The 72,089-nt window shown below is 44.3% G+C and overlaps 2 protein-coding genes across 2 annotated transcripts; both read left to right on the forward strand.

The window, feature by feature from the left end:
- Window positions 1–1,965: 1,965 nt before the first annotated feature.
- Window positions 1,966–22,253, forward strand: LOC137095126 (heterogeneous nuclear ribonucleoprotein U-like protein 1). Its single transcript, XM_067461413.1, has 15 exons — window positions 1,966–2,178; window positions 8,473–8,607; window positions 9,963–10,206; window positions 10,766–10,839; window positions 11,876–12,015; window positions 12,545–12,644; window positions 13,546–13,658; window positions 14,591–14,857; window positions 15,129–15,251; window positions 15,337–15,465; window positions 16,288–16,456; window positions 17,731–18,135; window positions 19,547–19,758; window positions 20,167–20,400; window positions 21,322–22,253. Exons 1-15 carry the CDS (start codon window positions 2,016–2,018, stop codon window positions 21,436–21,438), a joined length of 2,625 nt encoding a protein of 874 aa, XP_067317514.1. The 5' UTR covers window positions 1,966–2,015; the 3' UTR covers window positions 21,439–22,253.
- Window positions 22,254–26,001: 3,748 nt separating this feature from the next.
- LOC132780052 (coiled-coil domain-containing protein 97) lies at window positions 26,002–34,346 on the forward strand. Its single transcript, XM_060783582.2, has 5 exons — window positions 26,002–26,107; window positions 27,221–28,138; window positions 30,065–30,325; window positions 32,085–32,214; window positions 33,707–34,346. Exons 1-5 carry the CDS (start codon window positions 26,065–26,067, stop codon window positions 33,819–33,821), a joined length of 1,467 nt encoding a protein of 488 aa, XP_060639565.2. The 5' UTR covers window positions 26,002–26,064; the 3' UTR covers window positions 33,822–34,346.
- Window positions 34,347–72,089: the final 37,743 nt, after the last annotated feature.

Below are 72,089 nucleotides of genomic sequence, written 5' to 3' on the forward strand. Positions count from 1 at the left end.
GCGGACCATCTTAATGGGTCCTCCACCCTTGCGGAGGTTAGGGGGCGCAGTGAGCCTAAATCTAATCAGGAAATGGTCGGTCCACGGCAACGGAGAGATGGACAGCTCCTCCACACCGCCACCCTGCTCCCATCCCTGGCAGAAAACCAAGTCCAATGTGTGTCCAGCACAGTGGGTGGGGCCAGTTATTTGTTGGGACAGCCCCATGGTTGCCATGGCGGACATGAAGTCCTGAGCCGCACCTGTGAGGGTTGCCTCGGCGTGGATGTTGAAGTCCCCCAGCACAAGAAGCCGTTGGGACTCCACCGCCAGGCTCGAGACCACCCCCGCTAGCTCAGGTAGGGAGACTGTAGTGCAGCGAGGTGGACGGTACACTAGCAGAATCCCTATTCTGTCCCGGTCACCCACCCTCAGGTGGACACATTCAAAATTTGTGGTCTGCGGGATGGGGCTCCTGGTTAGATGGATGGTGTCTCTATAGACCACTGCGACCCCGCCTCCCCGTCCTCCGGCTCTTGGTTGGTGTTGCACGGAGAAACCTGGAGGACAAAGCTGGGAGAGATTTACGCCCCCCGCTTCATCCAACCAGGTCTCCGTGATGCACGCCAGATCTGCCCGCTCCTCCAGGATTAAATCCTGAATCCAAGTTGTTTTTCCGTTGACAGACCTGGCGTTCAACAACACCACCTTCAAGCCAGAGGGCCCGCTCACCTGGTTACACCAAATTACCTTAGGAGACCTATTGGGAATAGTTAATTTGGAAAAGCGGTCCGAATTAGGCCGAATTCGAGGTCTCCTTCTCCCGCATCTCCTCCTTCCCACCACGACCTCTATGGGGGCCCCTCGGCTAGTGGAACACCTCCCCCCCTCCATGCCGCAGTTATGAGCCATAAGATTACTTTCTCTTACGCTTGTTGTTAGGTTTATTGGTTCTTGCCAGCATCCCCCTTCCCCCTCCTCCCCCCTCCCCACCACACCCTCAATCACAGGCTCCGGGCCACCTCCTCTTCTGCCCCCTCCGCTGTTTGTTTCATATCCTTTGCTTGCTTTACACTGCAACTCCCCAAATCCCCCTGAATATAGTTCTGGGAGTTATAGTCCAACCAAGTACCATTTCCAACTCTGATTAGCTGGGGAAAAGCTACTTTTTGGCCTTTTGTTTCACACTCTTTGCTTGTTTTGCACTACAATTCCCCCCAAAATCCCCTGAATATAGTCCAACTAAGTACTACCCTGCACTACATTTAGCCACTTTTTAAAGGGACAGCAGCCCTTTTTTGGCGTCATTTAGGCCTGGCCTACTTTGGATGATGTCATGGGCAATGTTTTCCTTGCCCACTTACATAACCTAAACGAGATCTCAATTTAAGGACATGAAAATTGGGAGCTTTTTTTTCCTGTCGTGTCAGGAGTGACTCCTGGTGTGAGAGAATTGGCCGTCTGCAAGGACGTTACCCAGGGGACGCCTGGATGTGATTGGATGTTTTTATCATCCTTGTGGGAGGCTTCTCTCATGTCCCCGCATGAGGAGCTCATCCGCCTCTCCCAGGATGCGAACCTGCAACCTGTCGGTCTTCAGTCCTGCCGGCACAGGGCTTTAACCCACTGCGCCACCGGGGGCTGAAGTCCCAAACCTAGAAGGCTTGCGTTTGGGAAACAGTGGCGATGGTTTCCCCGTTTAGGTAATTTCGTACTTCAACTCCCAGAAACCTCAGCTACGTCGGTTGAGGGCCGAGAATTGTGGGAAATGAAGTTTAAAGGGGTGAGTGGGGAGGAGGATGTCCCATAACCAATCGGGGTGCTTTTTATAGATCGACCCACATGCTCGGCCCAATCGCAGCGGCTCTTTCTTAGCCGGGGGGCAAGGAGGGAAAGGGCTCGTCCAATGGGCAGCGTTCCCCCCTGGACGGCTGGCCAATGGGGAGTCCCGGCGCGCGGCGGCGAGGGCGGGGCGGCGGAGGGCGGGATGGCGGCCATTTTGAGCCGGGTCCGGAGCGGGGACGGAGCGGGAGGCCATGGATGTGAGGCGGCTGCGCGTCAACGAGCTGAAGGAGGAGCTCGGCCGCCGCGGCCTCGACACCCGGGGCCTCAAAGCCGAGCTGGCCGAGCGGCTGCAGGCCACGCTGGAGGAGGAACGCCTCGGAGGGACGTGCCCGGAGCCCTTTTCGGACGGACACTGTAAGCTCCTGAAGCGGGTGGGCCTAGGACAGGCTTAGGCCAACTTGGGCCCTCCAGGTGGTTTGGACTTCAACTCCCACCATTCCTAACGGCCTGAGGCCGTTAGGAATGGTGGGAGTTGAAGTCCAAAACACCTGGAGGGCCCAAGTTGGCCCATACCTGCCCTAGATTACTACTCCTAGCAGGGGGTCGTAGTCCAGCCCACTTAGAAGGCCCTCTATCACTCCTATCCCTGCTTTATGTGACTTCCTATTTGAGGATTATATTTTTTATAGACATCCCAAACACACCATTCATTTCATTGATTTATATCCCTGCTTTCTCTCTCCATATGGAGATTCAGAAAGGCTCACAATCAAAAACATTACACCTTCAGATATACAGGGTGAGGCAGCATAACTTCCTTTTTTCAAAACTTATTATTTATTATTAACTTTATTTATACCCCGCAAAATCTCCCGTAGGGCTCGATGCGGGAAGTGTGACTTTGCCATGGTAGTCCACGCTCTGGTTACATCCCGTTTAGACTACTGCAACGCTCTCTACGTGGGGTTGCCTTTGAAGACAGCTCGGAAGCTCCAACTAGTCCAATGCTGGGCAGCCATGATTTTAAAAGGAGCGGAGCTCAGGGAGCATACAACTCCCCTGTTGCACCAAGTCCTCTGGCTACCGATCTGCTACCGGGCTGAATTCAAAGTGCTGGCGTTGGCCTTTAAAGCCCTAAACGGTTCGGGCCCAAGCTACCTATCCGACCGCATCTCTGCCTATGAACCCACCAGGACTTTGAGATCTTCCGGGGAGACCCTGCTCTCGATCCCGCCTGCTTCTCAAGCTCGGCTGGCAGGGACAAGAGATAGGGCCTTCTCGGTGGTGGCTCCTCGGCTGTGGAACGCCCTTCTTACGGACATTAGACTAGCACCATCTCTAATGGTATTCCAAAAAAAGGTGAAGACCTGGCTGTTTGAGCAGGCGTTCGAATAATTAGTGCAATGATTGGTTAATGAACACTGGAATGGATCAATGGATGACGAATCTGGAACATGTTTTTGATGATGAGACGACAGTGAATGGGTATTGTAGTAACTGTTTATTAATTGTGTAATGTGTTAGGTTGTTAACTGTTTCTGTACTGTACCACTGAATTTTTGCTGTTCGTATTTGTTGTGAACCGCTGTGAGTCACCTTCGGGCTGAGAACAGCGGTTTATAAGTAAGGCAAATAAATAAATAAATAATACATTTATACCCCGCAAAATCTCCCGTAGGGCTCGATGCGGCTTACAAAGGCCAAGGCCGCTGACAACAACATACAATAAACTCATAAGCAAATAATAAAACATCAAGCAAAACAATAAAACAATAACACCGTGACGCAATTTAAAACCAAGGTAATGGACACATTAAAAGTGCTGTCGTGATAGGTAATATGTAGAGCAGTGGTTCTCAACCTGTGGGTCCCCAGGTGTTTCGGCCTACAACTCCCAGAAATCCCAGCCAGTTTACCAGCTGTTAGGATTTCTGGGAGTTGAAGGCCAAAAACATCTGGGGACGCTAGGTTGAGAACCACTGATGTAGAGGTATTTGGGTAGGTACAGTGTGCAGATAATCTTAAATCTCTAGCAAGATGCTTGGGACTTGAAACCAGGAGTTTCCTATTCTGGAAAGGCACACTGGAACAGCCTGGTCTTCAGGCGCTTCCTAAAACAATAACACCGTGACGCAATTTAAAACCAAGGACCGGGCCAATGTAATGGACACATTAAAAGTGCTGTCGTGACAGATAATATGTAGAGGTATTTGGGTAGATACAATGTGCAGATAATCCTAAATCTCTAGCAAGATGCTTGGGACTTGAAACCAGGAGTTTCCTATTCTGGAAAGGCACACTGGAACAGCCAGGTCTTCAGGCGCTTCCTAAAAACAGCCAACGTTGGGGCTTGTCTAATGTCCTTGGGGAGCGAGTTCCAGAGTCGGGGGGGGGGGGGCTACCACAGAGAAGGCCCTGTCCCTCGTCCCCACCAAACGCGCCTACGACGCAGGTGGGATCGAGAGCAGGGCCTCAACAGATGACCGGAGGGAGCGTGCGGGTTCGTAGACGGAGATGCAGTCATGCAGGTAGGCAGGTCCCAAACTGTTTAGGGCTTTGTAGGTAAGCACCTGCACCTTAAATTGGGACCGGAAAATGAACGGCAGTCAATGGAGCTCCTTGAACAGGAGGGTTGACCTCTCTCTGTAAGGAGCACCAGTTAACATCCTGGCTGCCGCCCGCTAGACTAGCTGAAATTTCCGGGCCGTTTTCAAGGGCAGCCCCACATAGAGCACATTACAGTACTTAATAAAACCCATTGTATGAATCAGAGACTCAGAGCGGCTCACAATCAAAAACTTCAAATCTATATAAATAAAAATGTAGTTAGTTTGTAGGTTTAACATAACTCCAAAACCACTGGACGAATTGACACCAAATTTAGACACAATGCACCTATCAGGCCAATGAGTGGCAATCACCCCTAAAACACACACAAAAAACACAGCAGAAGGGACTTACAACCCCCCCAAAATAAACTATATATACATATACACATGCACTCATATAGATATAAACATACACACAGACACATACACACACACACACACACATATATATATATACACACAAGCACACACAAATATACACATGCACACATACATATTTGCATATACAAATGCACACATATACATATAGACATACATACACATATAAACATACAAGCGCACACATATAAACACAGAAATGCACAAATATATGCACACATATGCACACACATATACACCCATCTATCTATCTGTATATCTATATCTATGCAAATATACACATATATACAAATATATACACACACAAAACATATACACAGACTGGGCCACAGCAACGCGTGGCAGGAGACTGCTAGTGCAATAGTAAAACAGTATTTATTATACATTACTATATATCTTCAGTAGTAATTATGTTTTAACATATATTAGTATTACTATATTACAATATTATTAACTCTATAACTCCCTGCTTTATAAAGACTTCAATCTCTCTTATCCATATTTGAAGGTTGTATTTTTTCATAGACACACACATATCTCGCTTTATCTCTCCATACGGAGACTCAGAGCGGCTCACAATCAAAAACTTTAAATATACAATAATAAACCAGTATATAATTATATATTATTATATATTATCAGTAGTAATTATATTTAACATTTTTTATTTATTTCCTATATTTATACCCCGCCATTCTCCCCCCAAATGGGGACTCAGGGTGGCCTAACAAAAGCATCATCCGATGCTAGCATCATAAAAACAGCCACAGTACAATCAAAATATTAAAAATTAAAACAACAATTGAAACAATTAAGACACATCCATTAAAATCGAAATCCAAAAACCAGTCGGGATCAATTCATTGCCATAAGTTGTGTGATCTTCTTCCACTTGCTGCTCACTGATCAAACGCTTGGTCCCATAACCAGGTCTTGATTTTCCTTCTAAAAGATAAGAGGGAGGTGGCCAATCGGATATCTCTAGGGAGAGCGTTTCATAGGCGGGGGGCCACTGCTGATAAGTTATTATTATATTATATTGTATTATGACTATTATATTGTATTGTAATGTTAATAATAATAATTATTAATAATTTAATAATAATAAAACTTTACCATCTTCCCGAAGGCTTACAAAACACTCCAGGGTGCACATATGAGGTACAACCGGTAAAAACGGTACAGCAGTATAAAACAAGTCACATAAAATTGTAACAACAAGCCCCCCCCCCCAACAATACATGTTAGCATGAAATCAAACAGTACAATTTTAAAACAACAGTAGATAAAACTAACTGCCATCAATTCACATTTTTCAATTGATCATCAAAAATTTTAAAAATGTTATGAATCATATATCAGAAACAGTATTTCGATATATCATTATTTAGGCAGACTTTAGAAATAAGCTGGAAAGGAAGGCTCGCACAAGGGTGACACGGTGAGAGTGAAATATAGAATAGCTTTTTTTGTACGTGTGCATTGTATACTATGGTCAACAGTGCTGGTGGGCTGCATAGTATTGATTTTTATGACAGACTGCTGGCTGGTGGAAATTTGAACATGGGCTTCAATTGGACCCCAGGCCAGACTTTGGACATGCCTGCTTTACACCATAAAGATTTCACCTCACTTTTTGTCCCCGTGAGAATTGGATTTTAAAAAATTTGGCCTGTTGTGGAAACAAGGATTGGTGATAAAGCTTCAGTGGAGACACCTTTTTCCCATGATAAATTTCCCTTCCTAGAGGTAGATTTCTCTCACTTTCTGTTGTCTCGAACCCCCCCCCCCCTTTTTTTTTTACTGGACACCAGGTTGGTCTCTTGTTTCTTTGCCTCCATTCTTGAGTCGGATATTTGTAACTCTGAGACTGCCTGTACTTCAGATTTCTGGAGAAGAAATGCTCTAACTTTACTGATTGCCAGAGCAGTGGTAATTGCTCTCAGTGGCCCTCAAGGTGATATTGGAAAGTGGCTTCCTGAGTCAGCCAGAGTTGTCCAGAAACATCTGGAGGAGGCACAAGTTACTCACCCCTTCCCAATGGGACAGAAATGGTCCCTTCTTTCTGTTTTATTTGTAAACAGACCCTTGCTAGGGATTGCTGCTTTTCTGATACAGCCACATATAATATTTGCTTCTGGTATTGATCTTCTATGGGGCCTTGGAATAACCCTTTGCCTTAGGGAGAAATATAGCACATCTCAGTGTTTCAGCTCCATTCTGCAAGTCTCTGGACACATCTACACTAATCATTTAATGCAGTTCCACACTGATAATTGAAAAAAGTGTTTTCACTATCCAGATGATTATATTCTGGAATCCGTTTAAGGCCTGGATTGTGATTACATCAGAGCATAGATTAAGGGGTTTCTTTCTTGTGCTTTTGTAGGAGTTTGTTGTTTGAAGCTGGGCATGTTTAGCCTGAAGAAGAGAAGGCTGAGAGGAGATATGATAGCAATGTATAAATATGTGAGAGGAAGCCACAGGGAGGAGGGAGCAAGCTTGTTTTCTGCTTCCCTGGAGACTAGGACGCGGAATAATGGCTTCAAACTACAAGAGAGGAGATTCCATCTGAACATTAGGAAGAACTTCCTGACTGTGAGAGCCGTTCAGCAGTGGAACTCTCTGCCCCGGAGTGTGGTGGAGGCTCCTTCTTTGGAAGCTTTTAAGCAGAGGCTGGATGGCCATTTGTCAGGGGTGATTTGAATGCAATATTCCTGCTTCTTGGCAGGGGGTTGGACTGGATGGCCCATGAGGTCTCTTCCAACTCTTTGATTCTATGATTCTATGAAGCTAGCTTTGAACTGTATTAAATATTGTAGATGGGGCCTTTGCCTCTCTGCCTTAGAAGATGGCAAGGGTTCCTGTTGCTAATTGATTCCCAGTTTTCATATTGATCCTCTCAGCTTTCCTAACGTTTTCTTAAGGCTGTCTTAAAATCCATGTGGTTTCAGGAGGCACGCTAAAATGGTGGACAAAGACCGCCTTTAGTAACTAAAAGGTATTGTCTGTAAATGTATGGCTGATGTCTCTGACATTGACACTGGTTAAATTTTCTCTAAGAACGCTAGCTTTGCCTTGGATAGTAAGAAAAATACTTGCTCTTGACTTTCTTGTTTGCTAACACTCCTCCTAAGACTTGTTATTTTGTAAAATCTGTAGCATGTTTTCTGCTTAGTAGTATCCATGCAACATTGGGGAAGCATACAACCGTTTAATAGTCATTCAAACAAATGTATTTTACCTCTTGCAGATCAAGACACTTTCCCTCAAGGTAGTCCTATATTATATTTTCTGGGGCCTTGGAATAACCCTTTGCCTTAGGGATGGGGTAGTATTTTCCTAACTATTATTTCCAAACTTCATTGGGATTGTAGGAGATAATCTATCTTGATGTATTCAGAGAAACAGTATGTGAATAGGACAGATTTTTCTCCCTGGATATCCTGATATCCTGTGTGTGGTGGCCTTTTCTGGGAAAACTTTTCAGATATAAATCCATTGACTCTCCCATATCATGCACCAGGAAAAAGAATTGTTTTTGGCTGCAGATATTAACTAAACCTAGTTCTGGTTGACATGCTAGGCCTGAATGATCTCATTGTCACCAGAATTTACCATTAGATGTTAGGAAATACAGAAACATGTACTTTCCCCTTCAAAATAGCATTTGGGATGGAATAGTGACATTAATCTGTGTTCTTGTATTTTCTGTTTCAAGATGGCCTCGATGACAATGATCACCAGAACAACCTGCATGGATACCAGTCTTTTGAACAATGCAACATTAAGCAGGAGGAGGAATCCGGGTACGAAAGGGTACCTCTAGACCCAGACCCTCCTGGCTTACATTCAGGTACAGTGAGACACCTTTAAAATGTTTGACCTTTACATACTAGCTGATGATGTGAGATTAGCTTTCTTGTGGATTTAATACAAAAGTTTTGAAGGGTGCTAACAATATCTCTTTTTTCTTGTTTGCAGTCTTTTTGGGTTGAGTGACTAATGGGCATTCAAAGCTTTGTTCTATTATTGGCCAAATACTCACTCTCGAGCCATACATTGATCTTCTATTGTCTCTTATTATAGCCTAGGTGGATGGTATCTGTTTAATTGGGCAGAGGCAAGGAGTTGCTTTTAGATATCATTTGTACTGAGGCTAGTCCTGGACCTTTTGGGGGGGGGGGGGTGATCTTACTGTTATTTTGCTTCTTTTTAAGTTATGCCCTTGATTGAGACCTGCTGATTTCTTGCTGTAGAATTTAGTGGGACCTGTGTCAATCGGATGGCACCTCTCTGCATCTCTTACCATTAAACTGTGCTGTTTACACGAGATGCATTTCAGCAATATTTGGGGCCCACGCAGATACAAGTTGTCAATCATTTCAATTCTAGATCTAGGTCCCAGTGAGCTAAGTATCCTTGTAAACCCGTAAGCCGAAGCTCTCTTTGGCAGTGTCTTAAATGATTGTTGTTAGAGACAAGTCACTTGGGAAATTGAGAGTTAAATAGGACATCTGTTGGGATTAAGGCAGTGGTTCCGCCTTCTTGTAATGAGCTGCAGAAGTTGTTTAGATGTGTGCTTTCTTTAAGCCATGTGAAGGTTTTAATGTTGCCCTGCACATTCAGTTATTTGGGGCCCCCAGCTCCCAGAAGCCCTATCCAGCTTGTTAAATGGCCAGGAATTCTGGAAGCTGAAATCCAAAACAACTGGAGGGCCGCAGGCTGTGCAGGCATGTGTACCTTCCATTTTGGGACTTCTTGTTTACTGTATATAATCATCTATACATCTAGAAATTTCAGTCAAAATTTGACCCAAAAAACCTGGGTCAACTTATCCACAGGTCAGTGTGAGTACTGTACCTTAATTCTTATCCAAAAGAGAATAATCCCTTCGTCTGAGTAGAACGACAAAAGACGAGAACTTAGTCCACCCCAGCTTAAAAGAACTATCGCCCCCCTTGGCTGTACTGTTATTTCTGGGCTTTTTGAAAGCCTAGATGAGAAAATGGCAGCAGTGGCCAAGGGTGGCTGGCTCCCTGCAATGGCATTGGTGCTTTCCTCACTCCATTGAATGACCCTAAACTTATCCTCCAGTCATGTCAAAACGTATAATTCTAGCCCAAAACCTGCTCTTGACTTATACATGATGTTGACTTGCACACAAGGGTGTATGGGTATTTGAATGTGATGTGTTATGCTTAATTGCAGAAATGAAGACAGAATTTAAACAAGAGGATCCCATCCCGGGCTACAATATGAGTTACGGTGCTCCTTCTGGACCCCCTCCTAACTACAATAGTTCACAATCTGGCTACAATGCACCACCTTCCAATTATGGCATGTCTGATTCATCTCAATCCTGGCAGCAACAGCAGCAATACCAACAGGGCCGTAAAAGGCCATTTGAAGAGTCACGGGGCCGTGGTTATTACGAACATCGAGACGATAAGAGGTGCGTTCAGTCACGTTTTTGTGGATCATGTCTTCTGTTACATGTTCCCATTTCTCCAGAGTTAATGAGGAAGTTGTAGGTTTGTCACATTTGGAAGCTAAGCCTTGGCAGGGTCTTCTAATACCAATAGAAAATATATGTTTTGGCACGTTTCTGTCTCAGAAATGGATTCTTATTCTCTGTGGGTTTTAGTAATTCAGAAAAGTTTCAAATTATAGTGAACATTAGGGGTATATACTTGCTGTTTGGTGATACTTCAGTTTTGTATACTAAAATAGATATTTGTTAACTGCAAATAATGAAATTTCCATACTATAGTTGCACAGAGCTATTTTGGTTACTTGCCTGTAGACGTTTGCTTATCAGCTGTAATATTAAGAGACAGCAGCCTGAAGAATTTAATGAGAGATCCAAAGTTGATTTGCAATAGCGTTCTTAATCACCCAGTGTGGGAATGAGTTTCCATGCATTTTCTGATCTTTGTGAACTTGTATACTTGCCTTGCAAATGATCTAATTAAATGGATTTATGGGTCCTGTATTTGTATTCTCTTTTCCAGAGGCCGATCTCCTCAGCCACCTGCTGAAGATGATGAAGACAATTTTGATGACACTCTGGTGGCCATTGATACATGTGAGTTGTGGGGATCTCTCTCTTATCTGACCTTGTTAACTTGCATTGCAGAAGGGTGTGATATCTCATTCCCCCCCCCCCCCCCCCCCGCTGTCTTACTTTCTATTTTCTTCAAGGATCTAGCTGTCATGATGTGTTAAGATGGGTGGCAGTGGTTTCAGGGGAATGTTTGGCATATTGTTGATTACTATCAGAAGCAACAAATGAAAGAAACGACAAGTGGAACTGCAGGATTACTGAGACATAGTCCTCCCAAATAAATAGCCTCAAGGATTTAATCTCAGACTTTGTGTGCCCTTTGGGAAGCTGTAGGATCTTCTGTTACTGAAGCAACAAGCTGGGAGGAAGTCTAGATTCTTTATGTTATCCAGAGGTGGAGGCAGCTAAGGAACACAACATATTCAACAAAAATGTGGATAGGGCATGAATTTTGGAGGCCATATCTGTCTCCTTCCTCAATTTTTCAAAATAAGTGTGCAGTCATTCATGGCTAAACAGACCCAAAAGTCCAAGAAGTAGCACAATTTCAATCTGAGCCAGTTCATGCACATTTTTTGAAGTTTAAGAATTTGTTCAACCCCCCCCCCCCCCCCTCAAATGGTATTGGAAGTAGTGTTTTACAGGTGTTGTGCTTTGTCACTTTCAATACAAGAAGCTCTTCCCTGTCTCTCTTCCCTTTTTAATCGGTAGCCCCTCGGTTGAGTTTTGAGCTTTTCAGTAGGAGTCCAGGAGGCAAGGATTAAGAAACTGGTGAATGACTTCTGACACCTTTTCCTCGGCTTCAGAGGAAAGCAGTGGCAAACCCCTTGTAAACCAATCTTTCCAGGAAATCCTTATGATAGGTTTGCCTTAGGGCTGCCATAAGTCAGAAACAACTTCCACACACAACAACAGTTGTGCTGTGTGGAATGCTCTTGACATCTCTGATATTTACATTATGTATGTCTATGGCCTGTAAAGCACTTTGGACCCTCACCTCTCTGCTGGAATGCTCTTCTGCCTTTCTTTGACCCCTTCCTTGCCTTTGCCTTTTCAGATAATTGTGATCTACATTTTAAAGTTGCTCGTGACCGATACAGTGGCTACCCTCTGACCATCGAAGGGTTTGCTTTCCTCTGGTCAGGTGCGCGAGCCACGTACGGGGTGCGCCGTGGGCGGATCTGCTATGAAATGAAGGTAAAGGGGCCTGTTTCCCCACTGCCTAGATGTGATGTTTGTAAAGTAAGCAGAGATGCAGAAGATTTAGTTTGAAATGTTTGCACAGACGTAATGTATCTGCTGCTGTTGAGAGTTAAAGATGTTTGTGTCACCTGCATGAGTTCTCCATACCAGAACTAGGGATGTCTCGCTTTTGTATTTTCTGAAAATAGCCATGTTTTTATTTTGCTCCTCTGCTTGCTAAAATTTGTTCAGTGCCAGTTACACTTTCTACTTATAGGTAGCTGTAATTCATTCTGTGGTCAAGTTTACTTCTCAATTACAAATTCTTATTGTAAGAAACTCACTTCAAAACTCAGCATAGCCTTTTCTGGGAAGCCCTTTAAAGCTGTCTTTGATAAAGGCTATTTCTTAGTAACTCCTTCTTCCCAGAGTCCCTGTTTTTGGGGGACAGAAGGAAGGATATAAATAAATAATTGTTGTTGTTGAATATTTATATTGTGGCTACAGGATCTTTCTTGACTAGGTCTCTGTCCTTTGTCCTCAGATCAATGAAGAGATCTCTGTCAAGCACCTTCCTCCCACGGAACCTGATCCTCATGTTGTGCGCATTGGCTGGTCACTGGACTCATGCAGCACCCAGTTAGGTATGAGAGACAATAGCCAATGAATTTGGGCATGAGTCAGGACACAGACCTAGTTCTTCTTTTTTGAGTACAGACTGATCTCCGCATTAACAGGGGAGACATCCTGGAACATTGTGTGGATAATGCGGAACCATGGATAATAGCACACACTGTTGACATGAAGGACCTCTGGTCCAAGAATGCCGTAGTGGTGTCAAACCTGTGGCCCTCCAGGTGTTTTGGACCTCAACTCCCAGAAATTCCTTGCTATTGGACAAGCTGACTAGGACTGGGAGTTGGAAGCCCAAACATCTGGAGGGCCACAAATTTGACAACTGTACCATAGAGTCATGCCGGAGGACCTAGCAAATGCCTGTAGGGGACATATGTTGTTGAATGTAGATAATGAAATTGTCTGTACCAATTCTGCAGATATGAGGGCCATGCATAATTGGAAAGACTGAGCAACACAACTGAAAGATCCTCATGTGTGGTAGTTACTTCCCATAATTGTTTTGTGTCATACTAAAAATGCCTGTTAGAAAGATCTTAGGATCTGGGTTGCTAAGTGTGAGTGGAGAAAATCCAGGAACCATTTAAAAGGTTTAAATCAGCACTTTGAATTAGGTCTAAACTTAGAGGCTACTAGAGCATGGACGAGTGTAAAAATGCTGTCTTTGTCCATTGTTGGCAGACCACCTTCAGGTGATAAAAGGCACTTTGTGATACTGAAAATCATCTTTCCCTCTAATGGAGGCCTCTTCAACCTGCAGCCCTCCAGGCATTTTTTGGACTTCAGCTCCCAGAATTCCTGACCATTGAACAAGCTGGCTAGGGGTTATGGGAGTTGTAGGCCCAAACACCTGGAGGGCTGCAGGTTGAAAAGGCCTGCTGTAACGGCAGTGTTTGTTTGTTCCATTAGGCGAAGAGCTTTTCTCCTACGGCTATGGGGGCACTGGAAAGAAATCTACTAATTGCAAGTTTGAGAATTATGGCGAATGCTTTACTGAGAATGACATAATCACTTGCCTTCTGGTGAGTTCGATGTGTAGTATTCTGGGAGTCACCATTCTATTTTCATAAACGAATTGTGTGTTAAACAGTACTGGTTTAGGATAATACCAAGGCCAGTAATGTTTGCATAGGGTCTTCAAACAGTTCTTGGGGAAAACACCAAATTTTCCGGCACTTGACATGCCATCGTAATGTGTAACCTTGCTGTCATTTTGTGCTCTGAATTGTTGGACAAGTGGGCTTATTAACAAAAGATCCTCCTCATAAATGTACACCAGAGTAACTTAGTAGCGTGAGCCAGCACCAGTAGCTGAAAGTGATAAAAAGAACAAAAAACACACAGACCAATGTTATATCTTCCATAGTAGGCTTTTCTTTGTAGTAAAATAATATAGTTGAATCATTTACAATAACAAGGTTTCTGCAACGCAAATAAAGTCCTTTATACTTCCTTCTTTGTTTCCATGATGGGCTTCTTCCTCATGAGGATAAACAACTTCTAGCTTCGCTCTCACAAAGCTTCCTCTCAGACCAAACTGACACAGGAGCTTCCCACAGTAGCTTTAGACACATCTTTACACACGAGGCCTTCAGACTGGAGCTTCTGTCTCCGAAGCTTCTTACACCAGGCCTTCTCACATTCTGCCTTCTCATAATAATAAGAAAAACATATTTTTGTTTTCGCTTCCCCGCCTTCCCATAAGGCCCCCCTCACACTGAGGCCTCCTCACAGACTGAGACTTTTCTCCCACTGAGGTTTACCTCAGACTGAGTTGTTGCTAAGCAACAGGCCATGCCTGCTTCTATTGAACTGCAGCTTCTCTGAGTCACTGCATCCATTTAACCCTTTCAGTGCTTGGCTCACATTTTGTAACCAAAAATACCTTGTTAATTTTTAATATTTCTGACATGAATGTGGTGCCCTGGCTAAATTACTCTATCCTTGTTCTTAGGACTTTGAGTGTGGTGATGACATTGAGATGTCTTTCATGAAGAATGGGAAGTGGCTGGGGGTGGCCTACCGGCTGCGGAAGGACATCCTAGGCGGCCAAGCACTCTTTCCTCACGTCCTGGTGAAGAACTGCGCCATTGAGTTCAACTTTGGTCAGAGGGAGGACACTTTCTTTCCCGTTCCACCGGGTTTCACCTTCATTCAGCACCTTCCACTCTCAGAGCGAGTTCGAGGGACAATTGGACCAAAGAACAAAGGAGAATGTGAAGTATGTGAAGAATGTTGCTTATGTTTTGGTTTTATTTTTGCTGTAATATGTTGTCCGGGCTTGGCCCCATGTAAGCTGCTCCGAGTCCCCGTTGGGGAGATGGTGGCAGGGTATAAATAAAGTTTATTGTTATTATTAAGTAGGTACTGCGGGAAAGGGGGTGGCATTGGCTGATTTCATGACTAAAAGCTAAGCTACCTTGTGTGGTGATGCACACCTCTTATTTTGAGGGCTTAAAATGTGTACCTGGCTGACTTAATGTGTCTTTCAGATCTTGATGATGGTGGGGTTACCTGCTGCTGGGAAGACCACATGGGCCATTAAGCATGCTGCAGCCAACCCGGGCAAGAAATACAACATTCTGGGAACAAATGCTATCATGGACAAAATGAAGGTATGATATTAACCCGCTGCACATTCTCCAGACCAGTTGTTGGAAGCATTTACTTTTCTTCTCATCAGCCGTGTCTTTTCTTCAGGTAATGGGGCTTCGACGCCAACGGAACTATGCTGGCCGTTGGGACGTTCTCATCCAGCAAGCGACGCAGTGCCTGAACCGCCTCATCCAGATTGCAGCGCGGAAAAAGCGTAACTACATCCTGGATCAGGTACTGAGCTTTTCCGGCCTTGTAGGTTTTTCTGATTTCTTTTGAAGGGTAAGGAGTCATACAACAAGCCACAGATTTCCAAACCCCATTATCAGGCCTATAAATAATAATAATAATAATAATAATTATTATTATTATTATTATTATTATTATTATTATTATTATTTAGAGTATTTGTATACTGCTTTTCTCACCCTCAAAGCGGTTTACACATAAGTAATGGCAAAATTCCATGCCAGTAAAAGCAATTACAATTATACACTACAATTAGAAATAAATCAAATTAAAAACAATACATCCACAAGCAATGTGTTCTTCCTTGACAAAGAAAGGGTCTGTCAATTGAACTGAGACAAGTGTTTTTGTTAAATCGACTTTCTAGACCTCAACTCGGCCTCCAAGAAATACACATCTAAGCAGATGGATTACAAACTCCTCTTCTGCTTCCTTGTTTAAGTTCCCTAAAGCTGTTTCTCTGGCTTCTCCTTCAAAATATACATCGTCCCTTTCCTGCACAAAGAAGACTCTGTTCCTGCTCTCCTGGCATCCCTAGAGGTCTCATTTGAATTGAAAAAAGCTGGTGTGCATTTATTGCTTTTAGCCCGCGAAAGTGGCAAGAAAGGTGGGTTAGTTGTCAGTGAATGGCTCTCAAAGAAGTGTACACACAGCCCCTGCTCGACACACGTCCTTTGGATCTGTGGGTAAACAGAGAGCTAGTCTAGCCTTCTCCATGGTTTGGGGGTCTGTTGCGCCACTTAGGAAGAACGCAAACTTGACAAGTAACGACCAGTTTCTTTGCCTCTTCTTTGTCACCATTGCTAGACAAATGTTTATGGATCTGCCCAGAGACGAAAAATGCGCCCTTTTGAAGGTTTCCAACGCAAGGCTATTGTTATTTGTCCCACGGACGAGGACTTAAGAGATCGAACAATAAAGCGCACTGATGAGGAGGGGAAGGATGTGCCCGATCATGCAGTGTTAGAAATGAAAGGTAGGATTCTAGAAAACAAAAACTGACACACATGCAACACAAGTGATAAAGGGCAAAACCCGGTGTGATTGTGTGTATAGTTTTAGTATTCGTAGTTCTCCATTTGTCTTCCTTTCACCTCTTTTGTCCCATAGTTATCACTTCCTCTTTGCCCGTCTAAAATTGCCATAAATAACCCTCCATGTCCCTTTGCAAATAAGTACTTACGATGTACTGAAGCTGTGTTTACTGCCAAAGGAAAAATATTGGGCTCCCCTCTAAATCAGTTGTGTTCAGTCTGTTATGCAGCAAGATGTAGATCAGTTCTTCCCAAACTCTGGTTTTTCATGTTTTTGGACATCAGTTCCCAGAAACCTAAGCTGCCTTAACCAACGATGAGGAATTCTGGAAGCTGAAGACCAAAACACCAGGAGGGCTAGAGATTAGGAAAATTAACTTAGATTCGCTGAAAGCGGAGTCCACCACTTGTTAATTTGCTTCTAATCTTGATGCATGTTCTGTTAAATTTAGTAGAATATACTTTGGGAATAGGGGAGAAAAAAGAAAGTCTGGTGGTCCTTTCCAGAGGGAAAACCTTTGTTGCAACACACACCCGGGTCGTCCTTGTCAATGTGGCATGCTTCCTGAACTGGAGACAGAGGCAGACAAAATCTTGGAGGCCTCTGTGTGAATCTTGTGTTATCAAGAACAGGAAGATCCCAGCAGCCTCCAGGACTCAAAAGGTCCCTGTTTGGCACTAAGAATTTGGAATTTTTTTTCCGTTATTGATGGGTTTTAAAAAGCTAGATAATTGACATTAAAATGATCACTCTTTCCTTGGTTTCTGGCTGGTAGATCAATGAGAGCTAGTTGGTTTGGGAAGCAATGTTTGTTGCCGTTATGTATGTAGGACAGGGAAGACTGGGCTGGCTGGCATGACTTGCATCTCTTCCAGCTCTGTTGTTCCTACAGCAATCTAGTATCTTCAGTATGTTTTGAACTACAGCCATCCTGATATGTCTGGTTGTAGTTCAGCACATCTGGGAAGCCTTGTGTGTGGAGCTGAGAAATACATCGATTCCCCTTGGCTAAAAGGAAAGAAAAAGTATCTCCCATAAACTAATGTGTGTCCCTCAAGATGCCTCTCACTCCTTGTTCCTCCCACTCATTCCTTTTTTCTCCTGTTCTCTTACATCTTTTCCTGGAGCCCTGGAAGAAAGTCCCACCCCCTTTGTTCTTTCTGCTTCCTCTTCCCCAGCCACTGATGTTTTCCCCTTTTCTTCTTCTCTTGTCAGCTAACTTTGCCTTGCCAGAAGCAGGCGATTTTCTCGACTCCGTCATCTATATTGAGTTGCAGCGGGATGAAGCAGAGAAGCTGGTGAGACAGTACAATGACGAAGGCAAGAGGGCTGGCCCGCCACCGGAAAAGCGCTTTGACAACCGGGGTGGCGGCGGAGGAGGCGGCTTCCGTGGGCGAGGAGGAGGTGGAGGCGGAGGAGGAGGAGGAGGAGGCGGCAACTTCCAACGCTTTGATAACCGAGGCCCACCAGTTGGCAACCGAGGGGGCTTCCAGAACCGTGGAGGTGGCGGTGGAGGACCTGGAGGTGGTGGAGGCGGGCCTGGAGGTGGCTTCAGAGGAGGCGGAGGGTCTGGTGGAGGAGGAGGAGGACCTGGAGGTGGCGGCGGTGGAGGAGGAGGAGGTAAGGTTCCTACATTGCAACACTGGTGCCTGTATAATACCACCACATATTGAAAGGGATGCTGAGGCTCCCTGTGTTAGCGCAAAGCAGCATAAAAGTAGAAACCCTCAACTTCATCACAAAAGCTGGCCCTATGTAGACATGTTTCTAAACCATGGTTTGTTTTCCTTAATGGATTGGGCATTACATCTGCATACATGTGTTAATGAGTAAAGTTTCTTAACCATAGTTTGTTTTCCTTAATAGGTTGAGCGATAAATCTGTATCTGTGAGAAATAGTTAATGAGTAAAGCGAAGCTAGAAATGAAGGTTTTGTTACATTGGGGATGTTTTTTCAGGGTTATAAGATGGCAACCTGAGGATGTTAAGAGTGTTGATATGGCTGTCTTTCATTCCATCAGAATCTGGATAGTACGTAATGTTTGCTTCCCAGGAACTAAGTCTTGAATCCCTGTGATTACAGAAGAGAGTTAGAATTGTAGGGTGATAATATGACCAGCATAGACCAGCTCTGCCCATTCCCCTTTGCTCAGGAGGTATAGTCGATGCCTTTTCTTCCTCTTCTGTCTCTTGTTTTCTCCCACCTACATTATGATTAAGCATTGCTAACAGTAATTCTTATTCATGGTCTTTGAAATAAAATAATGTATTTTATGATTTTAATTGTTTATTGTTATTGTTTTTATACGGTTTATACTATATGTAATTGTTTTTGACGGTATTTTATCTTGTGGGGCATTGTTTGCCAAATGTGAACCGCCTCGAGTCGCCTCTGGCCTGAGACGAGCGTTATACAAGTATAGTAAATAAATAAATAATTTTAAAAACTTTAGGTATGGGTACAGACCATAGGGGGCCCTGGTGGTGTGGCAGGTTAAACTGCTGAGCTGCTGAATTTGCTGACCGAAAGGTTGGCAATTCGAATCCGGGGAGTAGGGTGAGCTACCGCTATTAGGCCTAGCTTCTGCCAACCTAGCAGTTCAAAAACATGCAAATGTGAGTAGATCAGTAGGTACCACCACTTCTGTGGGAAGGTAATAGCGTTCCATGCAGTCATGCTGGCCACATGACCTTGGAGACGTCTATGGACAATGCCGGCTCTTTGACTTAGAAATAGAGATGAGCACTACTCCCAAGAGTTGGACACAACTAGACTTAGTGTCAGGGGAAACATTTACCTTTTACATACCATAGACCAGTGGTTCTCAACCTGGGGTCCCCAGATGTTTTTGGCCTTCAACTCTCAGTAATCCAAACAGCTGGTAAACTGACTTGGATTTCTGGGAGTTGTAGGCCAAAAACACCTGAGGACCCCAGATTGAGAACCACTGCCATAGACTGAGAGCCCCTTATATCACACCATCTAGGTTTGGCATTATTTTGACCTCTCTGATACATCGCCTTCTCTCAGGCTTCAACCGGGGTGGCTACAACCAGAATCGCTGGGGAGGTGGAAACCGAGACAACAACAACAACAACCGAGGAAATTACAACCGGAACAACCAGCCACAGAGCAGTTACAGCCCAGTACGCAACCAGAACACTTACAAGAGCAACAGTAGTAACATGGCTCCTGCACCCCCTGCTCCTGCCCCACCCAGTACTTACAATCAAGGACCACAGGTAAGATGGGGGGAACATGATGGGTGCAGTATGTCTTGGAGTTATATATGGTGTGAGGGCCACATCCTCACCCCCGACTTAAACTATGTTTAACAACTATAATTGTTGACTTCTTCTTCTACTAAGTGGTAACTATAGCACATATCATGATTCATGTGCTTTCGATGAAAGGAACCAATAAGATAGGTTTATATGGGAATAAGTAATATATGTAATCATTATTGAATTGTGTTTACATGACTTTTTGTTCCTAATTGCACAGAATAGGATTTAAACAAAAATAACTGGGAAGGTTCTGGCTGAGCTGTCATGTTTACTTGAGAAAGTCCTTTCTGCTTAATTTAGTGGTGCTTAATTGCAAAGTTGCAATTCAGTTTCTAAAATAAAGAATTCATTTACCCCACACAGCAAAGCTACAGCCAGTCCTACAGCCCCCCATCCAGCTACAACCAAGGTAGTTACGGAGCTTCGAGCTACAGCTACGGAAACTATGGTGGTTACAGCCAAAGCTATACCCAGCCTCCACCACCACCACCACCACCGGCTCCAGCTGCGGCTCCCGCCCCAGCCCCGGTTCCAGCTCCAGCTCCAGCTCCAGCCCCACCGACCTACAATCAGCCCAATTATAACCAGTACCAACAGGTAGGTGAAAGGAAACCCAGTACCATTTCCAGTGTATGTGGCTGTGAAGAGAACTTGCAGAATATTTGCTGCCTTCCCTACCAGTAGAGAAAAACTTGCTCGATTTTATGGTTTTTCAGACCGATGTCTTCTGTGAAAAGATGATGATGTCACTGTAGTAGAAAGATAGTCATTGTGGTATTGCAGCAGGAGTATTGAGCTTAGAAACCCTCGCTTTTATATGCTTACTCAGCTTGACATATGATAATCAAGTGTTGTTTAGGTGAAAATATTGGTTAAGTGAAAACACTATTCTGAAGCTATTTGGAGGGGGGGGGGGCAGTAGCTGAGCATACATCTTGGCCATCAGAGCTGTATCAGAGTTTAGGGCAGTGGTTCTCAACCTGGGGTCCCCAAATGTTTTTGGCCTTCAACTCCCAGAAATCCTAACAGTTGGTAAACTGGCTGGAATTTCTGGGAGTTGTAGGCCAAAAACATCTGGGGACCCCAGGTTGAGAACCACTGGTCTAATGTGTCTTTTCCTGACATAAACTGTTTGTATGGTTTTCGTATGGCATTGCCATGTTTGCTGGAAACTGCCCTGAGTCCCTTCGGGGAGATAGGGAGGAATAATAATAATAATAATAATAATAATCAGAATACAGAATACAGAATACAGAATACTCAAGTCAATTTGATCAACTTGGGTTATTATTATGGCGCATCTTCATCCCACCCATCTAGCTATGAGAATTTTGAGGAACCCAAAGCCATGAATGGAAAAGAAATGAACTGGGCACCACTTGAAAAAAAATAGTCACAAATTTATTTTTTCGGCAATCATGGCATTATTTTAAATAATAGATGGAAATACAGATGAGTGCTTTGGGTTGGGAGGCTTCCACTGCAACTCTTAACCAAATGTGTTTGTTTCTTCCACAGTACAATCAGCAGTGGAACCAATATTATCAAAACCAGAGCCAGTGGCCCCCATACTACGGCAGCTACGACTATGGGAGCTACGCAGGCAACTCGCAGGGAGGCTCCAGCGCCCAGTGAGGACTCCGCATCATTCTTAGAAAGATCACAGCAATGTTCTGCTGTTGGCAAGTTCGTAACTGGATGCTGGGCATTTCTGAGTCTGGGGGAAACCCGGGCGGGAAGTTGTCTGTCTGCCCTTCTTTCCTCTGTCTAGATCTTGAGGTTGGCTGCATTTTTACCTGTACAGATAGAGGCATGTTACTTCCCCTTTGCATCATCCCTCACGAGGATGTTATGCGATTTCTTGTCTCTCCTTGTCAAAGACTCCCCCTCCCCTCTTTTTTTTTTAATTTTTTCAGTTCTGAACGAAGCTGCCGTGTTTAGCCTCGTGTTCTTGTACTTTTAGTCCAAGATTTCAAACTTCCTGCAGCTTTGGAACCCTCTTAGGATCTTATCACCTCCTTCTCTCTTCCACCATCGTCTCACACAGTTCTGGTAGTGATCCTAAACCCCAAGGTGTTTTGGATACTCTTCCTGCAGTTTGTCATCCACCTGTCTTTGAGGTGTTTTTATCTGTCTTTTTCTGAAAATAACTATTAAAAACAGGAAGGAGAAGAGATTGTTTTATCTTATGGTAACAATGCTTTGTTTTTAGATTTTTTTTCCTGTAACTTTTTACAGTGGGTCAGCAACTGTTAATATTTTCCTCGAGGTAAACCATTCCTTTTGGCTCAATGCAGGAGAGAAGGAACAAGGGGGAAACCATCTTAACTGTGTAACTTTTTTATACGATGTCTAAGTTCCTGTAACTTTGCACATGCTTTGTGTTGAGTTGAATTGTAACAGCTTTTTGTATTTGGAGGAAGAAAAAAGAGTGAATATTGAACTTTAAACCATTTGTCATGTGTGTTCTTCCCTCTTTTCAACCCACACATTTTCATCAGTCTCTTGCAATGAAGTACCAGCAAAAGAACTATATTTCTTGAATTGTAGGACACCATTGATTGTAAGATGTACCCTAATTTCAGTACCACTATCAACAGAAATACATAAGATAAATTTGCAATTCTAAGGTGCACCCTATTTTAGAGATGGTTATATAAGAAAAAAGTGAGTCTTAAATTACTATTATTATTAACTTTATTTGTACCCCGCTAACATCTCCCGAAGGACTCGATGCGGCTTACAAAGGCCAAGGCCTCAATAAAACAACAATATAACAGATACACATAAACCATAAAGCAAATCAAAACATTAAAGCAATAACAGTAAACAGTAAAAACAGTACACGTAGCACAATAGAACTAAGGCCAAGCCAAGTGTAATGGGTACAGATTAAAAAGTGCTGAGTATGCCAAGTGCAATATAAGGATATTTGGGTAAGTGCAATGTGCGGACAATCTTAAATCTCTAGTAAAGTGCTTCTGGGACGTGTTGCTGGAGTTTCTTATTCTGGAAAGGCACACCGGAATAGCCAGGTCTTCAAGCTCTTCCTAAAGACTGCCAACGTAGGGGCAGAAAACTATCTTTTTCAGCTATACATTATGTATTTTCCAACTCGCAGTGTTTCCTTTAAAACATTTTAATATCTTTCATTGTACCAATAACCATAATTTTAGAGAGATTCAGAAAATAAATCGGTCAAAATTACAAAAGTCACACAGTTGCAACAGAAGACTTCAGAACAGCCTCCAACTTCTACAATTAGAATGGGAAGAGAGCTCGTGGGCCATCCAGTCCAACCCTATTCCGCCAAGAAGCAGGAAAATTGCATTCAAAGCACTCCCAACAGATGGCCTCCCAGACTGTATAAAAGCCTCCAAAGAAGGAACCTCCATCACACTTTGGGGTGGAGAGTTCCATTGCTGAAGAACTCTCACAGTTAGGAAGTTCTTCCTAATGTTCAGGTAGAATCTCCTTTCTTGTAGTTTGAGTAGCAGAATACAAGCTTGCTTCCTTCTTCCTATTACTTCCCCTTACATATTTATACATGGCCCTCATCATGTCTCCTCTCAGCCTTTTCATCTGCAGGCTAAACATGTCCAGCTCTTTAAGCTCCTCCTCACAGAGTTTGTTATCCAAACCCTTGATCATTTTAGTTGCCCTCCTCTGGACACATTCCAGCTTAGAGTCCACTTCTTTCAATTGTGGTGCCCTGAATTGGACACCGTGTGATTCCAGGTGTGTTCTGACCAAGGCAGAATAGAAGGGTATCATGACTTCCCAGGATCTGGACACTAGACTTCTATTTATGCAGGCCAAAATCTTACTGGCTTTTTTAGCTGTCGCATCACATTGTTGGCTCATGTTCACCTTCCTGTCCACGAGGACTCCCAAGATCTTTTTCACATGTTCTGCTGTCAATACTGTTAATTACATTAACAGTATTTGCTAAAATACTAGCCGAACAAAAATGGCAACGTATCCTATGTTTGGCTGAACCTTTTGAAGGAGGACACCTTTGTCAAGAAGACCTCTCAGGAAATATTTGCTGCAGAAAGAGGAATTTATACAGTAAATATTCTCAATAGATTGCCATTAATAATGTCAAGTTAATAGTTTCTGGCATATAAGACTACTTTTTAACCCAGGAAAATCTCAAAAGTCGGGGTTGCCTTATACGCCGGGTGTGATCTTATAGGGCGGGTGCTGAAACTTCCAAGCCAGACTGGAGAATCTCTGGACACCGCATATGGTAGGAGGAGCTCAAAAACGCTCTCATGCAGCAACCGTATGAAAGTAGCAAGGGTGGCAGTGTACAAGTATGGTAGAAAATCTACTCACCAGGATTCGTGTAAAGGAGTGAATTAACGCGGTCCCGATGACGAAGTGAGAGGGCACCTCACTGGGAAGGTGTAAGTGAAGGGCAGAGCAAGCTGCAGGCATCCAGGATGCCTGTGGTATGGAAAAAAGAGATAGAGCAGTGCTGTGCCCAAGTATATCTCAAATTCTGTATTCTAACTGGAAAGGTTTGGGGTTGTCTTATATGCCTAGTCTTATACACCAGAAAATATGGTATCTGTTAACAGACCCTCCTTTTTGATTTCACAGCTCTTCAGCAATGTGTGGGAAAGCCCTTTTATTCTTCCTTTGGGCCTCTCCTGCAGAAATAGCTGAAAGTTACTACTGTATCAATGGGTATCATCTAGTCCCCTTTTTCTTTATAAAATATAATATTCCAACCTGAAGTTACAACATGACATGTATAAAAAAGGACTGCTTACTTTGAAAGGGTTTTCCCCAACAATTCTGTTAATGAGAAAAGAAGCAACTAAAGATATTGAGGTTTACAGGTAATGCAGCCCACCACTGAGTCCGTTTTGAGAGGCCTCCCACACAGGACATTGCTCTGTCTACTTGTGCAGATTAATGTGTAATCCAGTGCCTTCTCTGCAGTCCTCGTGTCTTTCCTAAAACCTGCCTTTAGGAAATGTGGGGGGAAAGCAAGATAATAAATGGAAGCCAAGCAATATGGGTGCATCTCTACACTAGAATGAATACAATTTGAAACCACTTCAAGTGCCATGACTCAATGCCATGGAATCATTGGTTGTGGTTTTACAAAGGCTTGAGCCTTCTCTCCCAAAGGATGCTGGTGCCTCGCCAAAACACAACTCCCAAGATTCCCTATAGCATTGAGCCATGGCAGTTAAAGTGCTGTCAAACTGCATTAATACTGCAATGTAGATTCAGTGATAGACTTCCTATTAATATTCTTTAAAGGAGCCCCCGGTAGCGCAATGGGTTAAACCCTTGTGGCGGCAGGACTGCTAACCGAAAGGTCGGCAGTTCGAATCCAGGGAGCAGGGTGAGCTCCCATCTGTAAGCCCCTGCTTCTCATGCATGGAAATGAGAGAAGCCTCCCACAGGATGGTAAAACATCTGGGCATCCCCTGGGCAATATCATAGAATCAAAGAGTTGGAAGAGACCTCATGGGCCATCCAGTCCAACCCCCTGCCAAGAAGCAGGAATATTGCATTCAAATCACCCCTGACAAATGGCCATCCAGCCTCTGCTTAAAAGCTTCCAAAGAAGGAACCTCCACCACACTCCGGGGCAGAGAGTTCCACTGCTGAACGGCTCTCATAGTCAGGAAGTTCTTCCTCATGTTCAGATGGAATCTCCTCTCTTGTAGTTTGAAGCCATTGTTCCGCCATCCTTGCAGATGGCGAATTTCCTCACACCAGAAGCAGCTTGCAGTTCACTTGGGATTGCAACATCGACAATCCATACTTTTGTTTTTTAACATGATTGTGAGGTCAGGAGTATTGTGTTCCATTATTATTATTATTATTATTATTATTATTATTATTATATTTATACCCTGCTTTATCTCTCCCGAAGGAGACTCAAAGCAGCTTAATATAAAAGCATTAGTATACAATTCAAAATATACAAACATGTTCCACAAAATTCAAAATACATATTCCAAATCAAAACAAAATTAAATTGAAACAGGATTTTTAAAAATCAGAGTTAAAATCAAGGGGGAAAAAAAGGGGGGCGGGTGTCTCGATTCATGCAAATCAATGATCCGAGTACAACTTTTCTCCTTTCAAACTCGGGGTTGGAATCTTTCCGGAACTAATATCGCTTGGCTTTCCGAGCGGAGGGACTTTTTTCGCCCACACACCGCCAGAAACGGAAGTCCCTCCCAGACTGGGTCTGTGCTTAGACGGCGTCCCTGACGAGAAAGAAGCGGGATGGAAGCCGGAGAGGAAGAACCTCTGAAGCCGTTTCCCCATGGTGAGTGTCTCTGTGTAGCATTGCTTCGTGGATATAGGAGGGAGGGAGGGAAGGAGTGTTACACTTAAAAGGGACCTATCCTTTCCAAAGAAAACACTCTGAACTGGCTGTCTCTTGTGTTTGTGTGGCTGAGCCTTCCAGTCGACTTGAGGGAACCCCATGCATTTCAGAGGGTTTTCTTAGGCAAAGAATGCTCAGAGGTGGTTGGGCCAGATCTTCTGAAATATAATCATTTCTCCATCCTTTTATTATTTATTATTATTATAGTTAGGCCAAAACAACAACAACAAAAACAGTTGTTTGGATTGCTGTGAGTTTTCCAGGCTGCCTGGCCATGTTCCAGAAGCATTATCTCCTGACGTTTCACCTGCATCTAGATGCAGGCGAAATGTCAGGAGATAATACTTGAACATGTCCAGACAGCCTGGAAAACTCACAGCAACTCAATGATTTCAGTTAAAAAAGCCTTCGACAATACAATCAGTTCTATAATACAGCCTCCAGTATTTCTTTGCAGTCTTTCTGGGCTTTTGTGGAAGTTTCTTTTTTAACTAGGGGATTCTGGGAATGACAATTCAAAGAATTATTATTATTATTATTATTATTATTATTATTTGAAACACAACAAGATTAGTACACAGTAAACAAGTTCACTATGTTGGCTGTTGCATTGGATCACATGCTGGACACTTCCCCAGTGTCTAGGACTGTGTTATGTGTCGGCAAATAATGCGTGCAGATCCAAGAAGAGTGTCCTTTTGCAGCTAACAGGCCAAGGTCTTTAGGCACTTCACCCAGTGTGCCGATCACCACTGGGACCACCTTGACTGGCTTGTCTTTGCAGTTTGATCTTTAAATTCTCATGTCGTGTCAGCTTTTCCAGTTGCTTCTCTTTAACCCTGCTGTTGTCCGGGATTGCAACATTGACTATCCATACTTGGTTTTTTTAACATGATTGTGAGGTCAGGAGTATTGTGCTCGTATTATTATCTCAAACTGTTGGTTTGTTTTCAATTGATTCTGAGTTAAGTCTTATCCCTTTCTTTTGTTCTGTTGTGCTATATTATTCAGCCTTTTGGAATTGGAATATTTGAAATTTCTATATCTTTCTAGGTGTTGCCTCCACGAACAATGTAGAACAAGGGGAATCAGATAAACCTCCAACAACAGAGAGATTGGCAAGTTGTCTTCTGGACAAAACTGAGACGGAAAAGTTGCTGTGCTCTGCAGAAGAGACAATGGAAATCCCAGGTTCCACAGACTGCTGTCCAAAGAGCAATGAGCATCTGGATGGGTCTCTTCCAGTGTCCCATGTGAATGAATGTAAATCAGTTATGCCAGGCTTTGGGACAACTATCAGCCCTCCAGTTTATCACTGGGGCGAAGAAATGTTGGAAGACTCTGATCTGCATAATTGTAACTTGAGCAAGACTGGAGCATCTCAAACACCACATTTATGGGGAGAATATTTGGATAATCCAGGTTCAAAACTTCCCTCTGGCCAGTGCATTCCCACCAATGAATCACTTGTGTTAAGGACTGGGAGCAACAAGAGTGGGACCAATGAACCATCTGAGGTGTGCAATGGGAAGCCACATCTCGTACCTGCCCAAGATGGCATTCCCATTGGGGAGGAGGCTTCCAATGCCAAACATTCCCACTGCAATAATGGAAAACCAGAGTCCCTGGACAGAAAATCAGTGGAAGACGAGGACCCTGCTCTCCTAGCCATGTTCCGTACTGTGGCCAACAGCCGTCTGGCTGTCCGGAGCCAACAAAAAGACGAGCCGGATTTCACTCCGTCGCAGAAGCTGGCCATATTGCAGGAACTGTACCACGCCAAGCCCCTGGTCTTCCTGGAGCGCTTCCGAACTGCCCTGCGCGAAGAACACTTGCCTTGCTTCCTCCATCTCTCTGGCAGCTATGAGGCAGATTTCTACTGTGCTGAAGTGCGCAGGGCTGGCCTGGGCAAAACACGGCGCACCCGAGTGCGGAACAAGCGCTACGCAGCTCTGCAGCAGCTCATTAAAGGTATGGACACCTAAACTCTTGGGCTGTATTCTGAGTTCCACAAGAGGAATGGAAAGGCTGTTGGCAAGTGGGACAATTGTGGTGATATTGGAAAGTAATGGAATCAAGATGCCTTCACAGTTGTCCCAGTTTTTTGCCATTTGCTGCCCTCTTCAATATCTGTTTTATTTGTTTTGCCCATGAAGACAGTTCTATCTTGTCTCCTGTATCATCAGTTGGAACCCTCTCCCCCCAGCAACTACTCCTCTGGGGTCAGAATGAAGAGAGGGGTCAGGAAGACAGTTCCAACTTGTCTCATGCACTGTGCTAATAATATGATATGAATACATATAATATTGATAATATTATAATGTGATACAATATAATACTACTACTAATAATATGACATTATAATTATATATTTTATATTACATGTAATATTACTAATTATATTGTGCTATGGTAATAATACAATATATTATATTTACATATTACTTGTAAGCCGCTCTGAGTCCCCTTCAGGGTGAGAAGGGCGGCATATAAATGTCATAAATAAGTAAATAAATGGCTAGGTGGCCAACTCTAGAGCTGGTAACAGCAGCTTGAATTGTACAATCAATCAAGGATGAACTTCATTCTATTCAAATAAGGGGCAGTATAACAATTAAACAATACATCACTTCATATTTCTATACCTAGTATGTCCCACTGTGTTCCATAGAGCTGACTCCCTAGTTAATGAGCGTAAAGGTGCAGCTGAAAAAGACTAAAAAGGGAAAAGTTGGGGGTTGCTATTTTCTCTTTCTCATAGACCTGATTAGATGCCCATAAGTAAGTCACCCTTTCTCACAGGGCTTTCCAAACTTTGGTCCTCCAAGGATTTTAGACCTCAGCTCTCAGAAGCTCTCACCAGATTGGCCAGCAATCAGGAATTCTGGGAGTTGAAGTCAAAATAACTGGATGACCAAAGTATGGGAACCATGCTCAGGGGGGAGGAATGGAGTTGAAGTTCCCAGATAACCTGGAAAGCACCAAGTTGTGCTGAGGAAGGCTCTTTCAAGGAGTTGCAGAGTTAAAACCTCAGAGATGTGCTAAATAGTGGATTATGGATGTTGTGATACTCCTAGAATCATAGCGTTGTGGGCTATCCAGTCCAACCCCCTGTCAAAAAGCAGGAATATTGCATTCAAAGCACCCCCGACAGATGGCCATCCAGCCTCTGTTTAAAAGCCTCCAAAGAAGGAGGCTCCACCATACTCCGGGGCAGAGAGTTCCACTGCTGAACGGCTCTCACAGTCAGGAAGTTCTTCCTAATGTTCAGATGGAATCTCCTTTCTTGTAGATTGAAGCCATTATTCCACAACCTAGTCTTCAGGGCAGCAGAAAACAAGCTTGCTCCCTCCTCCCTATGACTTCCCCTCACATATTTATACTTGGCTGCCTTCTCTTCTTCAGGCTAAACATGCCCAGCTCTTTAATCCACTCCTCATAGGGCTTGTTCTCCAGACTCTTGATCATTTTGGTCACCCTCCTCTGGACACATTCCAGCTTGTCAACATCTCCCTTCAATTGTGGTGCCCAGAATTGGACACAGTATTCCAGATGTGGTCTCAGAAGGGCAGAATAGAGGGATAGCATGACTTCCCTGGATCTAGACACTAGACTTCTATTGATGTAGGCCAAAAACCCATTGGCTTTTTCTGCCGCCGAATCACATTGTTGGGAAGAAAGGTGACATTCAAACAAACAAATTTGTTGAGCAAATATTTTTTGTCCTTGACCAAATACGACTGGTATATGTGTTAGCATTTGCCTGCTATTGCTGTCTGTGTCACAACCATTCTCAGTTCCTCCAGCAAACACCTCTGAAATTTTGGTATTCTTTAACCCTGTTTTCCTGAGTTTTCAGTCACTGACTTCATGGTCATCTCTCTTTGCGCTTTCCAGGTGGGGAATACTTTAGTGATGAGCAGATGCGCAGCCGGGATCCGCTCCTTTACGAACAGTACATCGGACAGTACCTGAGTGATGAAGAGTTGCAAGCACTGGGCAGCTGCAAGCTGGAGGCGGCCTGCTCCCTCTCGGGTGTCCTCATGGACTCCTATCAGGAGCAAGTCATCCAGCAGCGGCTGCTGGTTCAGCAGGAACAGGAAGAGGCATGTGAGGAGGAGGAAGAGGAAGAAGACACTGATGATGAGGACAAGGAAGGTTAGTTGAGAGAGGAAGTCGCATCGAATGGTTGGAGGGATGCTGAAGAAGGCTTTTCGGTTCTCCCCTCCCTATTCTGTTTTCAGGGGATTACACGAAACAGACCACCAAATATTACAAATTACTCTCAGTCAAACTGATTCTGGCCCAAGCCTAGCAATAGTATATTATTGTTGTTGTTGTTAGCAGCAGCAGCCCGGGTCGGAGTGAGCTTCCGGCCAATTTTGTGTAGCTTGTTGTCGACCTTTGCAACCCGAAAGACAGTTGCATCTGTCAAGTAGGAAAAATTAGGTACCACCTATGTGTGGGGAGGCTAATTAACTAATTTATGAGGCCATAAAAAGACTCCAGCAAAAAGCACTCCAGCAAAAGCATGCGGGGAATGCGGAAGTACTTCATCAGTATCGCAGATGGACAATGAAAGCGACAGCTCCGCTGGCGGCCAGAAAAAGTTAAATAGCCTCTGTGTATGTCTATATACGTTGTATGTCTAATTGGCATTGAATGTTTGCCATATATGTGTACATTGTAATCCGTCCTGAGTCACCTGCAGGGTGAGAAGGGCAAAATATAAATGCTGTAAATAAAATAAATAAATCTGTCACAAGCCAGTTAAAGGTAGTCCCAGTGGTGATTGGTACACTGGGTACAGTGCCTAAAGACCTTGGCCTGCACTTAAAAACAATCAGTGCTGACAAAAGTACCATCTGACAGCTGCAAAAGGCCACCCTTCTCAGATCTGCACTCATTATTTGCCGATACATCACACAGTCCTAAACACTTGAGAAGTGTCCGGTGTGTGATGGAATACAAAAGCCAGCATAGTGATCTTGTTTGCTGTGTGCTAATCTTGTTGTGTATCAAATAATAATAATAATAATAATAATAATAATAATAATATACTAACATACCATAAACTCTGTATTGGCTTATTAATATTGAAAGAGAGTAATTAAAAGCAAATGAAGACAAAAGATAAACATAACAATGTAATTTGACCTTCTTATCTATATAAGAAAACTAAGTAAATAATAAGAATATAATCTTACATAATAATAACTTTCTTAATAATAATAATAATAATAATAATAATATTTCCTATATTATTATTATTTGAAACATAAAAAATTAGTCCACAGCAGACTAGATCACTCTGCTGGCTGTTGTATTGGATCACACGTCGGACACTTCCCAAGTGTCTAGGACTGTGTGATGTATCGGCGAATAATGCATAATGCAGATCCCCGTAGGGTGGCCTTCTGCAGCTGGCAGATGGTAATTTTGTCAGCGCCAATTGTGTTTAAGTGCAGACCAAGGTCTTTAGGCACTGCACCCAGTGTGCCTATCACCACTGGGACCACCTTTACTCGTTTGTGCCAGAGTCTTTGCAGTTCAATCTTTAAATCCTCGTATTGTGTCAGCTTTTCCATTTGTTTCTCTTCAATTCTGCTGTCACCTGAAATTGCAACACTGATGATCCATCCTTTCAACGTAATCATGAGGTCAGGAGTATTGTGCTCAAAAGCGTTATTATTATTATTATTATTATTATTATTATTATTATTATTTTACTACTCGCCTCTCCCTGTGGCTTGAGGCAGGGTCCAACGTCATTACAACAGGAGATAAACAGTATTAAAAAACATACAAGATACACAGAGTTAAATACAAGTTAAATTTCACTGATGATATGCAACAAAATTGTGGATATTAAGTAGGTAGAGCATCACTGACTTCTGTGCTGTGCTTCCCTCTGTAGATGAGGTCTCTGACCCAGACAAGGATGAGTGGGTCCCTGACCAAGATGAGAAAATATTACTGCGAGAGGAGTTTACCAGCCGTATGTACCAGCGTTTCCTTGATGGGAAGGATCGGGACTTTGACTACAGGTGAGATGGGGGCTTGGGAGAAAATTAAGTGAGATTTTGGTTGCCTTCCTGCACATATTGCCCCAAGCCTCCCCAAATCCAAGCAACAACATCATCACCTCCTTTTTCAGCAGTGAGAAATATTACTTTGGTTTCAGGTGTTTGGTTTCAAGTCTTGCCTTTTTTTCTCGTCTCATTTCTAGACCTTTTCCTATTTGCAGGAACACAGTTGAATCCTCAGGTGTGAAGCTACTTCTATAATTTGTGGTTTCCCATCGTGGTCAACTGTGAATCGCACATATGGTATTTCCTGCGCAGACAGTATGGAATCTTCTAGAAAACTTATTAGACACTTTTAGGTGGTAGCCACACCCACTCTCCCCATAGGGTATATAATAATAATAATAATAATAATAATAATAATAATAATAACTTTATTTATACCCCGCTACCATCTCCCCATGGGACTCGGTGCGGCTTACATGAGGCCGAACCCACAGTACAACAATACAAGCAATATTTTATTTATTTATTTATTATTCAAACTTATATGCCGCCACTCCCCTGGGGCTCGGAGCGGCTATATATAAGCAATAACAGATACAATACAAAGCAATTAAAATAAATCTCATACTCATACACAAAAAGCATAAACATTAAACAGAATACAGTGCACATTTAAAATGTAATTAAAGTTTAAAAAATAATGCTAGGCATGGACAAGATACAGGAGGTGGGGCGTTGATAGAGACATACAAGCAGTCCTAAATCAATATAAAGAGCTTTTTTGGGGGACATAATGCTAAGGGTTCATTATTCTGGGAAGGCACACTGGAACAACCATGTTTTCAAGCTCCTCCTGAAGACTGCCAGAGATGGGGCATGCCTGATGTCCTTAGGGGGTGAGTTCCAGAGTCGAGGGGACACCACCGAGAAGGCCCTCTCTCTTGTCTCCACCAATCATGCTTGCGATGCAGGTGGGAGCGTGAGTAGGGCCTCTCCAGATGATTGAAGAGATCGTGTGGGGTCGTATACAGAAATGCGGTCACGCAGGTAGCCAGTGGGAGGGGCTACTGCCTCAGTTCCTTTCATCTGCCGCTATTGCAGCAGTTAAGGAATCTTTCTCTCATTTTTGATTAGTGTTTCTGGACTGCATTAATTTCTTTGCTTCAATTTTTATTATTTTTATTTTATTTTAAATTTTATTATTGTTATTACCTTTAATTTTCATGGTTACGGTATGTTGACTACCACTTTCTTTCCAAAGTGTCCCTGTCGTGAGGTCAAAAGCTGCCTGATGGGCGCTCTGTGTCTGTGGTGCCTGGGGGAAGCCTTGGGGGTATGATTATGCACCCTCTGCCCCTTGTTTCACCCCCCTCCCAGGCATGAGACAGTTGAATCCTCAGGTGTGAAGCTACGTCTATACTTTGTGATTCAAAGGTGTCCTTGGATGTAACCCTTACATATTGTCCCTTCCTCTCGTTCCCATTTTCCCCATCTCTTTGATCAACAGTGAGGTAGATGAGAACCCAGATTTTGACAACCTGGACATCGTATCGCGGGATGAAGAAGAGCGGTACTTTGATAGAGAAGACCCGGAAGAGGCTGATGCTATGGAAGCAGAGTAGATGAGTCTGAGAACTTGAGCCCAAGAAATAGGTGAGGTCCCCTGAAGGTGGAGATAAGAGGACATGTGTTTGTTATTCACCCTTATGTGTGGAAGATTTTTCGTGCTAAATTGGGTGAATTGACAGAGCAGCTTTGAGCTGGAATGCTGTTGAGCTCTGAGATTGAGTGTCCACACTCGAAGTTATCCATGTGGCCCTTCCCAGCTCCTCCCTAATCGCTAATAGGAGAAGATGGCTGAGAAAGGGAGCATATATCCTCAGGATTGGACAATTGCACTGTGGATTGAAGCACCGTTTCTTCTATAATGGCTGAACCTTTGAATCCTTCCAATCCTAGGGTTTGGTTTTGTCTTCACGCCTGCAGTTCCCCCCTGAATTGTCTTATTTGGCTCTCTCTAGTGTGGATTACCTACGAGCAGAATGTTTCTCTTAAACAAAAAAATGTTTCTGAGTTGTTTTTGCCATGATGTTGGGATTTAAGCAGTTGGAGGCAGTAAAATAAATGAAATTTTATCTTTTGAGTAATTTTTGGCATCATTAAGAGGTCTTGTTTAAATCTAGAAGGAACTCTGCCAGTTATCAATCAGAGTGGTTGCCAGAATCTTGGTTGTTTTGATGTTTAATTGCAACCCAGTTTTTGCCCTTTCTTCTTTCACCTTGGTTAGAAGGCTCCTCAGCTCCTCCTCGCTTTCAGTCATCAAAGTGCTATCATCTGCATATCTAAGGTTGTTAAACATTTTGTCCAGCAATTTTAACTCCAGCCTTGGATTCCTCAAGCCCCGCATGTTGCATGATGTGTTCTGCATAAAAGTTGAATAGGTTGGGTGAGAGTATACAGTCCTGCTGCAGTCCTTTCCCAATCTTCAACCACTCTGTTCTTACTGTTGCTACTTGGTCATTATACAGATTCCTCAGGAGACAGACAAGGCAGTTTGTATCCCCATACCACCAAGAACTTGCCACAATTTATTATGCCTGCTACAAAACAGGAGCTTTTCTGTTGAGTTCCAGGGCCAGAGAAGCAGATGGCGGAAACAGAAGAATGGCCTGCCTCAGGGGAGTGTGCTTGCTCCATCCATATTCAACATCTACACAAATGACCAGCCACTGCCAGAAGGGACAGAGAGCTTCATCTATGCTGATGATCGTGCCATTATTGCTCAAGCAGAGAGCTTTGAGTTGGTAGAACAGAAGCTCTCTGAAGCTCTAGGTGCTCTTACTGACTATTACAGGGAAAACCAGCTGACCCCTAACCCATCTAAAACACAGACATATGCTTTTCATCTCAAGAACAGGCAAGCATCCCGAGCTCTGAGGATTACCTGGGAAGGAATCCCACTGGAGCATTGCAGCACACCCAAATACCTGGGAGTCACTCTGGACCGTGCTCCGGCCTACAAGAAGCACTGCCTGAACATCAAGCAAAAAGTGGGTGCTAGAAACAATATCATATGAAAGCTGACTGGCACAACCTGGGGATCACAACAAGACACAGCAAAAACATCTGCCCTTGCGCTATGCTACTCTGCTGTTGAGTATGCATGCCCAGTGTGGAACACGTCTCATCACACTAAAACAGTGGATGTGGCTCTTAATGAGACATACCGCATTATCATGGGGTGTCTGCGCCCTACACCACTGGAGAAATTGCACTGCTTAGCCGGTATTGCACCACCTGACATCCACCGGGAAGTAGCAGCCAATAGTGAAAGGACCAAGGCAGAGACTTCTCCAACTCATCCCCTGTTTGGGTATCAGCCATCACGTCAATGACTTAAATCTAGAAATTGTTTTCTAAGATCTACAGAGACACTCGCTGGAACACCCCAGCAAGTGAGAGTCCAAAAGTGGCAGGCTCAAACCCAGAACCTCAACCAATGGCTGGTACCAAATGAGAGACTCCCCTCTGGGCATACAGAAGACTGAGCGACTTGGAAGGCGCTGAACAGAATGCGCTCTGGCACCATGAGATGCAGAGCCAACCTTAAGAAATGGGGCTACGAAGTGGAATCCACGACATGCGAGTGTGGAGAGGAGCAAACCACTGACCACCTGCTGCAATGCAACCTGAGCTCTGCTACATGCACAATGGAGGACCTTCTTGCGGCAACACCAGAGGCACTCCAAGTGGCCAGATACTGGTCAAAGGACATTTAATCAACTACCAAACTCGCAAATTTTGTATTTTGTCTGTTTGTTTTGTTCTCTTAGAAATGTAATACAATTGACTGGTTGCCCTGGCACGATAAATAAATAAATAAATTTATTATGATCCCACACAGTCAAAAGGCTTTTGTACCAGCATCATTATGGTGAGATTGACACTCAGCGCCTTGGAAAAGACGGATTGATACCCACAAAAGATCACGCTGACATTAATCCGTCTCAGAGATGCTATGAAGTTCCTTCCTGCACAATCTCCCATTTGCCTCCTTATGCTGTTGCTTCCCTTGCCCAACCAAGGCCAGCAGGGGGCAGCAGATACCAAGTAAACTTGGGCAGGCTTTTTCCTGGTTTCTCTGTCTATCTGATGCTGAGTGAGTAAAGAGATGGGAATAGTACTAGAAACCAGCTCTCTTCCAGTTCTCTTTTCCAAGCAGCTTGATGCTGAATCTTGAGTGTCTGACCATAATGGGTTGCGTTTTGGACTTCAACTCCCAGAATTCCTAACAGCCTCAGGCCCTTTCCTTTACCCCCTCAGCCCTCAGTGGTTTTGCTACTGTTATGAACCGTAATGTAAATATCTGACATGCAGAATGTATTTTCATTCACTGGACCAAATTTGGCACAAATACCCGATATGCCCAAATTTGAATACTGGTGGGAGATATTGGGGAGATATTGAGTTTGGGGAGATACTGAGTTTGCCATCTGGGAGTTGTAGTTAGTGGGATTTATAGTTCACCAACAATCAAAGGGTATTCTGGACTCCACCAATGATGGAATTGAACCAAACTTGGCATACAGAACTCCCATGACCTGGTCAAGTGGCCCCTCGTCAAAGTGGTCCTTGGTCAAGTGGTCCCTAGTCAAGTGGTCCCTCGTCAAAGAGGTCCCAGGTCAAAGTGGTCTCTCGTCAAGTGGATCCTGGTCAAGTGGTCCCTAGTCAAGTGGTCCCTTGTCAAAGAGGTCCCAGGTCAAAGTGGTCTCTGGTCAAGTGGACCCTGGTCAAGTGGTCCCTCGTCAAAGAGGTCCCAGGTCAAAGTGGTCTCTGGTCAAGTGGACCCTGGTCAAGTGGTCCCTCGTCAAAGAGGTCCCTGGTCAAAGTGGTCTCTGGTCAAGTGGACCCTGGTCAAGTGGTCCCTGGTCAGGTGGTCCCTAGTCAAGTGGTCCCTCATCAAAGAGGTCCCAGGTCAAAATGAAAATACTGGAAGGAGTTTTTGGAGTTGTAGTTCACCTATATCCGGTGAGCACTGTGGACTCAAACAATGATACATCTTGACCAAACTTGGCAGAAATACTCAATATGCCCAAATGTGAACACTGGTGGAGTTTGGGAAAAATAGACCTTGATATTTTGGAGTTGTAGTTGCTGGGATTTATAGTTCACCTACAATCAAAAAGCATTCTGAACTCCACCAACGATAGAATTGGGCCAAATTTCCCATGCCTTGAAGGGACTCTCTGGCACGAGCCTCCCTCCAGCTTCACACACACTCCCTCGCTCGTACATGCGCACCACGCTGCCACGCACCGAGCACCCCTGCTCTCCCCTACTCACTTGGAATCCCAGAAACAGCCCTCCCATTGGCTGAGAGGCCAGTGAATCACAGTAGGAGGAGGACCTTTGGTGGGAGGATTTGCTGTCTTGTTTCCAAAAAGGAAGAGAAGGACAGGGGGAGAGATCTCCAGCCTTCTCTGCCAAAGAGAACTATTTTTTCTGATGGTCTTCAGTGACCCCTCTGAAACCCCCTTGCGACCCCCAGGTTGAGAAATGCTGATCTAGTGGGATGCTTAGCAGTTGATATAGTTCTGTATGTGTGGGGTGTATATAGAGTTAGGATGTATATGTGCAGGCATGCTGCTGTTGCCCATTGATGTTGTCATACTTGGTTTAAAGAGAGGTGAATGGCACTTTCCAGAAGGTTTTCCTGAAATAAATGAGATCTGGTGGGTTTGGTAAAAAAAAAATGGAGCTGAATTTGGCCTGCATCAATAGGAGCATAGTGTCTAGATCTAGGGAAGTAATGCTACCCCTCTATTCTGCTTTGATTAGACCACACCTGGAATATTGTGTCCAATTCTGGGCATCACAATTCAAGAGAGATATTAACTAGCTGGAATGTGTCCAGAGGAGGGCGACTAAAATGATCAAGGGTCTGGAGAACAAGCACTATGAGGAGCGGCTTAAGGAGCTAGGCATGTTTAGCCTGAAGAAGAGAAGGTTGAGAGGAGATATGATAGCCATGTATAAATATGTGAGAGGAAGCCACGGGGAGGAGGGAGCAAGCTTATTTTCTGCTTCCTTGGAGACTAGGACGCAAAACAATGGCTTCAAACTACAAGAGAGGAGATTCCATCTGAACATGAGGAAGAACTTCCTGACTGTGAGAGCCATTCAGCAGTGGAACTCTCTGCCCCGGAGTGTGGTGGAGGCTCCTTCTTTGGAAGCTTTTAAACAGAGGCTGGATGGCCATCTGCCGGGGTGATTTGAATGCAATATTACTGCTTCTTGGCAAGGGGTTGGACTGGATGGCCCACGAGGTCTCTTCCAACTCTTTGATTCTATGATTCTATGAATCAAGACGTAAGAGCAGGGGTTCTCAAACTAAGGCCAGATACGGCCCTCCAAGGTCATTTACCCGGCCCTCGCTCAGGGTCAACTTAGGTCTGAAAAGACTTGAAAGCATACGACAACAATCCTGTCTCATCAGCCAAAAGCAGGCCCACACTTCCCATTGAAATACTAATAAGTTTATATTTGTTAAAATTGTTCATTTTAACTATTGTGTTGTTTTTAAATGATTTTTGCACCACAAACAAGATATGTGCAGTGTCCACGGGAATTCATTCTTCTTTTTTTTTTTCAAATTATAACCCGGCCCTCCAACTGTTTGAGGGACTGTGATCTGGTCCTCTGTTTAAAAAGTTTGTGGACCCCCCTGTGTAAGAGTGTCTGAATGGCAACAATTTTAGTAGCTGAGGGCTCTTACCCCCATGTCAGGATCTCCATTTTGCCTCCCAACTTTGTCCCCATCTAGGGAATTTTGACTTTGCGAGTGTTTCCTCCTTTGCCAAGCAACCCACAAATCCCTGACTCACCTCCACCCCCAGCAAGGGGATTTCCACAGAAATGTTGGCTCTATTTTCCCCCATTGGCAGAAACTATGGGGTAATTTCCCTCCTCCATATGCCAAAGGACTCCTTTGATGTTTCTGCTCATTTTGGCCTGATGCATCATCATTTGGCAGGGGAAAGGGTCCCCTCTGCTGAGCATGATGTATACACAGACGGGCATTTCCAAAACTGCCGCAAGGTGTCTCCCTTCTGCCATCCAGACAGATTTAATTATTTATTTATTTTGTATCAAAAGCAGTGCATAAATTAGTATAAAAATGATAAAAATAGAAGGCGCGCAGGCGGCTAAATATCTTTTGACCAAAAACGGGCAACAGCAACAACATTGTCTGTAGCCTCCAACAATTCTTCCTGTGTGCATGAGGCATAGTGGACAAGCATACAGATGCGGAGTTGTCTGTTCTTCTCCGCAGTCACACAAGGTGTGGGATTCTTTTAGGTTGTTCCATTTTGCCAGGTTGTCTTTTGATCTACCCACTCCACTTCTGAGTCTTTCCAGGGACTTCCAAGTTGCCCATTCTTGGTTTGCCTCTGGAAGAAGACCCTCTCTCATGGGGGGCATCCAGTTGGGATTTCCTGACTTAGCTGCCCAGAGGGATACCCTTGCTGTTGCTGGGGGGATGCCAAAAGGAGTGGTAGTTCTCATAAAGCTTTCCCTTGATTTGAGTCCACTGGGATGAGGCTGGTAGCCATGCAGTGGGTGGCTTTCACAGTGTTCAATCTTATTTCTCACATTTAGCAGCAACTTCCTGTCGCACATGGGGGGGGGGGGGGGGATGCCAGCTAGCTTATAGAGCAGTGGTTCTCAACCTTCCTAATGCCGCGACTCCTTAGTACAGGTCCTCATGTTGTGGTGACCCCCAACCATAACGTTATTTTCGTTGCTACTTCATAACTGTAATTTTGCTCCTGTTATGAATTTTAATGTAAATATCTGATATGCAGGATGTATTTTCAGTCACTGGACCAAATTTGGCACAAATACCCGATATGCCCAAAATTTGGTGGGGTTGGGGGTGATTGATTTTGTCATTTGGTAATGCTGGGATTTATAGTTCACCTTAAATCAAAGAGCATTCTGAACTCCATCAATGATGGAATTGAATCAAACATGGCACACAGAATTCCCATGACCAAGAGAAAATACTGGGAAGGTTTGATGAACATTGACCTTGAGTTGTTGGAGTTGTAGTTCACCTACATCCAGAGAACACTGTGGACTCAAGCAATGATGGATCTGGATCAAACTTGGCACAAATACTCAATATGCCCAAATGTGAACACTGGTAGAGTTTGGAGAAAATAGACCTTGCCATTTGGGAGTTGTAGTTGTTGGGATTTATAGTTCACCCACAATGAAATAGCATTCTGAACCTCACCAATGATAGCACTGGACCAAACTTTCCACACAGAACCCCCATGACCAACAGAAAATACTATGTTTTCTGATGGTCTTTGGCGACTCCTCTGACACCCCCTCGCGACTCCCACAGGGGTCCCGACCCCCAGGTTGAGAACCACTGTTCTAGAGTCTATCAACAGGTGTAGGTTTAAGACTATTGTGATTATTCTGCATGTTTCATTCAATGCTATTTTCACTTCTTTTGCATGGGCAGACTTATGCCAAACAGGGCAGGCATACTCAGCAGTTGAGTATCCAGAAAGATAACAATGCAGGATAGGACTTCATCCCTTCCTTGGTCATTTAAGAATCCAAGCTGGAGAACTTGGATACTCAAGCATGTGGAAAGCTGCTACTCCACAGTGAATGATTGGGGTCATTGTTATGTGCCTTCAAGTCAACGACTCTAAAGCAACCTCAAAATGTTTTGGTTTTTTTGGAGCGGGGGGGGGGGGGGTGTTGGCAAGCTTTGTTCAAAGGGATCTTGCCTTTACATTCCTCAGAGGCTGAAAGAGTGGGTTTCCCTGGCAGAGCAAGAGTTTCTAGAACAGTGTTTCTCAACCTGGGGGTTGTGAGAGGCAGGGGCGGCTCAACCCATTACGCAAAGTAAGCATTTGCAGTATAGTTGATTTTGCCCAGGGGCACTCTTAAGGCGCTCTTGGGGGAAAATAGACCTTGACATATGCAAGTTGTAGTTACTGGGATGTATAGTTCACCTACAATCAAAGAGCATTCTGAACTCCACCAATGATGGAATTGAACCAAATATGGCACACAGAACTCCCACGACGAATAGAAAATATATATCAGTGATTGCTTGGGGGGGGGGGGGGAGCAAAATACTGTTTGCTTACCGTTGAAAATTACCTAGGACCGCCTCTGGCAAGAGGTCACCAAAGACCATCAAAGAACACATATTTTCTGATGATCTTAGGAACCCCTTCGGCAGAGAAGGCTGAAGATCTTTCCGCCTGTCTTTCTCTTCCTGTTTGGAAACAGATGGTGAATCACAGAATCATAGAGTTGGAAGAGACCTCGTCGGCCATCCAGTCCAACCCCCTGCCAAGAAGCAGGACAATCGGGTTCAAAGCACCCCCAACAGATGGCCATCCAGGCTCTGTTTAAAAGCTTCCATAGAAGGAGTCTCCACCACACTTTGGGACAGAATGTTCCTCTGCTGAACAGCTCTCACGGTCAGAAAGTTCTTCCTAAAGTTCAGGTGGAATCTCCTTTCCTGTAGTTTGAAGCCATTTTCCGCATCTTAGTCTCCAGGGCAGCAGAAAACAAGCTTGCTCCCTCCTTCCTATGACTTCCCCTCACATATTTATACCTAGCCCTCATCATGTCTCCTCTCAGCCTTCTCTTCTTCAGTCTGAACATGCCCAGCTCCTTAAGCCGCTCTTCATAGGGCTTGTTCTCTAGACCCTGGATCATTTTAGTCACCCTCCTCTGGACACATTCCAGCTTGTCAACATCTCTCTTCAATTGTGGTGCCCAGAATTGGAAACTTATGCTGGCATTAACCATAGTGGAAGTGGCCATTTTTTTGTCATGTCAGGAGCGACTTGAGAAACTTCAAGTTGCTTCTGGTGTGAGAGAATTGGCCGTCTGCAAGGACGTTGTCCAGGGGACGCCCAGATGTTTTGATGTGTTACCATCCTGATTTACAACTTAAGGCAGAAGTCTTCAAGCAGACTTCCCTGTGGGTAAGCTCTCTGGAAATGGCAACCCATTTCTGAGCAGAGATGTTTAAGATTGCAGCATGTGCGGAACAAAAAGGAGTCAGTGTCATCTGCCAGGCATCCATTCCCTAGGCACGATATTTCATAACTACCATGTGGTTAGAGGAACGGACCCACAAACTCATCCTTCCCTAATCAGGAATGTAGGCAGCTTTGCTGGGGTTGCATATATTCCTCCCCCTCTCCTGGAAAATTGGGATCCAGGATGGTTGTTCTCATAGGAAAAAAAATCCCCGAGGAGATTGGCTCTTTCCTGACTTGGATTGGATTCCAGTTTTGACACACGTAGCACTTTTTGCTAGAAAACTGTACAAACAGTGATCTCTGTTTGTTTAACTGGGGTACATCTCCAAAGCAGTGTGTTAAGCTGCTGAACTTGCTGATCGAAAGGTTGCAGGTTCGAATCCGGGAATCAGGGGTGAGCTCCCGCTGTTAGCCCCAGCTTCTGCCAACCTAGCAGTTCAAAAACGTGCAAATGCGAGTAGATCAATAAGTACTGCTCTAATGGGAAGGTAACAGCGCTCCATGCAGTCATGCCGGCCACATGACCTTGGAGGTGTCTACAGACAATGCCGGCTCTTTGGCTTAGAAATGGAGATGAGCACCAACTCCCAAAGTCAGATGCAACTGGATTTAATGTCAGGGGAAAACCTTTTGCCTTTTTATATTTCTATATAATATTAATCCAATATAATATAATATAATATAATATAATATAATATAATATAATATAATATAATAAAAATATATAATATATATTTCTATATTATATTGTACTACATAATAATATATATTTCTATATAATAATAATATAGTACATTATTATTATAGGAGCCCCCGGTGGCGCAGTGGGTTAAAGCCCTGTGCCGGCAGAACTGAAGACCGACAGGTCGCAGGTTCGAATCCGTGGAGAGGCGGATGAGCTCCCTCTATTAGCTCCAGCTCCTCATGCGGGGACATGAGAGAAACCTCCCACAAGGATGATAAAACATCAAAAATCATCCAGGCGTCCCCTGGGCAACGTCCTTGCAGACGGCCAATTCTCTCACAACAGGAGCAGTTGCTCCTGACACAACAATAAATAAATAAATTATTATTATAATCCAGAAATATATATTATATAATAATAATAATAATAATAATAATAATAATAATAATAATATATTTCTATATAATAATTGGAGCCCCTGGTGGCGCAGTGGGTTAAAGTGCTGAGCTGCTGGACTTGCTAAGCCAAAGGTTGCAGGTTTGAATCCGGGGAGCAGTGTGAGTTCCCGCTGTTAGCCCCAGCTTCTGCCAGCTTAGCAGTTCAAGAAAATGCAAATGTGAGGAGATGAATAGATACCATTTTAGCAGGAAGGTAGCGGTGCGCCGTGCAGTCATGCTAGCCACATGACCTTGCATGTGTCTACGGACAACGTCGGCTCTTAGGCTTAGAAATGGAGATGAGCACCAACCCCCAGAGTCAGACACGCCTGGACTTAATGTCAGGGGAAAACCTTTAGCTTTACCTACATCTCCAAAGCAGGAACACCCATAGAGCATTTGAGGTGGTGCCATTAAAATGATTGCAAGGAGAACTGAAGTGCCTTACTAACCTACCTCTTGGCCATGAAGCTTTGTATGCAAACACCTTCAATTAAATTCTTGAAGTAAGCAGCCCTGGGGCACTGTGTTTTGTAATAACTGATGCTAACAAGTGACACATCCTTCCGTTCTAGGGAAAGGAGCAAAGGGCTGCTTGGTTTACATATTTTGAAATATCTCTATCCTATATATCTGAAGTGATCCCTGGTCAAGTGATTCCTGGTCAAAGTGGTCTCTGGTCAATGTGGTCCCTGGTCAAATGGTCCCTGGTCAAGTGGTCCCTCGTCAAAGTGGTCCCTGGTCAAGTGTTCCCTGGTCAAAGTGGACCCTGGTCAAGTGGTCCCTCGTCAAGTGGTCTCTCATCAAAGAGGTCCCTGGTCAAGTGTTCCCTGGTCAAAGTGGTCTCTGGTCAAGTGGACCCTGGTCAAGTGGTTCCTCATCAAGTGGTCCCTCGTCCAAGTGGTCCCTGGTTAAGTGGTCCCTTGTCAAAGAGGTCCCTGGTCAATGTGGTCTATGGTCAAGTGGTCCCTAGTCAAGTGGTCCCTTGTCAAAGAGGTCCCTGGTCAAAGTGGACCCTGGTTAAGTGGTCCTTAGTCAAGTAGTCCCTCGTCAAAGAGGTCCCAGGTCAAAGTGGTCTCTGGTCAAGTGGTCCCTGGTCAAGTCATCCCTAGTCAAGTGGTCCCTTGTCAAAGAGGTCTCTGGTCAAAGTGGTCTCTGGTGAAGTGGACCCTGGTCAAGTGGTCCCTGGTTAAGTGGCCCCTAGTCAAGTGGTCCCTCGTCAAAAAGGTCCCAGGTCGAAATGGTCACTGGTCAAGTGTTCCCTGGTCAAAGTGGTCTCTGGTCAAGTGATCCATGGTAAAAAAAAAAAGGTTAGGAACCACTGGTCTAGATGTGTCAAAAGATAATGGAGAGAAGGATGTAATCTGGAGCCTTGTAACACTGTAGTAGCTTAAAACAAGGCCTTGTCAGGTATTGTAGGAAAAGAGATTCCAAGTAATGAGTAAGAGCTTCTTGTGCAGTGGAATATGCTGCCTCAGTGTGGTGGAATCTCCTTCTCTGGAGGTTGTTAAGCAGAGGCTGAATGGCTGTTGGGAGTCTCTTCCAACTCAATTATTCTATCCAGAAGCCCCTCGGACAGTGTTGGATTGCACCTCCCTGCATTCCTTATACTTCCTACTCCGGGCACCAGAGTTCATTCCCCTTTAAGAAGAGTGTGTTTGGAGAAGTGGCATGATGCATTGCAGAACTCTCCTATGTTCACTCCCTCTCTGCTAAGCCAGGAATAAAACAGCCCAGAAGAAGGAAATGTTTTCCTTGAATCAGAATCCATACTCCACCAGGTTAACTCTTCTGTGAAGAGCTGATTCATACATACATGTACAGTAGTGACTTGCCCCGTAATGCATGATCAACGACCGCAGTCTCTGTTGTGTCTTGAGACAAAATAAAAACATTATATCGGTGACGCTCCAGCTGCAACGGCTCATTTGCACATGGAAGTCAGCACTCAAGGGTGCCCTCCTTCAAGCAGGCATGAACTTGCCCTCAGGGGTGAAATTCACACATATGCCTTGCGGTGGGCCTGCTGCCATAAGGAAACATCACATGGAAAGTTATATACTGAGCAATTGGAGGAACACTGTACTTTTTATCCAAGCCTTTAGGCCTGGTTTTATCCACCCAGCGCATGTCTGTTTGACATAAATGAATAAAAATAAATAGTTAAATGAGTAAAAAAAAGTGATATAGGGTAGGATGGTGTGGGGAAAGAGGGAGAAAGAAAAATAAAACAATAAAATAAAAATCATATTTAATAATCTAGAGCTGATGTGGTCTATCCAATGTAATTTTCTGAATCAGGACCCCCAAATAACCCCTAAAAACGAAGACACCAAGAAAAAATATTTTTGGTTGGGCTGTGTTATTATCCGCATGTCTCATGGACCTGTGTGCTGGTACAACCGTACCAGGAGCTCCTACTTCATTTTCTTTCTATTTAGTGTTTGCATGTATTCCAAGGTTCCATGCATTTTGCAATGGAAAATGAGTTCCCTGCAAATAACCTGCTCCTATTTTTATAAGGTGGTTTCCCTTGCTCTGCAATTATAGGGCCAATGACCCGTCAATCATCATTATGTTCTTTAGTTCCGCCCCTTTCCCCAGGGCTCTGGGAGGGAAAAGAAAGACTTCAGGCAGTTTTTCAGTTTTGGAAGCCCAGTTACAGGACACGAGCTTTCCCCACCCGTAGAGAAGCTTCCTTTCTCACAACATCCGGGGGAAACAGCCCTAAAGCTTCTAAGGAATACAGTTTTACAGCACAACCCATGTTGGGGTTAAAGATACAGATCCACATCATTCGTGGAGAAAATCCAAAAGGACTCCAGCTGGAAAATCTACAAGGTCTTGGCTGGTAGGTCTACTCAGGTATCCAGAAGCAGTTGGAGCCGGGAGTAGGGCCCACACCAGCAGAGCCTAGAAAACAGATTGCCCGGGAGGGGTCAAAATGGGTTTTCCTTGTTAAAGAAAGAAATAGTTCTCCAAGCAAGGTGCCCACCAGTTGATTCAAAGCCTTGAAGCATTTGTTTAATTTGTTGAAGATCTAAGAAGTATTGGATTGTTTGTTGAAAACTTAAGCAATAATAATGGACTTTGTTAAACTTTTCAAGCTTCTAAAGACTCTGTATCGGAAAGTCCTTAGGGCCTCTCAGTCGAGGCACCCCGGCTTCCCGCTGGGCACAAAGAGCACATCCTATTTAAACGCCAACTGCTATAGGCCCAGCGTGTGACAGCACAACCTGATTTTAGGTTTCATTTAAATTTAGCCCAGATAAGCAACAGGGCAAAACCTAAGGGAACATAGCAATGTCACATTAAGAGGTGAGGAATAAGGGAGAGAGAGGCTCCCTATGGTTCTCCCCAAATCCTGCTTTCCATGATCTCTAAAAAGACCTCTCGATGTTGTTGGAGTGTACCTCCCAGCATTCCTCACCACTGGTTACACTGGGTCTTGCAGACTGAAAAACATCTGGAGAGCGCCAATGTTTCTATTCAGACTTTCAAAAGATGTTGAACAATATCCAACTATCTCTTATTGGGAATTCCAAAATCAAAATTTGTTGGCTGGGATAGTGACACCTTTACTTTCTGATGGTTCAATGTCCCAAAAGTATTAAAATATTGTGCATAAAATTACTTTCTGGTTGTATGTACAAGGCGTCTACTAAACATCAATGAACGTTGTGTTTGCACCTGGGTCCCATCTCCATTCCATGCTCAACCTTATATTTGGCATAGACTTAGCAGCAGGATAAGGTCTTAATTGGTGTCGACGGGATGTTCTCCCCAAGGATTTGCCCGCCGACGGTCTGCCTCGAATACCAGTGGTTTCTCCCAAGACCCTGTGATCCAAGCCTCCTGAGTTCCTTCCTTCACATTAAACACCTGCCTGGATGTCGGGAATGTCTGGAACCCAAGAATTCAGGTATTCAGAGCAACAGCATTCCAGTGGGGCTTTCGATCTGTGCCAAAGACTGCCTGCCAGTTTCCAGTAGCTGCTCTGTGTAAAAATTCCACAGGGCCAACTCTCTTGGCAAGTTAGGACAGTACACTGTGGGTGCTTGAAGCCCAGGCAAATCTTTCTGCCAGCTCATTGCACTTATTTTTTTGATCCTGGGCCACATTCTCTTTAGGCAGAGACCTGGGGGGACCCCCGATTATTCACCTGTTTCCAGGCAAATGCCAACTTCCTTCTCTCTTTGACGTCTATGTGAAGTACTTGAAAACTGGAGAGGATATTCGCCCACATTTTGGAGTTGTTCCTTCTGACTCACAAGAGTTGTTAGAACCAAACAGTGGAAGCACAAAAGACTTGCTGCTTTTGGTCTCAATCCAGAGTGAAAAGTGGGGTAATCATAACAGCAATTGTTGTTGTTATGCTGTCCTGCGTTGAGATCTTTGTCGACAAGTGTATCACATAAGTGGTGGGGACGAGAGACAGGGCCTTCTCAGTGGTGGCCCCTCTACTGTCGAACACCCTACCTAGAGATATAAGATCGGCTCCCTCCCTCCTGACTTTTCGAAAAAAGGTAAACCTGGCTTTTTGAGCAGGCCTTCCCAAATACAGCATAGCTAAAGGGAATTATGGTACGGTTTGGGACCCGCCTACCTTCGTGACCGTATCTCTCTCCACGTACCAACTCAGGCCCTTCGATCCTCGGAGGAGGCCCTCCTTTTGCCCTCACCAAACTAACAAGATCGTCTTGTGGGCACAAGGGAGAGAGCCTTCTCCGCTGTGGCTCCCCGACTCTGGAACTCATTACCTGGAGAGTTCAGGAAAGCCCCTTCACTAGAAACGTTCACAAAGAACCTGAAAATCTGGCTCTTCTGCTGTGCCTTTGGTGAGTAGGTGCACATTATGACACTATTGCTCCCCTTTACGCTTTCGCCACAGGAGTACATGCCCTCCAAATTGGGAAGTTTATCTTCACAACTCTGTGTGTTTTTATGAGTTCCCTGCAAATAACCTGCTCCTATTTTTATCTCATTAGAGTTTTAATAGTTGTATCCTGTACATGTGGCTTGCCCATTGCTATCGTGATTGTGCTTATTGAAATGTTATTTTATGATTGTGTTTGTACTTTTTTTTCTATGTAATTTTGTTGATGTTGTTTTGATGTTATGCCTTAATTTTTATTTTATTGTAATATGTTGTCTGGACTTGGCCTCATGTAAGCCGCTCTGAGTCCCCACTGGGGAGATGGTGGCGGGGTATAAATAAAGACTATTATTATTAATAATAATAATAATAATAATAATACTTGATAATGCAATGGAATAACGATTTGACATGGAGATGCTGATTATAATGTTTTAAGGCTTTGCACGGTTTTAATAATTATTTTATATTGTATGCCATCATTTTTAACAAAATGTCTTGATTGTTTTTACTTGTTATAATTGTCAAGGTATTGAATTGTTGCCACTTTGTGAACCGCTCTGAATCGCCTCTGGGCTGAGAGGGACTGTATATAAATATAGTAAATAAATAAATAAATAAATAATACTTTATTTAACAAACCTTCTGCGGAACCCCCGGTGGCGCAGTGGGTTAAATCCTTGTGCCGGCAGGACTGATTATTTGAAAGTTGGGTTGCTGACCTGAAGGTTGCCGGTTTGAATCCAACCCAGGGAGAGCATGAATGAGCTCCCTCTATCAGCTCCAGCTCCATGGGGGACATGAGAGAAGCCTCCCACAAGGGGTGGAGGGAGAGAAGAGAAAGAGATAGAGGATTAACCCAGAGTTTCCCTGCCAAATTGGAACAGTTGGAGAGTATGCTATCCATCTTTACTGATAATTAAAATAATCTTTCTGTTTCCTCCCCGTGTATTTTCACCATGTGTTCCTCATGCATTTTCAATTCTATTGTTGTGGTTTCAGAAAACTCTGAGCCCATGGTCAAATTCTACAGTTGCAGAATACCCCAATCCAGTGTTTCTCAACCTGGGGGTCGGGACCCCTGGGGGGGAGTCATAAGGAGTTTCAAGGGGGTCGCCAAATATAATCCGAAAACACAGTTTTTTCTGTTGGTAATGGAGGTTCTGTGTGGGAAGTTTGGCCCAATTCCATTGTTTGTGGGGTTCAGAATGCTTTTTGATTGTAGGTGAACTATAAATCCCAGCAACTACAGCTCCCAAATGTCAAGGTCTGTTTTCCCCAAACTCTATCAGTGTTCACATTTGGGCATATTGAGTATTCGTGCTAAGTTTGGTCCAGATTCATCATTGTTTGAGTGCACAGTGCTCCCTGGATGTAGGTGAACTACAACTCCAAAACTCAAGGCAAAGCAGTAAAAAATAGTAAAACAGTAAAGGTCCAAAATCCAAAATAGTCCATAAGCCTCAAAGAAATGCAAGATCCATGAAACAAGGCACTTGAAACCATGAAACAAAACAGCAGAAAATCCCAAAGGCAAAACTTAAACTTGGCAAAAACTTGGTACATAAAACTCAGAGCACTTGAAAGCAAGACCCCAAGCTCCGTCAGTATGTGCATTTGGGTATATTGAGTATTCATGCCAAGTTTGGTCCAGACCCATCATTATTTGAGTGCACAGTGCTCCCTGGATGTAGGTGAACTACAATTCCAAAACTCAAGGTCAATGCCCACCAAACCCTTCCAGTATTTTCTGTTGGTCATGGGAATCCTGTGTGCCAAGTTTCAATTCTATCATTGATGGAGTTCAGAATGCTCTTTGATTGTAGGTGAACTATAAATCCCAGCAACTACAACTCCCAAATGTCAAGGTCTATTTTCCCCAAACTCCACCAGTGTTCACATTTGGGCTTATGGAGTATTTGTGCCAAGGCTGGTCCAGTTGCATCATTGTTTGAGTCCACAGCGCTCTCTTGATTTAGGTGAACTACAACTCCAAAACTCAAGGTCAATGCCCACCAAACCCTTCCAGTATTTTCTGTTGGTCATGGGAGTTCTGTGTGCCAAGTTTCAATTCTATCATTGGTGGAGTTCAGAATGCTCTTTGATTGTAGGTGAACTATAAATCCCAGCAACTACAACTTCCAAATGACGAACTCAATCTGCCCCCAACCCCATCAGTATTCGAATTTGGGTGTATTGGGTATTTTGTGCCAAATTTGGTCCAGTGAATACAAATACATCCTGCATATCAGATATTTACATTACGATTCATAACAGTAGCAAAATTAGAGTTATGAAGTAGCAACAAAAATAATGCTATGGTTGGGGGTCACCACAACATGAGGAACTGCATTAGGGGGTCTCGGCATTAGGAAGGTTGAGAAACACTGCCCTAATCCAAGATGCAAAATCTTAGCAAAGGATGGAAGCTTTGGCTTGGGGTGTGAGGCTGATAGTAGCCCAAGCCATACATGCCCAGGATCCTGGACTTGGCGCGGGATGTTTCTTGCATGCAGATGAGGTCACTGCGAGGAAGATTGCAGGGTGCAGTTGGCCTGCAAGACGCTTGTGGTTTCACACAACTGTTTGTTTTTGTCCGCTTGTCGCCCTCAGCCCTGTTTCCCGGGAGCTTGTGGGAGGTTGGGTTTGGCTTTGGGACAGCTCCCAAGGCTGAAGAAACCTTCCTAAAAGATGGTCTTATTGTACAGAAGGGTGAGACAACCGATACATCTGGGGGATTTTCCTTCACTCTGCCACCATCAGCTCCATCGTGGATCCAGCCCCAATTTTGAAGCTTTAATTAATAATAATAGTAAACATAATTTCATAAGCAATCAAATGCTTCACATTCAGCATTTTGGAGAATACAACCAACTCTCTACATGCGTGTCTTTCCTTTCCACATATTTATTATTCACAGATTTGATTCATATGTTTTCTCTATTAATTGCAAGGTCCTCTATTACAGTGTTTCTCAACCTGGGGATCATGACCCCTGGGGGGTCACCAGGGGAGTTTCAGAGGGGTTGTCAAAGGCCATCAGAAAACACAGAATTTTGTGTTGGTCTTGGGGGTTCTGTGTGGGAAGTTTGGCCCAATTCTATCATTGGTGGGGTTCAGAATGCTCTTTGATTGTAGGTAAACTATAAATCCCAGCAACTACAACTCCCGAAAGTCAAGGTCTATTTTCCCCAAACTCCACCCGTATTCAAATTTGGATGTATTGGGTATTTGTGCCAAGATTGGTCTAGATCCATCTTTGCTTGAGTCCACAGTGCTCTCTGGATGTAGGTGAACTACAACTCCAAAATGCAAGGCCAATGCCCACCAAACCCTTCCAGTATTTTCTGATGGTCATGGGAGTTTTGTGTGCCAAGTTTGGTTCAATTCCATCGCTGGTAGAGTTCAGAATGCTTTTTGATTGTAGGTGAGCTATAAATCCCAGTAACGACAACTCCCAAATTACAAAATCAATCCCTCCCCCCCAACACTATCAGTATTAAAATATGGGTCATTGGATATTTTTGCCAAGTTTGGTCCAGATAAATCCACATTGCTCTCTGGATGTAGGTGAACTACAACTCCAAAATGTAAAGCCAATGTACACCAAACCGTTGCAGTATTTTGTGTTGGTCGTGGGAGTTCTATGTGCCAAGTTTGGTTTAATTCCATCGCTGGTAGAGTTCAGAATGCTCTTTGATTGTAGGTGAACTATAAATCCCAGTAGCTACAACTCCCAAATGACAAAATCACCCCCCCCCCCCCACACACACACACACAACTGCATCAGTATTCAAATTTGGGCGTATTGGGTATTTGTGCCAAATGTGGTCCAGTGAATGAAAATACATCCTGCAAATCAAATATTTACATGACAATTCATAATAATAGCAAAATGACAGTTACGAAGTAGCTATAAAAATAATCTTATGCTTGGGGGTCACCACAACATAAGGAACTATATTCAGGGGTGACGGCATTAGAAATGTTGAGAACCACTGTGCTAGAAGAAAGCAATTTATCTCCATTTCTCTGGGTCTTTTTGAAATGTGTTGGACTACAATTCTCATCACCAAGTTACACTGAGTGCGACAGTATGGGAGTTGTAATTCCACGTATCTGGAGAGCACTAAATGAGGGAAAGATGATCTCTCCCTGTGTGCCAAGAAGATTTAAATACTCCAGTTTAATAACAATAATCCAAACAGAGTGTGCTCCCTTGTTTTGCATATTTAATAACACCCAAAGTTCCACCTGAGTTAATTACAAGGTATGTTCTGAGAGTTATGTAGATGGCTTTCCAAAACTTCCTTATAGCCTTAAGGAAGGAACTGACAAAACATCTTTTTAAATCAACGTCTTAATTTCTATATTGTCTTGTGGGGTTCCTCAGGGTTCAATACTGTTTCCCAGGGGAGCATTTGCACAGTTAAAACTTGTGCGCCAGCTGCGCCTGTACCTTGGGTAGTCTGACTTGGCCACGGTGGTCCACGCTCTGGTTACATCCCGTATAGACTACGGCAATGCTCTCTACGTGGGGTTGCCTTTGAAGACTCTCCGGAAGCTTCAAATGGTCCAACAGTCAGCAGCCAGGTTACTAATGGGAGCGGCACTCAGGGAGCATACAACTCCTCTGTTGCGCCAGCTCCCCTGGCTGCCGGTTTGCTACCGGGCACAATTCAAAGTGCTGGCTTTAGCCTATAAAGCCCTAAACAGTTCTGGCCCAACTTACCTGTCCGAACGCATCTTCTCCTATGAATCAGCTAGGGTGTTAAGATAATCTGGAGAGGCCCTGCTCTCAGTCCCACCTGCGTCACAAGTACGGTTGGTTGGGGACGAGAGACAAGGCATTCTCAGTGGTGGCCCCTTGGCTATGGAATGCCCTTCCTACAAATATTAGATCAGCCCCCTTCCTGTTGACATTTCGGGGGAAAGTGAAGACCTGGTTGTTCGAGCAGGCATTTGAATAGGCAGTGTAACGAATATAGGAATATTGAACGATTGGATGATGAGACTGAATTTTGATCTTAACTATGAGTCGCAAATGAGATGTTTTATTGATTTATATTAACTCTATGCTACTGTTTTAATTGTTTTTAATTGTTTTATGATGTTTTTCAGCATTGAATTTTGCTGTTGTTAACCACTCTGAGTCGCCCAAGGGCTGAAAAGAGTGGTATACAAATATAATAAATAAATATAGTGTAGGGCTGAGTAATGCCAAAGATATAGTATTTTACTGTGTTGTTTTAATCTTTAATGATGTTGCACTCGGTTGTATTTGTATATTTTGTAATTGCATATATGCTGTAAACCAACCTGAGTCCCTCGGTTGAGGTGAGAAGGCCGGTATAGAAATCTCCCAAATAAATAAATAAATAAATAAATAAATAAATATAGGGAATCATTTTCAGTCCCGCAACAACGTTGGACCGTATTGAAAACGTGATTTGGAAGTGACTAGAAATGCCACTTAATATGTTTATGTAGTCAATGTCATTTTTTTGAATTGCATTTTTTGGTGAGGGGGTGAGTTTTTCAAAAGTAGGATCATTAAGACTTTGAAGTCTAAGAAAGCTTGTGCTATAAAGATTTTCTAAGACTAACTCCAGCAAGCATTGCTTCCTACTGGTTTGCGTATCAAGCCATGCCTGCTGAAATCCCCTCTTCTACACAACCATTAAAGGTATAGGGCCTCTCTCCAGTTGGACACATGTGGCCACCCAAAAGTGTGGAGACTGAAAAGTTGGGTTATCTGAGGTCTTGTCGGTTTCTCTATCATAATGTTGCCTGCTTTTGTTTCAGGCCCCAGCCGTGAGTCCGGCACACTGTCTTGGGAGGCCCTGGGGCTATTTCGATCCCTTGTGGGCTGATTTAATGATACCTCTTTGCGGCCCGAAATTATACTGTTACCCCTGAGTCACAAAGCTTTCCCAGCCCCTCGCTCCCCCGGTCTGAACCCCCACCTGAGCTCTGAGTCATCCACTTGAGGGAGCAACCTGATCAGGCAGCTGTGTCAACATGGGAGGCAGTGCCATGCTTTGGGTGCAAAGGGGCTGGCATCGGGAGCACATGTGGGCAAAGGCAGAGGATTGAATGCCCATTGTGTGGCTGGACCCACTCTTTGTACTGATTCATAGATGGAGAAAAGCCACCTCCTTTCCATGTCTCAGTATGCAGTCAAATATATGCTCTTTCCATGCCCCAATGTGCAGACTGGCCACGTTGTCTGAATTTATTTATTTAGAACATTTATATCCAGTCCTATGTTTACCTCTGTAGAGGGACTCAGGGCAGATGAGCTCCCTCTGATAGCTCCAGCTCCCCATGCAGAGACATGAGAGAAGCTTCCCACAAGGATGATAAAACAACCACCTCTCCACAAAAGTCAACATTGACACTGAAATACAACACCGCCTGAGCTCTGCGAGTGCAGTTTTTTCTGAACGAAACAGAGAGTGTTTGAGGACCAGGACATCCGTAGGGAGACCAAGGAGCTTGTTTATAAAGCTATCATCCTCCCAACGCTGCTTTACACCTGCGAGACGTGGACTGTCTATAGACATCACATGCAACTCCTGGAATAATTCCATCAGTGTTGCCTCCAGAAAATCCTGCAAATCTCTTGGGAAGACAAGTGGAGAAATATCAGCATGCTTGAAGACGCAAAGACCACCAGCACTGAAGCGATGGTCCTCCGCCATCAACTCCACTGGACTGGCCACGTTGTCCGGATGCTCGACCACTGTCTCCAAAAGCAGTTGCTCTGCTCCAAACTCAAGAATGGAAAATGGAATGTTGGAGGACAGGAAAAGAGATTTAAAGATGGGCTCAAAGCCAACCTTAAAATCTCTGGCATAGACACTGAGAACTGGGAAGCCCTGGCCCTTGAGCGCTCCAGCTGGAGGTCAGCTGTGACCAGCAGTGCTGTAGAATTTGAAGAGGCATGAATGGAGGGCGAAAGAGAGAAACTTGCCAAGAGGAAGGCGCATCAAGCCAACCCCGACTGAGACCGCCTTCCACCTGGAAACCAATGCCCTCAAAGCGGGAGAAGATGCAGATCAAGAATAGGGCTCCACAGTCACCTACGGACCCACCAGCACACTGATCCTGGAAGACTATCCTAGTCGGACAACGAGGGATTGCCTAAGTAAGTAAGTAAAACATCAAAAACATCTGGGTGTCCCCTGGGCAACATCCTTGCAGACGGCCAATTCTGTCACACCAGAAGCGATTTGCAGTTTCTCAAGTCGCTCCTGACACAAAACAGACAAACAAACAAACCTGATTCCTGATTCGGCCAGATTTGGAGGGTGCCAACCTTAGTGAATATCTGGCAGGGTTGGTCTGCAGTCATATCTTGACAAATGAATCATAGAACAGGGGTGAGTGAGGTCAAAGAAGAAAAACAAGGTGATCTGGCTTTGTGCCGACCAAACAGGTAATCTGTTCAGTGTAAATGTCTCTCCATATCTTCCCAACCTGCTGGTTTATGTAATGCTGCCACCCCCATCCCAAAACATCTGACGACCTCAGAGCTATTTACTCACCCAGAACTCCACAAACAAGATCATCATTCAAAATGAGGGAGCCAAGAATAGCAATTAAAAGTTCAAGAAGTTTGAGCCAGAAAGTTACGAGTTCAGCCCTAAAAAGGCTTTTCCTTCCCATTCTTTCTCTTGGTTTCAGTATTCCCACCTGCAACATCGGGATAATAATCCTTTTTCAGCTTGGAAATACAACCAGCGCTCCACTTTGATTTTGTCATTTGGGAATTGTAGTTGCTTGGATTTATAGTTCACCTACAATCAAAGAGCATTCTGAACTCCACCAACGATGGAATTGAACCAAACTTGGCACACAGAACTTCCATGACCGACAAAAAATATTGGAAGGATTTGGTGGGCATTGACCTTGAGTTTTGGAGTGGTAGTTCACCTTCATCTAGAGAGCACTGTGGACTCAAACAAAGATGGATCTGGACCAAACCTGGCACGGATACTCAATATGCCCCAATGTGAATACTGGTGGAGTTTGGGGAAAATAGACCTTGATGTTTGGGTTTTGTTGTTGTTGTTTATTCAGTCACTTCCGACTCTTTGTGACCTCATGAACCAGCAAATGCCAGAGCTCCCTGTCCGCCGTCACCACCCCCAGCCCCTTCAGAGTCAAGCCAGTGCTGGGATTTATAGCTCATCTACAATCAAAGAGCATTCTGAACCCCACCAATCACAGAATTGGGCTAAACTTCCCACACAGAACCACCTGATCAACAGAAAACACCGTGTTTTCTGATGGTCTTTGTTGACCCCTCTGTCACCCCACTCGTGACCTCCCAGGGCTCCCGACCCCCAGGTTGAGAAACACTGTTCTAGCAAAAGGTGACCACATAATCACTCTACAAATGTCTAGGAAAATGCTCTCTCTGGCAAAAGAAAAGCTATTGCGGATCTATGCAAGGGGGTTTCCCCATTTTTGTGTGGGTCCTGCATCCTTAACCCTGCAATTGTGTCTGACTGATATACACCCAGGAGATGGCTGACCTGAGACCTTCAGTCTCCTATCATCCTCCTCTTCTATATGGGAGGAATGATGTATGCTAGGAATCTCAGCTATTCTAAACAGAGCAAGCAGGGAACCTCCACAGGCATATGTGTGTTTGCGAATCCATGAGCATGAGCCTTTGTTAGGGTGCTTTGGAGTTGGTCGTTTCTGAGCTTGAATGGTATAGTACTGGGTAGGCATGTAGCGGGGGGGAAGGGGGCTATAGGGGCTTCAGCCCTCCCCCCGAAATTCTCATGGTGGTTCGCAAGAAGGCTTTACTGGTACATTATTTAAACTGTTATGTTTATTAGTATCATGATCTGATCACCATTCTCAATATATCCCATATGCATGGGGGTATTGGGGTAATGATACAAAAGGTTTGCTAGGGTAGACCCTCTTTCACCCAGACTCAGCCCCCCCCCCCCCCCCCCCGAATCAAACTCAAAATCCTGGCAACGGGTCTGGTACTGGGTAATTTGGAAGCACTTGTCATAACTTAGAATGGTGGCTGGCTAGCACACATTATGTCAATGATGCAGCTGGTAAGGGGATTTTGCTAGAGCCTTAAGGCCTGTTCACATCTGTTAACATGTAAGATAACAACAACAACAACAACATGTGGGACCAAGCCCAGAGTAAACAACAAAGCTTAAGAACTAAAACACAGTTAAAACAAAATAACATATAACAATCTAATTAAACATTTTAAAACAGCAAGATATAAATGTATTTATTTATCTGTTTGAAGTATTTATATACCGCTTTTCTCACCCCTGTGGAAACTCAAAGCGGTTTACAAAACATCATTAAAATGTATCAAAAGCAACCTCACCAACCAATAACTAGGAATATCATGGGAATGATCGGAATTATAGAGAGCTGAGCATGGACTTGTGCGAAAAGCAGAATCTAGGGCCGGTGCTGGGGGTAAAGTGCTAAGTGCAATCTATCGGTCAGTTAAGGTTGTGGTACATGAACAGGGTCCTAACCATCATCAAATGCACACTGGAACATCCAGGTTTTCAGGTCCTTGCAGAAATCAGATAGAGTGGGGGAATTCCAGAGCCGGGAGGCCATCACTTAGAAGGCCCTCTCCCTCGTCCACACCAAACCTGCTTGTGATGGTGGTGGAAGTGAGGGGAAGGCCTCTCCGGCAGATCTTAAGCCCCATGTCAGTTCATAGGGGAAAATGCGGTTGCGAAGATAGATAGGACTCAAACCATTTAGGACTTTGCAGGTCATAACCTGCCCTTTGAATTGGAACCGGAAACTTATCGGCAGCCGGTGGAGCTGCTTTAATAGGGGCATCGTCCATTCCCTATAATTCACTCCAGTTAGCAACCTGGCTGTCGACCTTTGCACCAGTTGCAGTTTCTGGGCCGCCTTCAAGGGCAGCCCCACGTAGAGTGCATTGCAATAATCCAGTCTAGATGTAACCCAAGCCTTGAGGTACGATTGCAGCTGATGAACAAGTTTTAACTGTGCGAAGGCCCTCTCCGGCCTCCAACGACACCTGAGCATCAAGCATCAGTGCTAAATCCAGGAGGACTCCCAGACTGTCGGCCTGTGTCCTCAGGAGGAGTGCAACTCCGTTGAGCACAGGTTGCCATCCTATACCCTGATTGGCATATAGGAGGACTTTTGTCTTGTCTGGATTCAGTTTCAGCTTGTTAGCCCTCATCCAGTCCAACACAGCTGCCAGGCGCTGATCCAGTATCCGAGGGCCTTGCTTGGAAACTGGTAAAAAGGAGTAGTAGGCTTGAGTGTCATCTGTGTACAGATGTCACCGAACTCCAAAACTCCGGATGACCTCTTCCAGAAGTTTCATGTAGATGTTGAAAAGTATGGGAGATAGAATGGAACCTTTCAGGACCTCACAGGTCAATAGCCAGTGATCTAAGCAGGTGTCCTCCAGCTTCATCGACTGGGTTCAGTCCTCCAGGAAGGAGCAGAGCCACTGCAAAGCAATGCTCTTAAGACCCAAGAGATAGAATGGAACCTGTTCCGTCTTTCAGGAGCATAGTTTGCATTACATTTTAGTTGCATGGGATAGTGTTCCTTTACATTTCCCAGGGTTACTACAATCTCAGCTGCACTCTGAAAGCTAACAGCATTCGAGTCTAGAAAGCCAGCCTGTAGGCCCCTTTGGCAGCTATTGGTTTCGAAAGTATCTCTTTGGGTTTAGAGACTGCCCTTTTTCCTAGGGTTGAGATCTCCATTTTGGAATCTCCCCTGTCTCCTTCAGTAGAGAAGAAAGCTTCAGATGTGCTGTTGGTTAGGCAGGTAACTGAAAAAAACATTGTAAGAACGATTGAGAAATAGATAGAAAGATCAATTAACTGATTGAGATACTGATTAAGATATAAAGAAGCTGATTGAGATACTATAGATAGTGATTGAGCAATTGAGTTATAGATAGATATTGAGTTATTGAGAGATAGTTATGGAGCACTATTTGCTTCATCTCCAAACTAACCTTGGGCTGGAATAGGGAAGGCCTACACTTTCTAAAAGATAGTGGCTCAGGGTTGGGGTAAAAAGATCTCAGGATTTTTTCTACCATTTGGATGAAGTCACCCCAGTAACTGAAGGAAAGGAAAGAAAGATCATCTCTATGGTTTCACCAATTGACTGTTTTGTTTGTAACTTTAACAAGCTGTGCCAAGTCTGCAAGGACTTTGAGAAATAAATATTCTGTTTTGATGTTCAAAGTCTGTGGTAGCCTCAGTTGCTGGGAATCTCAAGTTTCTAAAGAAAGACCCCCGCGGTCCGCCCAGAAAAAGAGAGAAGCACATCTTAGCCTTTTATAGGGTCTGGGGTTTTTTTTTTGTTGTGTCAGGAGCGACTTTAGAAACTGCAAGTTGCTTCTGGTGTGAGAGAATTGGCCATCTGCAAGGACGTTGCCCAGGGGACGCCTGGATGATTTGATGTTTTTATCATCCTTGTGGGATGCTTCTCTCATGTCCCCGCACGAGGAGCTGGAGCTGATAGAGGGAGCTCATTCGCCTCTCCCCAGATTCGAACCTGCGACCTGTCGGTCTTCAGTCCTGCCGACACAGGGGTTTAACCCACTGCGCCACTGGGTGTGACGGCACAGAACCTCACAGGTCAATGGCCAGGCATGCTTAGATTTGCCTCTTGGTTGTACAAGTAGCTGGTCCTGTGTTCAAATCATGGTTTTTCCTTTTTTTTAAAAAAGCCACATTAAATTGAACTGAATCTGCCTCGGGTCCTGTCCTATAAGAAAGGTGGGGTGTAAATTAAAAACTCCATTGGCTGCAGTTGCTGGGAGTTGAAATCTAGCATCACCTGGAAGGCCAGACCTTGGAGAGTTCCTTCGAGATTTGAGCTAGACGCTGGAATGGATGAATTGTTGCTGACTAATATGGGAGGTGATCGAATTCCTTTTGGGACTACAATGCTGTGATGGCTGGGCCATTCTGGGCATTGTGGTCCAAGCTTTTCCAAGCTGTAGCTTTAACAAATGAGCGATCGATTATTGTGTGTGGGTGCAAAAGTGTGTAGGATGGAGGGATTAGAGGGATGAGCTGGGCAGGAAATATCATAACTTGGTGCCGATGTCTCATACAAACCTCACAGGTCCCCAAACTCCTTTTGCGAGTCAGCTTAGCATCACAGAGAGTTGGAAGAGATCACAAGGGCTGTCCAGCCCAAGCCCCTGCCAGGCAGTGTCTATCAGTCACCTGGGTCCAGAGGAAGGCTAAACGGGGAAGCCGTTCCCCTTTGATGTGGCTTGGCTCTTGGAGTGGGATCGGTCCCCTTCCCGCCTGCAGACTCTCCAAGGGGGTCTCTGATGTGGTCGGTCATTCCTTGCAGCTGCTCTGGGATCGCCCCAGCTCTGCTCCTTCAAACTCTTCCAGGAATGAATGCTGGCATCCTTCCCAGGTCGAGCAGCAGTTCAAGGAAGGGGGGATTAAACCCAATAAACTTGTCCGGACAAACAAAGGGGTCAAGGGAGGGCAGGAATTCAGGGAAGAAAGAATAGGAACTGGCTTCTGGGAAAGTTGGAGAACTTGAATCAGAATGTGCAAAACCTTCTCTCTTTTGGGAGGACTACAACTTCCAGAATTGCTCAGCCAAAATGGTCATTAATGTTAGTTTGGGATCAAGTTATTATTATTATTATTATTATTATTCATAGAATCATAGAGTTGGAAGAGACCTCATGGGCCATCCAGTCCAACCCCATTCTGCCAAGAAGCAGGAAAATTACATTCAAAGCAACCCCGACAGATGGCCATATTATTATTGTTATTATTATTATTATTATTATTATTATTATTATTATTATTATTATTACCAGCTTCTGCAGTTTGAAAACATCCAAATGTGAGTAGATCAATAGGTATTGCTCCAGTGGGAAGGTAACGACGCTCCATGCAGACATGCTGGCCACATGACCTTGGAGGTGTCTATGGATTATAGAGTTGGAAGCGACCTCATGGGCCATCCAGTCCAACCCCTTGCCAAGAAGCAGGAAAATTGCATTCAAAGCACCCCCGACAGATAGCCATATTATTATTATTATTATTATTATTATTATTATTATTATTATTACCAACTTCTGCAGTTCAAAACATGCAAATGTGAGTAGATCACATAGGTATTGTTCCAGCAGGAAGGTAATGGCACTCCATGCAGACATGCTGGCCACATAACCTTGGAGGTGTCTACGGGCAACGCTGGCTCTTTGGCTTAGAAATGGAGATGAGTACCAACTCCAAGAGTTGGAAACGACTGAACAAATAAACAACAACAACATACACAAACACACACATGCATACACATACATATACACACATACACACATATACATATAACAGTCAAAGTATGTATGTATTTTGTATAATTAAGCTGTTGCTAGGTGAAGTGTCCTGCTATGTCACTGGCATGGCTGTTGCTAGGTGAAGGTTTGGCTGTTTCTAGGTGGTGACCTTTGCAATGTCATTGGATTGACTGTTGCCAGGTGAAGTGCACCTCCATGTCATTGGATTAGCTGTTGCTAGGTAAAGGAACGGCCTTTGCTAGGTGAAGTGGCCCTCTGTGGTGTCACTGGGAAAACAAGGTAACATGTATGTGCTTTTCTTTTTGTCATGTCAGGAGCAACTTGAGAAATTGCAAGTCGCTTCTGGTGTGAAAGAATTGGTTGTCTCTAAGGACGTTGCCCAGGGACACCCGGATGTTTTGATGTTTTTACCATCCTTGTGGGAGGCTTCTCTCATGTCCACGCATGGGGATCTGGAGCTGACAGAGGGAGCTCATCCACACTCTCCCCGGATTCGAACCTGCGACCTGTCGGTCTTCAGTCCTGCCGGCACAAGGATTTAACCCACTGTGCCACCGGCGGCTCCTATGTATGTGATTTTTTTTTTGGTCGTGTCAGGGCAGCCAGTCAATTATATTACATTTCTAACAGAACAAAGCAAACAAACAGACAAAATACAACATTTGTGAGTTTGGTAGTTGATTAAATGTCCTTTGACCAGTATCTGGCCACTTGGGGTGCCTCTGGTGTTGCTGCAAGAAGGTCCTCCATTGTGCATGTGGCAGGGCTCAGGTTACATTGCAGCAGGTGGTCAGTGGTTTGCTCTTCTCCGCACTTGCATGTCATGGATTCCACTTTGTAGCCCCATTTCTGAAGGTTGGCTCTGCATCTTGTACCAGAACGCAGTCTGTTCAGCGTCTTCCAAGTTGCCCAGTACTCTGTGTGCCCAGCAGGGAGTCTCTCATTTGGTATCAGTCATTGGTTGAGGTTCTGGGTTTGAGCCTGCCACTTTTGGACTCTCGCTTGCTGAGGTGTTCTCTGTAGATCTTAGAAAACTATTTCTAGATTTAAGTCGTTGACGTGCTGGCTGATACCCAAACAGGGGATGAGCTGGAGATGTCTCTGCCTTGGTTCTTTCATTATTGGCTACTACTTCCCGGCGGATGTCAGGTGGTGCAATAATGTATGTGATGGAAAGGGTGGAAAGAAGGAAACCCTTCTCCAGCTCATACAAAGTATGAGAGTATGGTTAAGATGGCAAAAGCGTATATCCCTAACGTTGTCTGGGTGTCATTGGGATCCAAATCTGCCTACTTTCTCCCTTCTCCAGCTCTGAGAAGTCCTACCTTCTATGGCAATCCTCCGGCAATGTTAGGCAGGCTCTCATTTTGACTCTTTCCTTCTTTCCACCCTTTCCAATGTATGTGATGGAAAGGGCGGAAAGAAGGAAAGAGTCAAAATGAGATCCTGCCCAACATTGCCGGAGGATTGCCATAGAAGGTAGGACTTCTCAGAGCTGGAGAAGGGAGAAAGTAGGCAGATTTGGATCCCAATGACACCCAGACAACGTTAGGGATATACGCTTTTGCCATCTTAACCATACTCTGGCCACATGTGTCCTAACTGTCATCTGTGAAATGCATGTGATCCAAAAAGTATTTTTTTCCAAACTATATGAAATAAGGAGAGGGCCGTTGTGGTGGTCTTCCCCAGATCTGCTTTGACTCAGAAGGGTTTTCTTCTCCTTTTGGCGCCAGGTCGCACGCTTCCCATTTCCTACCCGACTTTTGAACTTCTGCATCTGCCTGGCTTTGCTCCTGCGGCTGCTTGCTATTTGCTTTCGTTTGTATGCTAATTTTATTCCTTTCCCCTTGACTTTCGTTCAGTTTGGGAAGCTGCTCTGGGAACCGTTCCGCCACCGAAGTGTGTGGGGGGTATCAAGAGCCATAATTAACAGAATGATTAATAAATAAATACCAGATGTCAGGGACTCTCCGCTGGAGCTTCTGCCTTCAGACCTTTGGACATCCCAGAAGCATCTGGCTGTCTGCTGCTGGAAATAATGAAATGCTGAATGGGATGGATGAGAGAAAGAGACGTTCTCTTTTTGCCTCTCCCTATCTCATTATATCAGAACGTGGGGTTATCCAATTGCCACGAGATCCAAGAGAGACATCATAAGTGATCATTCGTTTATGGAACGCAGCAAATTTGGGCAATGAGACGTTTAGACAGAGTGGGCCCAGCTCAAGATATTTTGCTGCCCGAGGCAAAGAGGCTCAAAACAAGATGGCAATGCCTTCTATTCCATGCACCAGTCATCTCTGCCTTTCACAGTTACCCAGCCCTGTTCTAGAATAGGTCCACACTCTGGTTACATCCCAAATAGACTACTGCAACCCACCAGGAAGGGAGTTCCATAGTTGGGGAGCAATCACCGAGAAGGCCCTGTCTCTCGTCCCCATCAATCGTGTCTATGACAATGGCGGGACAGAAAGCAGGGCCTCCCTGGAGGATCTTAATCTCCGCAATGATTCATAGAGGGAGATGTGTTCGGACAAGTAATTTGGGCCGGGGCCGTTTAGGGCTTTATAGGCCGAAGCCAGCATTTTGAATTGTGCCCGGTAGCAAACTGGCAGCCAGTGGAGCTGGAGTAACATGGGAGTTGTATGCTCTCTGTATGCCGCCAAAATTATTAACATGGCTGCCTCTCATTGGACTATTTGAAGCTTCTGAGCAGTCTTCAAAGGCAACCCCACGTAGAGTGAGTTGCAGTAGTCTATCCTAGATGTATCTCCTCTGTGAACTATCTAGGACCTTAAGATCATCTGGGGAGGCCCTGCTCTCAGACCCACTGCCATCACAGTCACATTTGGTGGGGACGAGAGACAGGGCCTTCTCCATGGTGGCCCCTTGACTATGGAACACGCTCCCCAATGTGGTAAGATCTGTCCCCTCTCTCCTGACCTTCCAGAAGAAGTTTAAATCCTGGTTATGGGATTAGACGTTCACAGAATTGTTTGTTTACTGGGAAATTTATTGGACAGGATTTGGACTGCTTTGGATGACAATTTCAATTCTGGTGATTTTAATCTAGCGAGTGGGTTCTTAACGTATTATTATTAATATTATTATTAACTTTATTTGTACCTTGCTAGCATCTCCCGAAGGACTTGATACGGCTTACAAAGGCCAAGGCCCTCAATAAAACAATAACAAAGCAATACACACAACTCATAAGCAAACCAAAACAATTAAAGCAATAACAACAAAGCAATAAAAACAATACACTGTGGCACAGTAAAACTAGGGCCGGGCTGATTGTAATGGGTACAGTTAAAAGTGCTGGATATGACAGGTGGAATGCAAGGACTGGGTAAGTGTGATGTGCAGACAATCTGAAATCTCTAATAAAGTGCGTCAGGACGTAATGCTAGGGAGTTTCCTATTCTGGAAAGGCACACCGAAACAGCCAGGTCTTCAAGCTCTTCCTAAAGACTGCCAACATAGGGGCTTGTCTGATGTCCTTGGGGAGGGTGTTCCAAAGTCGGGGGGGCTACTATGGAGAAGGCCCTGTCCCTCGTCCCCACCAAACGCGCCTGCGACGCAGGTGGGATCGTGAGCAGGGCCTCCCCAGATGAACGAAGGGAACGCGTGGGTTCATAAACGGAGATGCAGTCACGTAGGTAGGCAGGTCCCAAACCGTTTAGAATTATTTTATATATTTTATATTTATTATTATTTTATAATTATATTTAGAATTATTTTAATTTTGTGGACGTATTTATTACGTGTTTTATATTATGCTTGGCATCGAATTATTGCCTGTTTGCAAGCCATTTTGAGTCCCTCCGTGGAGGTTGAGAAGGACGGGGGTATAAATGTTTTAAACCAGGGGTCCTCAAACTAAGGTCCGGGGACCAGATACGGCCCTCCATGGTCATTTACCTGGTCCTTACTCAGGGTCATCCTAAATCTGAAACGACTTGAAAGCACACCACCACCATCACCACAACAACTCTTATCTCATCAGCCAAAATCAGGTCCACACTTCCCATTGATATACTAATAAGTTTATATTTGTCAAAAATGTTCTTCATTTTAATTATTGTTTTAAAGTGTTTTTTGCACTACAAATAAGATATGTGCAGTGTGCATAGAATTCATGTTTTTTTCAAATTACAATCCGGCCCTCCAACAGTTTGAGGGATTGTGACCTGGCCCTCTGTTTAAAAAGTTTGAGGACTCCTGTTTTAAACAAACAAACAAACAAACAAACATATCTCCAAATATTCTTTCCTAGGCAGAAACAAGAGGCAATCTATTGCTTCCAATGACAGAGGCTTAAGTGGGAATGTATCATCAAAGGCTTTCATGGCCAGAATCACTGGGTTGTTGTAAGTTTTCTGCGCTGTAAAGGTCCCTAGTGGTGCAGCAGGTTAAACCACTGAGCTGCTGAACTTGCTTCCTGAAAGGTTGCAGGTTCGAATCTGGGGAGCGGCATGCCAACATTAGCCCTAGCTTCTGCCAACCTAGCAGTTCAAAAACATGCATGTAGATCAATAGGTACCGCTCTGATTGGAAGGTAACGGCGCTCCATGTGGTCATGCCGGCTACATGACCTTGGAGGTGTCTAAGGACAACGCCAGCTCTTTGGCTTAGAAATGGAGATGAGCACCAACCCTGAGTCGGACATGACTGGACTTAATGTCAGGGGAAAACATATACCTATCAACCTTCCGGGCTGTATGGCCATGTTCCAGAAGCATTCTCTCTTGATGTTTCACCCACTTCTATGGCAGGCATCCTCTGAGGATGCCTGCCATAGATGCAGGTGAAACATTAGGAGAGAATGCTTCTGGAACATGGCCATACAGCCCGGAAAACTCACAAAAATTAAGTGGGAATGTCCCATACAAATCATGACAGTTGGAAAGTAATGGACTATGTCTCTCAGAATCCCCTGGCCAAAAAAAGGGAAAATTTCCCAGCACTACTCTCTATCTATCTCTTCATGTTTGAACACCAGTTTCTGATTGTTATTTGATCTGCAGCCGCCCTTGGTTAACATGGAAATCAGAAGCTTAAATTCATTTCTCCCTCTCTCAATACTCTCTCACATAAACACACCCTGGTGTCAATTTGTTAATTCAAGAGTAGCAGCTTGGCATTCTCTGGGTATTTCCAAAAGGAGATCCCTGACTAGCATGGGGCTATCGGGGTATTTTACTTAGCGTATCAGGAGCGAACCAAGGGTACAGTTGTGAAAACATAAAATTTAAAAACTTGGCATCATATTAAATGTCCTTTGACCAGTACCTAGCCACTTGGAGTGCCTCTGGTGTTGCTATAAGAACATTGTGCATGTGGCAGGGCTCAGGCTGCATTGTAATAGGTGGTCTGTGGTTTGCTCTTCTGCACACTCGCATGTCATGGACTCCACTTTGTAGCCCCATTTCTTAAGGTTAGCTCTGCATCTCGTGGTGCCAGAGTGCAGTCTGTTCAGCGCCTTCCAAGTCGCCCAGTCTTCTGTGTGCCCAGGAGGGAGTTTCTCATCCACTATCAGCCACAGATTGTGGATTCCAAGTTTTAGCCTGCCACTTTTGGACTCTCACTTGCTGAGGTGTTCCTGCGAGTATATCAGTAGATCTTAGGATGCTATTTCTTGATTTAAGGCATTGGCATGCTGGCTGATATCCAAACAGGGGATGTAGTTGTTTGAGTGGTACAACATCTCTGTGATCTCAAATAATACGCTGTGTCCAGGTTGGTTTGCAGCGCCTTTCATGTTCCTTGATTCGTGTTTGGGTAGTGCTGCATTTGGTGGTCCCTAGAATACTGTGTCCAATTCTGGGCACCACAATTGAAGAGAGATATTGACAAGCTGGAATGTGTCCATAAGAGGGCGACTAAAATGATCAAGTGTCTGGAGAACAAGCCCTATGAGGAGCGGCTTAAAGAGCTGGACATGTTTAGCCTGAAGAAGAGAAGGCTGAGAGGAGACATGATAGCCATGTATAAATATGTGAGGGGAAGTCATAGGGAGGAAGGAGCACGCTTGTTTTCTGCAGCTCTAGAGACTAGGAAGCAGAACAATGGTTTCAAACTACAGGAAAGGAGATTCCACCCGAACATTAGGACGAATTTTCTGACTGTGAGAGCTGTTCAGCATTGGAACTCTCTGTACTGGAGGCTCCTTCTATGGAGGCTTTTAAACAGAGGCTGGATGGTCATCTGTTGGGGTGCTTTGAACGCGATTTTCCTGCTTCTTGACAGAATGGGGTTGGACTGGATGTCCCACAAGGTCTCTTCCAGCTCTAGGATTCTGTGTAGACTTGTCCTACCTCCAACAGACAGGAGTTATTTTTCCCACCCTGGACATTACTCCACAGATATATAAACCCAGTGTTCCTTGTTTCCAACGGACCTCACAACTTCTGAGGATGCTTGCCACAGAAGCAGGCGAAACGTAGGGAGAGAATGCTTCGAGAACATGGCCCTATAGCCCGGAAAACCTACAACAACCCAGTGATTCCGGCCATGAAACCCTTTAACAATACATCAGCTAAAAGGCTTTATTTTTCATAAATTTTGTCAAAGTATAACACAGGACGAGTATCCCTTATCTGAAATGCTTAGTTATGGATTTCAGATTTGAATATTTGCATATACATAAACAGATTTCGCTAAAATTCACTCTCCAAATTAAAAACAAAAAATCTGCCAGAGGTGTCTCAATTTTCTCTAAACATAAAATCAAGACAACATACAACAGGAGTTATATTTTCACCAAATGATTATTCTGTGTGTATACAAGACACCAAGGAGAGGAATATGAACTGCATTTTTAACCTCCTCTTTCTCTCTCTCTCGACAACTTTGCCCAAACTATGTGTTTTCATGGAGAGGCTCTGTGTGGGTGTCAGAGGCCAGGCAGGACAGGCGGGGATATTTTAGAAATCGCAGCACCAGCCAGCCTGTTGGCCTTGTTAGATGTCTGGCCATTTTCAAGGTTGATCCCACAAACTGACAGCGGCAGAGGCGGGCACCTGCTTCCCTTGCTTTCGTCTGTTTGGGTTCCCTGGCAGTGCCAGGGTGTTTCCCCACATGCCCAAAACGCGGCAGAGACCAGACGCTCAGCGCCCCACTGGCATGAATGGATTCCACTGTGGGCCAGACAGGGATGGGATTATATGACAGGGTGGAGAAGAGAGAGAGAGAAGAGAGAATGATGCTCTGTTTTTCGGGGCAGAAAAGAGGAGTCAAACGTTGCTTTCGTCTTGTCATCAGGGCACCTTCAAGGGTTGCAGGGCTCGGCAGCTCTGCCGCTTGCCATTCTCTCCCAGGATAGAAGTTTGGTCCCAGAAATCTAGGTGAATCCCACAAAGGAGGATTGCCATCATTTTCATTTGGTTGGGCAACTTGCGTGAGAGGCAGAAACTTAGCAGGTACTACCAGGGATGAAAGGGAAACGATGACTCAGGGGTCACCTGTCAAATATACTTGGCTGTGGATGTTAGATGGAAAAAAGGATGGTATCATCCCACAATGTAGACACAAGGCGGCAAATGGAAAAAAGAAACATCCCTTGGCTGCTGCTACTGGGAAGTGAAAAATGGGCACTCATGTATTCTTATCTCTTCCATCTAGAATTATAGAATCATAGAGTTGGAAGAGACCTCATGGGTCATCCAGTCCAATCCCCTGCCTAGAAGGAGGAAAATTGCATTCTAAGCACCCCCAACAGATGGCCATCCAGCCTGTTTAAAAGCTTCCAAAGAAGGAGCCTCCACCACACTCCAGGGCAGAGAGTTCCACTGCTGAACAGCTCTCCCAGTCAAGAAGTTCTTCCTAATGTTCAGATGGAATCTTCTTTCTTGTAGTTTGAAGCCATTGTTCCGGTCCTAGTCTCCAGGGCAGCAGAAAACAAGCTTGCTTCCTCCTCCCTATGACTTCCTCTCACATATTTATACATGGCTATCATGTCTCCTCTCAGCCTTCTCTTCTTCAGGCTAAACATGCCCAGCTCTTTAAGCTGATCCTCATAGGGCTTGTTCTCCAGACCCTTAATCATTTGAGTCGCCCTCCTCTGGACACATTCCAGCTTGTCAATATCTCTCTTCAATTGCGGTGCCCAGAATTGGACACAATATTCCAGGTGTGGTCTAACCAAGGCAGAATAGAGGGGTAGCATGACTTCCCTGGATCTAGCCACTAGACTCCTATTGATGCAGGCCAAAATCCCATTGGCTTTTTTGCCACTGCATCACATTGTTGGCTCATGTCCACGAGGACCCCAAGATCTTTTTCACACGTCCTCTTCTCGAGGCAGGCGTCCCCCATTCTGTATCTAACATAGAATTGTAGAGTTGGAAGAGACCCCAAGGGCCATCCAGTCCAACCCCACTCTGCCAGGCAGGGAAAACAAAACCAAAGCACCCACAGCAGATGGGCATCCAGTCTCTGCTTCAAAACCTCCATAGAAGGAGACTCCATTAGACTCCCAAGGAGAAGCATATTCAACTGCCAAAAAAGCTCTTGCCATCAGGAAATTCTTCCTAATGTTTATCAAGAAGGAAAGATCAGTCTCTCCTCAAATCAATATGAACAATATGAACAAATACCTCTTGATAATGCATCTCTGCATTCTGGCCTCATGAGAAAGATCAGCTTCCCAACTACATCTGTGGAGTGGCATGAGCTCCCTCTGTTAGTCCCAGCTTCTGCCAACCTAGTAGTTCGAAAGCATGTAAATGTGAGTACATCAATAGGTACTGCTCTGGCAGGAAGGTAACAGTCATGCCGGCCATATGACCTAGGAGGTGTCTGCAGACAACTCTAGCCCTTCAGCTTAGAAATGGAGATGAGCACCATTCCCCAGAGTCGGATACGACATGCCAAGCAAATAGTCAAGAACTTTGTGTTTCCAGTTGCAATGGCTATGAGTTGAGGTTTTTTTTTACTTCATATATATATATATATACACACACACACACACACATACACACACATATACACACACACATATACATATATGCGCGCAATCGGATCTAATTACAGGAAAACTAATCCCACCTAAATGTTAAGATGATCCTGATTGTACAAGTTGTTTGATAGTGGAATGGGCTGCCTTTGAAAATAATTGCTCTTCTTTGGAAAAGATCTTGGATAGACATCTTTCAGGAGTGATTCAGCAATGGATTTGTGCTTGGCCTACATTCATGATTCCCCAACTTTGATCCCCCAGGAGTTTTGGACTTTCCTTCTCCCATGTTCCAGGCATTATGGTCAATAGTCTAAATTCTGGGAGCTTGAGTTCAAAATGTCTGAAGAACCAAAGTTTGAAAACCACCAGATGATCCTCATGATGGTTTCCAACCCTATGGTTCAAAATTATTTCAGCATAGTGACCTCTACTATAGTTGTCATACTTTTGGATCATGTTGATTCCCCTATGTTTATGTTGTAGATCAACCAGAGGTTGATGGTTTAACTGATGTGAGGATTGTAAGCTTTCCTGTGACACAAAGTGATGGGCTCTCAAGTCTGGGAAATGATGGTTCTCTCTCAGAGAAAACTGGCTTATTAAGTACAGGGCCTCAAGGGCATTCGGGGGAGACAGAAGTAGCAACAGCAGATAATGAATTGAGTGAAAAGCTGAGTGATAAGGAGGGTTCCCAGGAGAACCCACTTGGAGCTATGGAGGTCAATAAAAGTCTTCATTTACATATCAGAGCCGAAAATAGATTGCGTCATTCAGAGAGATTATGTGGAAAGGTTGTGAAGGAAATTCACAGGAAGCAGAATGATTTCATGGGTGTCTATTAAACAAGTTGTTTATCTTAAAGTCAGTTCAGGCAACGCTGTGTTAGAGTGAGAAGCTAAGCCTGAATTCTCTTGTTCCTGGTTCAAGTCAGGCTTTGAGTTTGGATTTAATATATCCTGGAAGTATTCCATGTTCCTGTTCATGTACTCCTGTCAGAGGCGGCCCTAGGTAATTTTCAATGGTAAGCAAACAGTATTTTAGCAGCCCCCCCCCCCCCGCCCCCAACCAATCACTGATATATATTTTCTGTTCGTTGTGGGAGTTCTGTGTGCCATATTTGATTCAATTCCATCATTGGTGGAGTTCAGAATGCTCTTTGATTGTAGGTGAACTATGCATCCTGGTAACTACAACTCACATATGTCAAGGTCTATTTTCTCCCAAGAGCGCCTCAAGAGCGCCCCTGGGCAAAATCAACTATACTGCGAATGCTTACTTTGCGTAATGGGTTGAGCCGCCCCTGACTCCTGTTCAAGTTTTACTAGTTATACCTTCTGGAATGTGAAATTATGTTGTATCTGTGATTTCTGGACCTTATTGAGACATTTGGATTATTGTCTGGTTATCACTTGTTGCTAAACCTTTTTGGATTATATATCTTCTTTTCTTATGATTTTATATGTTTTTACAATCATCTGTTTGCTT

This window comes from Anolis sagrei, chromosome Y (assembly GCF_037176765.1).
Source record: "Anolis sagrei isolate rAnoSag1 chromosome Y, rAnoSag1.mat, whole genome shotgun sequence".
NCBI classification, from domain to species: Eukaryota; Metazoa; Chordata; class Lepidosauria; order Squamata; family Dactyloidae; genus Anolis; species Anolis sagrei.

Excerpts from the sequence above, each read along its gene's own strand:
- LOC137095126 (XM_067461413.1), top strand. The coding sequence starts at position 2,016 with ATGGATGTGAGGCGGCTGCGCGTCAACGAGCTGAAGGAGGAGCTCGGC. Across the intron at positions 15,466-16,287 it reads GTAACTACATCCTGGATCAG|ACAAATGTTTATGGATCTGC; the intron begins GTACTGAGCTTT and ends CACCATTGCTAG. Across the intron at positions 19,759-20,166 it reads CTTACAATCAAGGACCACAG|CAAAGCTACAGCCAGTCCTA; the intron begins GTAAGATGGGGG and ends TACCCCACACAG.
- LOC132780052 (XM_060783582.2), top strand. The coding sequence starts at position 26,065 with ATGGAAGCCGGAGAGGAAGAACCTCTGAAGCCGTTTCCCCATG. Across the intron at positions 26,108-27,220 it reads TCTGAAGCCGTTTCCCCATG|GTGTTGCCTCCACGAACAAT; the intron begins GTGAGTGTCTCT and ends ATATCTTTCTAG. Across the intron at positions 32,215-33,706 it reads GATCGGGACTTTGACTACAG|TGAGGTAGATGAGAACCCAG; the intron begins GTGAGATGGGGG and ends TTTGATCAACAG.